This window comes from Artemia sp. Qi Xiang Cuo, chromosome 1, assembly GCF_049724085.1.
Source record: "Artemia sp. Qi Xiang Cuo chromosome 1, ASM4972408v1, whole genome shotgun sequence".
Taxonomy (NCBI): domain Eukaryota; kingdom Metazoa; phylum Arthropoda; class Branchiopoda; order Anostraca; family Artemiidae; genus Artemia; species Artemia sp. Qi Xiang Cuo.
Window position 1 is genome coordinate 85,384,915 of NC_142794.1, and position 68,305 is coordinate 85,453,219.

The window sequence follows — 68,305 nt, forward strand, 5'->3', positions numbered from 1 at the left end:
TAAAAGAAACCGCCGAAACCTCTAAAAAAAACGTACCTAGATCTCTACCTCATGGACGATATTGAAAAGAGGTTTTGTATTAAACATTATGAACAACATATGTGAATTTTATAAATGTAAACCATGGGCTCTAAGGGAGGCTAAGTGGACCACACTAAATATTCTTTTTTAAAAATACATTCATTTAATTTGGCTTAGTAAGAACTTGTTTTTAATCAGTTTTCCTTAAAAACAATCATTGAAATTTTCAATAATTCTTTTTAATGAAAATTAAGCAGAGGATTAGTGGCTAATGGCGATACCTCTATAAAAAAACACGCCATGACCTCTACCTCTTGGGTGGTGCGGAAAAGAGGTCGTGTGAAAAAATGATTTTCTTTGACATTTACCTAGGTTGAAGAAACATTGCCAAAAAAAGAAGGCTAAAAAGAGAAGAAGGAAGTTGTCTAAAAAAGAGAAGCGAATGGAGAAGAGCTGGAACCTATCAGGAATCAAGTTGCACTATACTTCATCCTTTTAAAGACATAGGAAGAAACCGAAGACGACGGTGACGGCAACAGAGAACAAGAAAGTTGTCTAAAAAAGAGAAGCGAATGGGGAAGAGCTGGAACCAATCAGGAATCAAGTTGCACTATACTTCATCCTTTTGAAGACATAGGAAGAAACCGAAGACGACGGTGACGGCAACATTCTTCTGTTCCGAAGACACAATCGCGATGAAATTGCGTACGTCACCGCACTTGTGTGACTAGTGTGACCGCAATTCCTGCGACTAGTGTGACCGCAGAAAGACTCTTTTTGGTGGTAGGCCTGATAGTGACTATGATAGTGACTTAAAAGAGAAATGGCCTCAGTCCACACAGAGTGGATAAGTTGATTTTTCATTCACGATAACTAGAGCCACATCCTGCAATTTAAATATACTTCTGAAGTTTACCCGAAGTAGTTGTTTTTCCACTAGCATCAGTATTCAAAAGATGAAAGCTTAACTTTGTGATGCGGTATTCGAAGTTTTGTATACGGTAATTTTCGAGGAATAAAAATAATACTAATTTTGATTATTAATTCTTTTAGAAAAACATAGCTCTTAGATATTTCAACTATTCTGCAAGGATTCTGAAATACCACAGTCATTTCGTCTTTACAAGATTTCTACTTCTCTTGATGAATAATGAAGAAGACCAGTGTCCAGCCAGTGACTCGCAAAGTTTCTACCTCATGAATAGGTAGAATATCTTGTAAATAAAAATTGGATTTGAGGAAGACTAAAATCTATTCTATAAATCATATACAACAACTTTCTATATAAACCTTATATGCCCCCAGGGCATAACTCACAACCCTTGCACTACAAATACCCTCGTACTATATGGCTCAATTTTCAGTTTTCACTGTCATTTTCACTTGATTTTCGAAAATTGGCTCCAAATTTGCTTCCCCCCTGGGATTTTGAAGAAATTACACCACTGCTTTAAGGGTGTTTTGAGGTGGATGCTGAACTAACCAAAAAGCACTACGTGCATGCTGTTACTAATACTGCTATTACTACTGCTACTATGATTACTGCTGCTACTGAGGCTAATGGTATTAAGGTGAAAGTTTCAGGGAATATTTAGGGGGAATTTGAAATAAATCAAAACTACTATGTGCATGCATCTTGGCTAAAAGATGTACCAGCAATGTGTCAGGAATTAAATTGAAACTTTCAGGATATGTTGAACTAACCAAAAGGCAATATGTGCATGCTACTAGTACTACTTCTACTGATGTTCCAATACCTCTACTACGGGCAAGGTTAGTAAGGCCAAGTTCTATGGACATGGTGAGAGGGATGTTGAACTCAATCGAAGCACACTAAGTGTATGCAGGTTGTCAAAAGGAAGTAAGCATCAGCAATATATCAGGAAAAGCTAAGAGTATTGATTTGACATTTTCAAGGCTCGTCGAGGGGAATTTTGAACTAGCCAAAAGGCTTAGAGCATTGTGTTGAAACAACCAAAGAATGTTGAGAGGGATGTTGGCTAAGGAAAAGGCACTATTTGAATGCACAACTACTACTGCTACTACTGGTACTTAGGCTAAGGGTATTAAGCTGAAACATTAATGGAATGCTGGGGGGGGGGGGGGGTTGAACTAAATAAAAATAAACTGCGTACATGCATTTTATCAAAACAGCATATCACTATCTTTGGAACGGTTTAAAGTATTAATTTGAAATTTCACGGACATGTTGAGGGAGATATTGAACTGACGAAAAGGTGGTAGGGCCACATTATCACAATTGCTACTACTACAGCTACTACTGAGACTATCGGTATTAAGGTGTAAATTTAGGAAATGTCTAAGGGGATTTGTGAACTAAATGAAAACACACTATGTTTATGCAGGTTGTCAAAAGGGCGTATCAGCAATCTGTCATGAATGGCTTAGAGCATTAAGTTGGAACTATCAGAGCATGTTAAGGGGGATCTTGAACTAACCAAATGGCGCTATGTCCATACTGCTACTACTACTACTACGATTAATACTAGCACTGAGGTTAAGGGTATTAAGGTGAAAATGTCAGACAATACTTAGGGGGATGTTGAACTAAATCAAAACACACTATGTGCATGCAGGTAGTCAAAAGGGCGTTTTAGCAGTTTCCCAGGAACGGCTTAGAGCATCAATTTGAAGATTCTGGGCATGTTAAGGGGGATGTTGACTAACCATAGCAAAAGGTGCTATGGTTATATTAAAAAGTAAAGATAAATTATGTGGCACTGGAGTCTAAATTCATAACCGACTATACTAATATCCGTTTCATGGCCTTTCATCCTGGAAGTCCAATGGAGAGTTGGGGCCAGCCATCCTGTGCTTTCGTAAACCCGTTCCGTTTATCTTCCCCTGAATTCTCCAGACGAGATAAAAAAAAAGAAACTCGAAAAGAAACTCGATTCCTCCTGGAATCCATTTTGAGCTGTGTCGAATCTGGCTGAGTTTACAGAGTCACGCCACTGACCCCCGTTCTGAAACAAATAACCAGAGGCACCAGGACTCGAGGCCCAGTCCTCACGGACATAGGACTTCAAGTCTAGCGTGCCAACTAATATTCTAGTTTGGACAATGTTTAATTAAACATGGATTTTAAAAGAAAGTATCTGCAATAAATCTAAAATGACTCAAGGCATTCAGGTGAAGCTTTTAGGGAATTTTGAGGTGCATGTTGAACGGAATCAAAACGCATATCTTTATATAAATTTTGAAATTATAATCAAACTCAATAATTTTTGGCTACTACATTCTCGGCGCGTACAAACAACTCCCCCATTTAATCTACCATCAGCGGTCCAGTGTATATCACCCTGGAACACGTATTTTGGCAGAAACTTTCTCATAACTCCTTTGAAACCAACTCGAGGTTCTGAAACCAACTTGTAATTTCTAAAAACATCTAATAATAACATTACACTACTATTTACTGATTCTTATATGTGTATTGGAATAAATTAATTTAAAATTAGATTCTTTAAAAGTCAGGGTTACAAAGGTGAAGCCAAGTTTACGTTTAAGAGAAATCTGACTTGTCTACACGTGAAAAAATCTAATGTCGCTAATGTCTCTGCTTGTTTAAATGTTCTCCAGAGCACTTGCATCTCGGTCCGGCTTTGTCAAATGGTTGAGATAGGGAATGATTGTTCTGTCTAAATTTATCTACAGTGGTATGAGGGTTGTATCGCCCAAAACACTAAAAAGGGCATTTCAGCAATATCTCAAGAACGGCTGAGGGTATTAAATTGAACCCTTCAGAGCTACTACAACTTCTACCTTTGCTACTGCAACTACTACTAGTGCTACTGCTACTGTCACCGTTTACGACTGAAACTGCTTGCGTTTGTCACTACTTGGAACTGCCAATATTTGCGACGACCACTCTAACCACTTTTGATTGCGACTACAACTACTTGGAGCTGTGATTGTTAATACATGCAACTTTGACTGCAACAACTACCTGCGTCTGGAGCTACTTACGACTACTGATGCAACTACTAGTGATTGAGACTACAAATAATTGACGCACCGACTGTGACTCCTGGAGACTGCGACTACTTGTAACTAATACTGCAACTGCTTGAAATAGTGACTGCGGCTACATGTGACCGTGACAACTCATAACTGCAACTCTGACAAGTTGCGACTGCTACTACTGCTGCTGTTACTACTACTGCCACTACTGCTGCTACTACTAGTACAACTACTGCTGCTACTACTAGTACAACTACTACTGCTACTAATATTGAAATAAATGAAAACAGTTTAAGTGGATCCAGATTGTCAAAATAGCATATTGTCTATGTCCGAAATTTCCAAACTTTTTATTGGCACTGGTTCTCGTAAGTAGAAAAGTCATATGCAAATGTAATATTCTTAAATGAGTAGTTTCTATTGATGGATTCTATTTATTCTTTTTCCCATTGGCTTGATAAAATTGCAGACAAATAAAATAGTTTTTAATAAGCAATTTGCATTGGTCGATTCTGTTCATTCTGGATTTCAGAAGTTCATAAAATTATATACAAACAAGATAGTTTTCAATATAGACAAGTTACAGACAAATGAAATCGTATTTAATAAGCACTTTTCGTTTACTGGTTCAAATTTCTCTGTTTCTCTTAAGTGTAAAAAATTGTATACCAGTGAAGTAGTTTTCAATTAATAGTTTTCATCGATCGGTTTTCATACCTACTTACGAAGACACTGTTGCCGCTAAGGATGAATTCTATGCGAATTTGCAGAAATTGTCTTCTTCAGTTGCTACACGAGACTTCCTGATTGTTGCTGGGGACTTCAACACGAAAATCGACCGGAATGATCAGACCACCACCCAAGTCCTTGGAAAGTTGGGAATGGGACACAAATGCGAAAATAGGCATAGACTGGTAAACTATGTCTTGATGAATAATCTTGCTGTCACCAACACCCTATTTTAGCATAAGACAAGCCATCTATTGACGTGGCACCCAAATGGAGGTGTTACTAAGGCCCAAATTGACTTCCTTCTCGTCCACGAACGCTTGATAAGTTCATTATGGGACTCACACTATTATAAAGGTGCAGACACAGGCTCAAAATCCGGGTCTGATCACAGGCTTGTCCATGTAAAAATCGTACCGCAACTTATAGGTTAAAGAAAGAATAAACCAAAAGCCTAAATTGACATTGGTAAGCTACAAGATAAAGATGTTCGGCAAGCACTAAAGATGGAACTGACGAACCGTTTCGATGCCCTAAACTAAACAGAGGAGGAAAACTGCAAGTCTGAACAGAGATGGGAGATCTTCAAAATAGCGATGAGACAGACCACTGACAAGACCCTTTGCTGAAGGAAAATAAAACGACAGCATTAGATTACAAAAAGAACCCTTTTAACATTCGAAGAGCGAAGGAAAAAGATGAGCGGCCCCGAAGATGTTGCGAAGGAGTTGCAGATCGGTCAAGCGCTTTCCTCGTCTAGACCAACACAAAAAGTGGGAAGAGTGCGTTGTCATTAGAGAAAGCAGCACAAGCGCATAACACCTGAAAGTTCTACCAGATTTACAAGGAATCGACTGGTAGGAAAGCTGCAGTGTCCGAAGTTTTCAAAGGCATATCAGGAAATCATTAGTTGTCAGATTAAGTGCTTGGCCAGATGAAAAAATCACTCCCAAACCATATTTAACCCATAACCATCATGATCTCCTGGCGGTTTCCTCTCTAGTGCCCATAAAGAACTTATAATGTCGAGTTGACCGCCTCAAAAAAACCGGAAATTATAAAAGAGATTAAGCGTCTGAAAAACTACAAAACCACAGGCTAAGACGGACTCCCTGGAACGATACACACAGTGTTGCGAGATCACTGCGGAACAGCTTAGTGGTATCCTTGAAAAAGTGTGGAGGACCAAACTTTCCGAAAGGATTAAAAAACATCAGCCATTCTCCCATTCTGTAAGAAAGATGACAAAACTGAGTGCAAAAATTGTCGAGGAATAAGTCCATTTGACATTTCGGCAAAAATATTTGGGATTATTCTCCTTAACACCTTCAAGGGAGAAATGGAGAAAAGAACCCGTGAAAACCAAGCCGGCTTTTGTCCGGATAGAGGCTGCATTGACGCTATTTTTGCACTTCGCCTCATTATCGGTATAACTTACCCCTGATTCAGATATTTCTGGACTTCATTGCCACCTTCAACTCGATCACTCGCCAAAAACTTTGGAAAATTATAGAAAATGACGGAATACCTCTGAACTGCTTAAAGCATACAATGAGGGGTCAGTGAGCAAAGTTCTAGCTTACAGAGAAGAGACTGAGAAATTCCTTGTTGAGCTCGGATAGAAACATGGCTGCATCTTGCCCCCGACTCTGTTCACTACCGTATTGATTGGGTTCTTGAGATCGGGTTCTTGCCTAGGAGTTAAGATAGGAGAGAACCATTCACTTGAAGCCCTTGACTACGATGATGACGTCGGAATCCTCTCAGATCCAGAGAAAGCCCAAACTATGCTTGATGATGTCGTGACATGGGTAGGTCGCATTGGTCTGAAAGTCAGTACAGGGATGATAAAATTTATGGTAATAAACCACACTGATCCTTTTTTGCTAGTTGTAAACCAAGTGCAGTTGGATTGGGTCAACAGCTTCACATAGTTTGACTCCTAGCTTTGTATTGGTTGATCCTCAGACGCCAATATCCAACAGCGACTACAGAGAGCACAGACGGTCTCTGCCCCCCTCAGAAAGCCATTGTGGAACCAGCGTGAAATTAGTTTATGCATTAAAGTTTGAATCTACTTGGCTCTGGTTCGACCCATCCTTCTTTACAGATGCGAAACTTGGTCGGTGAAAAAACTGCATGAAAATACAAAGGTGTTTGGGCATACCTGTCTGAGAAGTATCCTCAGGATACAACTGCGTCACCGCATATAAAACGTGAGCATACGACAAATGTGGGGCACCAAGGGAAACGTTGTACTCAAGATTAAAGAACACCGACTGAAATGATTAAGCCTTGTCTTACGGAAGCCACCACAGTACTTGTCTCGTCGAATCTTTCCAGCTGAGCCCCCTCACCTTGTGGAATAGACACAAAGAAGGACAGCGGAAAACCGGCGGAACTTGGCTAAATTAGATCTTGAGACTACCTTGAAACATTCAGGAAGTTCTGACAAGGATGAGAAACCTTATAGCACCAACTTGCAGAGCAGCTGGCACCAGACCATGCTACATGGTCCGAACAAGTCTCGAAGATCCTCGATGTCAGGCACGGTGGAAACAACTGATTCCCACTACAAGTACAAGTAAGTAAAAAGTAGTTTTAATTTATCGATTCTTTTCGTTCTGGTTCCCAGAGCCTGAAAACGGTCCAGACCAATTAAAATAGCTTTTAATGAGCAATTTCCATTTATTTATTCTGTTCATTCTGGTTCTCGTAAGTTAAAAAAAAAGATTTCAATAAATATTTTTTATTGATAAATTATATTCATTATGGTCCTCATTGGCTGAAAAAAGGTTTTCAAACAAATGAAATAGTTTTTAGCAAGGAATTTTTAAACCAGTATCTCTTAACGGAAGATTTTTATTTATTCTATTTTCTTTGGCAGAAGAAAATTGTATGCAAGTCTTCAATGAGTGTTTTCTTTTGATTGATTCTATTTTTTTTTTCTGGTTGTCATTGGTTTGCAAATGAAACACCTAGAGTCTGTATGATCAGATTCAGCATCCATAACACAAAAATTTGTTTGCAAAAACGTGTAGGCCTACTGTTTACAAATACGATTTAACATCTACCGATATAAGTAATTCCACAGCAAGAAACATATTTTCATTGCTCAAAAAATGCGCGATAGACGAACAGCATTTGATGAAAATAAGCGCAAACAAGAGAATAATGGAGCTTTTAAAAATCTCTGATCAAATCTGATTTTCTATTATCAATACAAAAACAGATGGTATATATTTTTCCACTTGTAGGAAAAAAAGGAAATTAAACAAAAATGAATAAACTTGAACCGTATTAGTAATTTTCAGCACTTTTAAATATTTACTGAGACGTTCTCATTGGTTAAGAAGATGCAAATAAGAATGCAACTAAATCAGTAAACAAAAATGTTAACCGATTTAAGATTTGTAGTTCATATGATTTCCAAAAATTCGAGCAACTATTGCAATTTTTCTATCACAATGCTGCATAGAATCTTGAACTTATCATAAGATTAAATAAAAAAAAACAAGTTTTTTTAACTGAAAGTAAGGAACGGCGGTTATACTTGAAACGTACAGAAATTATTCCGTATATGAAAAGGGCTGTCCTTTTATTTGGTTAAATGGCTTTCTCAAAACTTGTTTAATTTTATTTAAGAACGTTTTTTATTAGTAATAAATATACGTAACTTACGAATTAACTTACGTAACGAACTTCTATATTCATAGATTTTTAATACGTATATTAGGGGGTTCGCCCCTAGTCAATACCTTTTTCTTTAAGCTGACGTTTGAATTTTGTCCCTATTCTTTAAAAATGACCCCTTAATCACAAAGGCCGTTAATTAGAATAAATAGCTCTTATGAAAGTACTTAAAAATCTTTGGCTTAAAGAGCAAGGTATTGACTAGGGGGTGAACCTAATCATATACGTAAAATTTTCTGTTCGTTTTAAGTTTTGATGTTGCTCCTTACTTTCAGTTGAAAAACTTATTTTTTTCATTTAATTTCTGATATTTTTCTTTAATAATGATGGGAAATCCGACGCCCCTTCATAGCAATGTCACTTCCCCCATGACAACTTCCTTCACGGAAAGATCCTCCCATATAGCCCCCGATCCCCCCCTCACCCCCCACCTACCATAAAAAATCCCCCCTGAAAACGTCTGTATACTTCCCAATAACCAATACTATATGTTAACATGGGGTAAAGTTCAAAACTTTCAGCCCTCCCCCCGGGGACTTCGGGGTTTTAAGTCATTCTAAAAGACATATTTATAATATTTTCGAACATGCTGAAAAAAAATGGCTATCTCAAAATTTTGATCGGGTGACTTTGGGGAAGAAATGAGCGTGGGAGGGGGTCTAGTTGCCTTCCATTTTTTGGTCACTTAAAAAGGGCACTAGAACTTTTAATTTACATTCCAATGAGCCCTCTCACGATATTCTAGGACCACTGGGTCGATACGATCACCCCTGGGGAAAAAAACAAAAAAAAAAAACAAATAAACACACATTTGTTATCTTTCTGGCAAAAAATGCGAAATTCCACATTATTGCAGGTAGGTACTTGAAACCACTACGATAAGGTTTTCATATACTCTGCATATGATGATGTGATTTTCATTAATGTTCTCCAGCTTTCAGGGGGTCTTTTCCCCTTTTTTCTAAAATCAGCGAAATTTTCTCAGGTTCGTAACTTTTGATAAGTAAGACTAAACTTGATGAAACTTATATATTTGAAATCAGCATTAAAACTGATTCTTTTGATGTATCTATTAATAGCAAAATTCCGTTTTTTAGAGTTTCGGTTACCATTGAGCCGGGTCGCTCCTTACTTACAGTTCGTTACCACGAACTGAAAGTATACTTTCATTATTTTTAATTCTTGGACTTCAACATTTTAGAAAAACTGTTCATTAGAAATTGCAATTGCACCATTGGAATCACCAGGATCGAAAAATTTCTACAGCATAATTAGAGCCTTTCACCTTAAAAACAATCCAAATTACATTTTTGCAAAATAATCCCAATAAAAATAGTTTTCAACATTGTTTTTATTAGATAATTAATTATAAAATTTTTTTTTCGGACTGAATGCAAGGAGCAACATTAAAACTTAAAACAGACATAATTTTTTTTATATATGAGGGGGGGGGGCTGCCTCCTCCTCAATACCGCTCTCTTCACGCTTGCTCCTTACCACGAACTATTAGATCCTCTTTGTTTTGGTTCACACTGATTGCAAATTACAGCAAGCAAATTAAATGGTCCATAATCAGGGGCGTAATTTTCTATGGGGCAGGGGGGGGGGTAATTTCGACCCCACCAGACCTTAGTTTACAACCCCAGCCGAATTTCAGTTTTTGCAAAACAAAAAAAACCTTGTCAAAAATAAGATAAGCCTGCATGACTCAAGTATCCAGAGAAACAAGCCAGGTTTCTTTAGTATATCTGCCTTTATGGTAATATATGACCCATTTTTCAGTTTTCATTGTCATTTTCACTTGATTTGGGAAAATTGGCCCAACTAAGGGATTTTGATGAAATTACGCAACTGTCCTTAATGAGTAGTTTTCATAGATTGATTCCAATTCAGCGGTAAAATAAAGATATTTGCTTTCAAATGAAATTAATTGCTCGCAAATACAAGTTACAAGAACAGCTAATACAAGTTAGAAGAACAGATAATACTCGAAATTACAAGTTACAAGAACAAGAACAGCTTTTGATAAAACTAAGAAAAAACTATGAGCATCATTCTGTTTTTAAAGATCACTTTTAAATTTTTCATTATTGAGACAAATAAATTGTATATATTTGTTTTATTTGTAAGAGAAAAGAAAAGAAAACAAAAGTGATTAAAATACTCTAAATTAAAAAATCACCCTTTTGTCAAGAGGGTGTAACCAATAAAACACCAATAATGTCTTATCCGACTCAGGAGCAGAAATAAAGAAACTCGTTTGCAAATACTTCTTGATCGACTGCAAATAAATTTAAGAATGAACAGCTATTGATAAAAGTAAGTACCAAGCAATGAAATTATTTAGCTCTTCAAAATAACTTCTCAAATGTGCTTTTATCGTTTATTACATAAAACAAGCTTACTTTTTCCCTTTGTGGAAAAAAGAACAGATCGAAATTGCATTTTCACTAAAATAAAAAATTCTCAAAACCGCAGTTTAATAAAGCAAATAATGAAAAAAAAAATCTTGCATAATCAAATTCAAAGAAAGCTAAAATCCTAAAAGCTAAAAAAAAAATATAAAAAAGAGGACACTTTCAAAGATCCGTAGCCTGCGGAGGGCTGAGTCTTGAAGTATCTTCCTAGGTATGTTCCTGGAACCCTTACCTATTTAAACTCCCTGTTATAAGGTCCAAAGACAAAAACGAGGAAATTCGCTTGCAAAATTTTTTTATTGCTTGCAGATACAATTTTCAATTTAACAGCTACTGACAAAATTAAGCACAAAGCAAGAAAACAATAGTTTTCAGAATCAAAGTTTTCAGAATTTTCCGTATTTTTTTATTATAAAAAAATCAAGACCAATTTAACTAAGCAAAAAATGATAAAAGAATTCTCATTATCAAATTTAAAGAAGGCTGAAATTTACTTTTTCTTATAAAAAAAGAAACCCTAGTTAACAGTAAAAATATGCTTTAATCTTTAGATTAAAAGAAAAAAAAATTTGTCGATACCTGAAATAATCACTTTTGTAGCCTTAACTAATCACTGAAATGATACTTTTTATGCCAGTCAAAAGTTTTCAACATTCAACAGATATCATGTTGCCTAAATACTTCCACAGAAGGGAACTAACAATGTCCTTGTTGAATAACATTCACTCTAAATTGAAATGCAGCTATCCCAAGTATTAAGTTGTCACTATAAAACTGAAAACCTAAAAAAAGATAAAAATATACAATTAAACATTTAAATTAAACAATCAAAAGATATCATATGACGTTATCATTGGCCCAAACGTAAAGGTTCTTTGATATAGCCTATGGTATTATTTCTATTTAGTTTTTGACATGTATTGATTTAAATCTACCAGGAAAGAGTTACACCAAAAAAGAAAGTATTTTTAGCTTAAATAAATTCAAATCCCTGCTACGCAGAAAGACAACAATCACTAAGCACACGGTTTTGAATTTTCTGTCATGTATTGATTTATTTTCTAGATAAAATATATTGAAAATTGGACAAAGAACTTGATTTAAAAAGAGAAAATCATGGTTGCGACAGGTCAGATTGAGGAAAATAGGTCACTGTTATGCAACAAAAGCCATTCTACCCAAAGCAACTTACTACTGGCTCTTTCCCCTATGATGCCACAATTTGATCTCTGTTAATTAATGGTAATTAATGCTCTCACACTAGTACAACTTTACGTGGCACTGATTTTACGTTATTGAACTTACAGAGGAAATTTTGTCATTAAAGTGTACAGAGCCAAGGAAACTTAGGCTCAGCATAGAACTTTACAATTACTTAAGTTTATTTTATGATATGGAAAAGTAAAAACAGTAGTAATACAATGTAATTTGGTAAGAACAATTAACGAATTATCAAAATAAACCAATAAGATTTCCACGGAAGCTTTTGACGCTTGATCAGAACTTGAATCTTCATCTACATTCCACATTTTTCAGTCTGGAATAGTTTATCAATAATGATTGGGATAATTCTAGATGATAGTCTTATAGATTATGAAGTTAGCCTAGAACAGTGGTTCTCAACCGATTTTGGGGCATGCCCCCCCTAGGCATTTTTTAAATCCTGATACCCCCTCGCGACATTTAAATTTTGTTAATCAACATTTTATGTGTATTTACCTGAAGGAAGCTTTAAAGGCCACTAACTTGGTATCATTCTTTGGGTAGTCCTCAGGCCATATTTTATATTTCTGAAATATTGTCTGAATACAACACTTTTTATGCAATGTGTAACGTCATTGCAATACTATGATCTATCTTTTTGATGCAAGGCGTTCCTCCCCGAACCCCCCCCCCCCCCGCCAAAAATCCCCCATGGAAAATTCTCCCCGGATAATTATCCCCATATTCTACGAACAAATAAACTTTCAAATGGGTGTAAATCCATTTATTTAGACAGTGAAAAAAAAAAACAGGTACAAAAGTCCAGATAGTTCGGTCACATATACAGCGACCGTCTTCAGTAGAAATACTAAATACTTCATTTTTAGTTTCTCTACTGAAGACAGTCGCTGTATATGTTATCGAAATATCTGGAATTTTTTGCCTGTTTTTTTCACTGCCTGAACAAATAGATGTATCTCAATTTTAAAGATTATTTAGTTGTCTTAGAACGGCAGTGGGACCTAAAAAAGCAATATCTAGTTTAAAGGTGTTACATCAAAAATACGTCATAATTCTACCTGGATAATTTCGGATGTTCATTAGAAAGGAAATTGAAAGTCTTAGTCACTTGTCTAAGTCAGAGGCAAAGCTTTAGCGTTGCCTGTAGTAAAGATGCATAAGGCTTCAATGAATTATTATTTACTTTTCATTTTTGTTCGAATGCGCCCTTTCCCAAGGGTTCGATCTGATCGATAGGAAAAAAACCAAAAAAAAAAAAAAACAAACAAGACACATCCATGATCTTTAAATAACGATGAAGACGACACTGCCTTTCCATAATAAAACAAAAAACTTGGAGCTGCTTTAATTTTTTCTTTTTTTTGTAAGTTTTATTTCATTTATATACGTAGTTTGGTAAGGACGCCTTGGATACAAAGCCGAAATATTTTTAAGGTTTAAACGAATTTCCCCGACCTAGATGAACTCCCTATTGTTTTACTTGTTGTGGTATTTATCCATGCTCATTCTTTGCAAAAAAAGAAAAAAAAAGAAACACAATTCCAAAAATTGATGGCTCCCTTACTTTTTTGCAATTGAAAGTGACGTCCTTCACATGAAAAATGTTTTTTGTTTTTTCAAAATTAAGGCTCTAAAGTATGGTCAGCCAAAGGGTGCACGTCCTGCCCAAAACCCACCAAAATATTACTATGCGCCCCAGTGAAGCCTACATCTTGGGAATCCCGGGCTTAGAGTAAAAGGATGTGTTTAAGTGAGACGTGTCAAGTGAGTGTGTTTCAGTTAAGCATAATGCCGGATGCACATTGATTTTTCGTCCAATTCACATTGGCATGGAAAACTCACTTAATTTACTTTACATAAATTATACTTTCATTTAACTCACTTAACTCAGGCAACTTAGGAAGTTGAACATTTTTCAACTTAATGATATTCACTTGAGAAATTCATCTACAATTTATCTATTGTAGAATTGTAGCAGTAATATCTGGTAGGCGTAGACCTTGCTTTGGCTAATTAAGATAGACACAAGACGGCTTTCCAGGCTAAGGAAGGGTAGGCCCTTTTGCAATAGTTTATCAAGGTTGTGTGTTTTCGATTGACGGAAATGCTAGAAAGATTTCACTAGGCTATTAGATGCATAAGCTTTGCTTATAGGCCAGTGTAATATGTTATTTGACGGCCCCTTCCTACCTTGAGAAAAAAACATTTTTTTTTTAACAGAAAGTAAGGAGCGACATTAAAACTTAAAACGAACAAAAACTATTCTGTATATGAAAGGGGCTGTCCTCTCCTCGACACCTCGCTCTTTACGCTAAAATTTTTTATTGTTTTAAAAAATAAAGTTGTGAGACAGAGTCAAGACTTAGCGTAAAGAGCGAGGTGTTGAGGAGGGGACAGCCCCTTTCATATACGGAATAATTTCTGTTGGTTTTAAGTTTTAATGTCGCTCCTTACTTTCAGTAAAAAAAATTGTTTTTTTATTAAGTTTTTGAACGTTTTTGAATTAATGCAGGTTTGATTTTGGCTAACCGTACATGAATAATTAAAACAAAATTTGCATATCAACTTTACTTTTTTTTGGCTAAATGGCTTTCTTGAAATTTTGATCTGACGTAACTTAAGAATTGACTTACGTAACGAACTTCTATATTCGTATATTTTTATTACGTATATTAGGAGGTTCGCCCCTATGCAATACCTCTCTCTTTACGCTGAAGTTCAAACTTTGTTCCAATTCTTTAAGAATGACCCCTTAATTACAAAGGCCGTTAATTAGAATAAATAGCTCTGATGAAAGTAAAAAAAAAAAAAAAAAAAATTAGCGTAAAGAGTCAGGTAATGACTAGGGGGCGAACCCAATCATATACGTAATAATTTCTGCTCGTTTTAAGTTTTGATATTGCTCCTTATGCTCCTTATACTGCTTTTATATTTTCGGTTATTGAGCCGGGTTGCTCCTTACTTGCAGTTCGTTACCACGAACTGTTTGACAGTAGTTACTCTGAATAAAACTTTCAGAAATGAACTGTAGGCCTAAAATATACCCTGATAAAGGTGGAGACCTATTAAAGAATAGAATGCTAAACATTCAAATTCTAATTAGGATTGCCACCACTAGTTTCCCACAATCTCTTATGATTAATATATATGTATATATATATATAATACAAAGCATGTCACTGGGCAGTAAACACAGTGATATATTTTTATTATTGGTTTTTAATGACATGTTTTAGTGGGGAGAGGGTATTATATATAAATAACTGTCAATAGAACATAATTTATTGACACAAAAGCCCAAAGGGCCGTGAACCTTCCGAATCTCTTTATACCTCCCATATCTTCCTTGCTAATAAATTTATTATCTTATCACTCTCCCAAACCTCAACCCCAAGCAATTCTTTCCTTAAATCTATTAATTCACTACACTTCCCCACAAAATGAGCCAAATATTCCTCTTTCCCGTACATGGGACAGAAGTAAGGACCAGAAGCTTGCCTAACCCCTCCCAGATACTTCCTTCTCTCACCAAGTGGCAACCCATCTGACCTAACACAAATAATGAACTTTAGCTGCCTCTTTTGAGGCAGACGAGGTATTTTTCACTATCTTGGAAAGTAGTTAGACTAGGAAAATGAAACTTTCAGGGATGGACCTGCAGACTAAAGTATATCCTGGGAAGGAATTTTGAAGTATCCACCTCCACTCCTTCTCCTGCTAGAGGTCCCTGACCTTGATGACCTTTAAAACTCTTGTTTTTTTTTAAAGTGAAACTTTCCAAAATAGATCTTCTGCTTAAATGAAATGCAAGGAAATTGTTTTCAGCTTCACACCTTTGCTCAATCCCAATTTATAAGATTTCAAAGAGCTGTAATTAAATTTACTAAATTAAGAAAAAATATTGATATGGCTTTAAATAAAGATATAATGTTCTTTTGTCTAAATTCCAATAGGAATAGACCTGTGAAGTAGGCAAATTTTTAAGACATAGAAATCAGAAGAGGGTTAACATAGTAGCTTGGTAATACCTTCGTGGAATGTGTTTTTTGGTCCTCGATTCACTACTCAAAATCTTATTTTCCCAACCTAACCACTTTTCAAGATAGCAAAAAGTAGCTTGAATAGAATTTTACCAATTTTCATTCTGTGAAGGGAAACGTAGGGGAGAACTCCACCTGCATTTAAAGAAAACAGATGCATATGTCTTTTATTTAATGGAAGTAAAAGGGCTTTTTTCTTTATTCATTTGTCTTATTTTCGTTTCTACAAGAATGTTTTCTCTACTTTTTACATTAATATTTATTTTTTATAAATTAACTATTCATACTTGACGCTAATTTAGGCAACAAATTTTTTACCTGCATTGGGCTCCCTGGCTGGTCCCAAAAGTGAGATTGAATTTTTTGGAGACTTACAAATCTTGGAGACTTACTCCTCCTGTCAGTTTAAAGAAAACAGATTGATAATTGAAGCTTTGTTCATTTCTAACTGACATATAGTGGGTTAAAAAAAGTTTTTTTGCTAATAAGAGGACATTTCAATACCAGCATAAAACATCATTTAACCATTTTGAGTGAAGACAAGGGGGCTGATAATTTTAACAGCCCATAAAGTATTATTATACTAGCTGAACTCCATGAAGTATTATTAGAAGAAACTTATCTCAATTTATATTTTTAAGAACGAGGCTGATTCTGTTTTTGTAAAGAGCATAAAGAGGCAGAAAGTGGTACATTTACTTAATTCATGGCTCAGTAATATAAATATTTCCACACTATTGTTGACAATAGGGGCATCCATTGGCAAAAATGTAGAGGTAAGTAGGCCACATACATTTTCAAAATCTAGAATTTTTTATTTCATTGGCTTTATTAAATAAAAATACCAAAAAAGTCTTTCGAAGAAAATAACAGAAACTATATTTCCAAAATTATTGGGAGAATACAAAAATGTAGGGCGAGGTTTGCAACATGTAGTTTCTTTTAAATATAATGAAGATTCTGTTGATTTTTTTACTGTCTTGAATAAAATACAAAAATTTTTTTAATAAAAATAAAAAAAAATCAAGACAATGCTACATGATTTTGATAAAATGTTAAGGAAGTATTGTTAAAGGACTGAAATTCAAGCAAGAATATTTAGGTTTACTTTTGCGTTTTTCAAAATCTTATGTTTGGAATAATAAAAATAGTAATTATGTTTCAATGTGAACAGGAAAATTTCAATGCGAAGAGACCCAGCTAAAACCCCGTAACTTACGTTACTTAGCTTAGGCTACTAAGGGCAATGTGAATCTGGCATAAAGCAACACAACTTAACCACTTAGCGTGGGAAATTCTGAGCGTGATGTGAAAGCCGCATTACCGTTACAACTTCAAATTATAGTTGACAGTACTATATCATTCGTGATGTTTAAAGAAAATTAAAACGAGTTATATAAAAATTCATTCTACCATTCGGGGGTATAATAGACTTGTCCAGGGTAGGTTATATGCTTCTTTCTTTGATCATTCTGTCCTCTATCTTTTTGGACTTCAGTCCATTTTAAGAAAGAATAATCTTAAAAAGAGACCGTCGGTTTATTTCAGGCATTGTAAATTTTTCACGACCCCCAATCCTGAACATTATAGTAGTAGAATAGATCCTAAATTTATGTTTGCAGATGTAACAAACAAAATTGACAATGCTGCACAGGAAGTTACCAGTTTCATCATTCTTCTCAATGATGCTTAATCCTTTAGCATTCTTGAAGGGTGCTAAAGGTTTTATAGAATGTACATTGAAAATGGAATTATTTGTATTATAATGATGAAACAAGGTTTAATTTACACTTCAATACTTTTAAAGTAGCCTATATACTTCTTCGCCGTGCAATGGCCATAAATAACTATTGATCCAGTTCGAAAGCTCCTCAGTCTTTCCCTACAACCTTCCCCATGCCCTTAAATAAAAAACAATCATAGTTAGACCAAAAGAAAAATAAATCTATAAATTTTAGTCTTCCATGAAATTTAATATACCACATAGCAAAAATACATGTAAAATAAGCATAAATGATTGATAATCGATGCATGAAGTGGTGTCTAAAACTTAATTGAGAATGATTGTCGAGACTTCAAATAAGATATCTCTAAAATTATGCATAAATGATGCTTATGTAAAATAAGCATAAATGATTGATAATCGATGCATGAAGTGGTGTCTAAAACTTAATTGAGAGTGATTGTCGAGACTTCAAATAAGATATCTCTAAAATTATGAAAAATGTCTACGTTTTCTTTTGGGAGGGGTACAGACCCAGAATGCTCCCACAAATGAGTTCCTAAACCCACCTATAAAATAGTGTGTTTAAAGCACAGTTCTAGGACTGTTGACTACCTCCATCCTAAGAAATAAAGCATTTCCTTGACGATATTGCCCAAAAACCGCGTTAAAACAAGATGAAACATTTTAAAACTTTCACCTACCTAGCACATAAGGCATTGGAGCCTGTAAAACCTAACGATATCTAACCGTAATATATAAAAAACAACCAAGTCATACATTTTTCTCAATCTGATAACGATAAAAAACAAAACTGCCCCTTTTCTCCATCAAAATAATAAAAACATGATAAAATAACTCCAAAATTCTGGTTAAGCGCTCAGTTCACAGATAGTAAATAGGTACTAGGATTTTTCCCTCGCAAAATACAAAAAGAAACAAACAAACAATAAAACATCAAAAACAAAGAAAAATGCGTTCGCAGCTAAACGCAGTGTTCTCACACATATGTTTAAAAATCTGGATGAGACAATAGTCTGCGGAAAGATTCCTTATTTATATGTATATTATTTTATTATTGTCCAATTTTTTCAGATGGATTGAACCATTCTCAATCCCCTCTAGTCCTTACCCAGTTACACCAATAGCTTGTGAATATTCTTTCATGTTGATGGTCGCTACCGTAATAACAATTAATCAATAATCTCAAAAAGAATCCAAAGCTTTCTCTAAAACCTTTCACAGGAAAGAAAAAGTGATTTATTTTCCTTTATCACAAGAGTTCTCTTTAAGTAATGAAAATAGGAATAATTGCTCGGAGAAGAGATAGGGAAATGAGTATGTTATTGGAGGGAAAATAACTCAATTGAGTTTACATTTTTTCATAAGGGAGACAAAGTTGAAGACACAGACGAGGGACGATTTCTTGATCACTTTAAATTTTGCCAATCTAGGACAATGCAGTTTGTAGTTAAGAGACACAGAATTTTCAGGAAGATTAAATTAAGTAGTAGTTGTTAAGTAAATCATCATAAATATTAATTTATCAAGAAAAAATCATTCAGTACAACTATTTATCAAAACAAACAGCTCTTTTTTAATAGCAAGCTCAGACAAACTCGTAGTTTTAACCACCTTAAAAAACGGTTATGAAATATGAAGTTCAAACTATGATGATGGTACAGTGAAGTAAGAGTGACACCTGTCGTAGAGATGGGTGCCCAAAGCATTCTGAAAACGATGTACAATACCTTTGGATGATTTGCAATAGCTTTTGTTTTACATTTAGTTCTAGCATGTTCTGCTTTTGATATGTTCTCTAGTTATATATAGTATGTCGTCCTAGCTGAGTGGTTAGCGCACAGGGCTTTGAATCCTTTGGCTGTGGGGACGGGGGTTCGAGTCATCGACATACACATATTTATTGACACAGTCGACATAGCACTAGGAAACACTAAAATTGAACTGTTTACAAGGTAAATAAAAGTTACACAAGCACGAACTACAATTACTTTATGCTTTTAAGCAGACTCGTGAAAAAGGGAATAAAAGAATGCTGATACCACGTTGTGCGGCAGTAAACTGGTTGTAAATAATTTCTGAGACCACCCTGGCTAATCATGATAAAACATAAAATCGCAAAGAAAACGAGGACAATTACAGCCAGTGAACAAATTGAAAAATTATGCAAATATTTCGGTCAAGACCTCCGCTTGACCATCCTCAGTGCAGAATAAAACTAATAAAAACATAAAAAACCAAACCTTAAAATAAAAACATAAAAGTAAAATTGTCGTCCAATTCCAATTTTAGTTTTGTGTTTTTATTTTAAAGTTTAGTTTTTTATGTTTTTATTAGTTTTATTCTGCACTGAGGAGGGTCAAGCGGAGGTTTTGAACGAAATATTTGCACAATTTTTCAATTTTATCACTGCCTGTTAATTGTCCTCGTCTTCTCCGCGATTTAATGTTTTATAGTAAACTGGTTCCAACTTGTTCTGTCTTCTGGCGAGTGTGTTAAGGGGGAGGATACACCTGTGTTTTGAGATTCTTAAAATGTATTGTCAAAATTTGATTACAAGATTTTGGCGACAGTTGCGGAGTGACTCAAGTCCTAGTAATTCAACGGCCTTTTCGTCCTGGTCCTGGTGTCACTGGTTATTTGGTTTGAAACAGGGGTTAGCGGAGTGACTCAAGTCCTAGTAATTCAACGGCCTTTTCGTCCTGGTGTCACTGGTTATTTGGTTTGAAACAGGGGTTAGCGGTGTGACTAAGGAAACTCAGCCAAGAGCGACTCAGCTCCAAATTGGTACCTGGAGAAATCTGGAGGAAAAACACATGATGCGTTGGATGACGCCTCAGTACCTGCGCTACATAGACCATTGGTCAGCATATGAAAAAGTTTAAAAAAAGAAGTATTTATAGCATGGTCTTTATAAATGAAATGACTATAAAAAACTCATGCATTTCATTCATTCTCTAAATAAAAAAAGGTAAAACGGTTAAAATACTATCCCTAAAAAAACCTAAAAAAAGATTAAAACCCAAAAACTAGAAAAAAGGCAAGTAAAAGTGATTATGGGAAAAACGGTGTAGTAGTCACACTTTAACAAGGGGTATTTAGAGTAAGAATAAAAAGAGACATAGAGACGAGCATACATATAACATCACTACAAAAATGGAGTATAATACCCTTAGATGGTTTGCAATATTGCATTATGTTTAAATTTATCTCTAGTACGACCAACTTATGATTTGTGGCCTAGTTACTTGTAGCATGATTAACAAGAAATAGTTAGTTTGATTGTTTTCTTTTTTCAAAAAAAGTCATCAGCATTATTCTTTTCATAGACTGAGTATCTGTTTTACGCAAAGGAGGATGGACCTTACAAGCAATACGTCTACGCAGTACCGTTGTCCTTTATATAATACTCACTACCTGTACATATCTCAGTACAAGTTTTAACTCGGTTTCAACCTTTCGGTTCACTACGTGACTTTTATTACTACTACTAACGAAGTCGTGTCTTGGTTGTGCGTCACGCAAAATGGAACAGCGGAATTTGGAGTAACGTTATGCCATTGCATTTTTTGGTAAGTTTCAAGAATTGGCAAGTGTAACGTTTGAAAATTTTAAACATGAAGAACGTTTTTTATTCCGAGCTTCTTGGTAGAAATTATTTTCGGAAGGTACAACATCTTAACATGTTGAAGATGAACCTTGTTCAGGGAGGCCTTCATTTTAGAACGTCGATCCTGATTTTTTTTTTCTCTGACCAAAGGGGGTCGTTTACGAAGAATTTGTTCCTCCAGAAAAAAACTTCTAACCAATTTTTTATAAAAGTCGTTCTTGAAAGGACAAAAAAAAGTCCTCTTTTGGGCAAGGCCAGACGAAAAATGAATGGTCCATCATGACAACAAACCATGTCACACTGCCCCGTCAAAAACATAATGCTTTACATCTAATTGTATTTATGTTGTTCATCAACCCCTTATTCACCTGATCTCCCCCTCTCATTCCCATGTCCCATGTCTGATACCAGAAAAGAACTGGCGATTCAACATTTTTTTAAATTCTAAAAGACTGTATTTTTACAGTGCTTTCAGTTCATTTGTGTTTCATTAATTTTCTTTAAACAAGATTCAAGTTATAATAAAGAAGGCCTTCCATTACCGACTAAATATCTAATAGCTTAATAATAATCAAAATATCGTGTCTAAAACCTTATTGAGCAGGCAGGATAGCTCAATAATCACTGCAACCTTTGGATACTTCGGGTAACCTGAGCCTAATGGCTGATTTAGGGACACAGAAAATACTTCCCAAGATACCTTAAGCATTGTTGGTTGACGAAAGATAATACAGCTTTTATTAATCAAACAACGATCCCTTGAGACATTAGAACGTTCCCGAGGCTGATTAAGCATGCCGAGTCATGTTTGCATTTCTTTATACGACGGAAAGGAATCCGTGTTTACTGCTGATATGCAGATATTCTCATTAACGCTGTCTAAACAATCGTTTGAGACTTAGGGCAGTGGTTAATTAATATGCTTTAAAAAAAAATCAAACCAAACCTGCATCCTTACTACGAAGATCCTAAATATGAAGCGTTTTAAATAAGGTACCATTTGAGATTTTGAAACTGACCACGTCCTCACCCAGAGGGATATGTTCATTTCCTATAGGGAGGGCTATTAGTAAAGGGTTAAAGTAAAGGGTCAAAAGAAAAGAACACAATCTAGTAACAGGAAAAGATATAGAGAAAGATGAAAAAGTTTGTGATACCTTGGATGTGAAGGAAGATATGCTTTGTGAGGAAGCATTAGCGACAGAATTAAAATGATTAAAAAATAATGAAGCTCCAGGTGCTGATAGGGTGGTAAATGAGTTTCTTAAATATGGTGGCTCTGAGGTTAGAAATAAAATTACTGAAGATTATGAATAACTTTTGAAAAAGGGGAAGTACCTAACGATTTTAGGAAAACCTTAATTAAGCCACTTGACTAAGGTTTTCTACTTATCACCCAGAAAGGTGATAAGAGTGACTGTGATAATTATCGAGGCATTAGTCTTGTCTCTGTAGGTAGCAAATTACTTAGTAATATGATACATTTAGACTGAGAGATGCTGTAGACAAAGTTTTAAGAAAAGAACAGTGCGGTTTTAGAAAAGGTGGAGCATGTGTCGACCAAATTTTCACTCTGAGGTTATCAATTGAGAAGTGCCTGAGTTGTCAAACACCTTTGGTCCTCAGTTTTATAGATTATGAGCAAGCGTTCGATTCTGTTGATAGAAGAGCTTTAGCAAATGTTTTATCCTTGAACGGTTGTTGCAAAACCAGTTAGCAGCTGGTTTCGCATTAAATAAGGAGTTAAGCAGGGTTGTGTTCTATCCCACTTTATATGGATTATTTTGATGGAGTTTGTCTTAAGGAGCACAGGAAAGGCAATGGGAGACCAAAGAATCAAATGGGGAGGAAAAAGTCTCCTGGACTTAGATTATGCTGATGATTTAAGCATCCTAGATGAAAGTAAAATGAATGATCTTTTAGAGGTTTTGCGAGTTCAGTGCGCTCGAATAGGTTTGAAATCCTTGAAGGTTTCAATTTAATACCTTTACCTATACCTGACATATTGAAGATACGCTCTTTTCACGACCTGGACGTATATATTCTCTTTTGATTTAGATCAACGTATCCTCAACATTCCAAGAAAGTTTGAGCGTAATAACCATAGCCGTTTCTGAAATATTATAGATACAGCCTTTTGAGATCCTAGGTGCACGTGGAGTACTTTGACTTATTTCAATGTTCCCATTAATATTCCAAGGAATTTTTAAATGAATACCCTTTGCCGTTTCTGCTATATTGCAGCCACTCTCTTTTGAAGACCTTAATGCACATTTTGTCTTTTGATTTTGCTAAACACCCTCTCAAGGTTCTCCAAAAGTTTGAACATAATAACCTAAGCCGTTGCTGAGATTTAGCAGATAGACCCTATTATCAACCTGGGTAAACATAGGGTATTTTAATTTAGTCCCTATCCGCCCTAGACATTCCCTGAAAGTTTTACCTCAAAGTCTGAAAATTTAGCTCATATGCCCTTTTGACAACCACCAGCACTTCTTGAAATTCTAAGTTAGTACCTTTGGCTGTTTCTGAACCATTGCAGATACAGCTTTTAGGCAACCTGGTGCAAATAGTATCTTTTGATTTAGCTCCCCATCGCTCTCAGTTTTCCCTGAAAATTTCAACTTAATAATAGTAGGTGTTGATGAGTTATTGCAGATATGCCCTTTTTCTAACCTGTAACCACACAGTGACATCTCATTTAGTTCCCTGAACTCCCTGAAAGTTTTATACCATTAGATTTTTCGGAGATATTATACATGCACCCTTTGGATAACCATTGATGCACGGATTGTCTATTTAAAAATACCCCACCATTCCCTGTACGTCTCAACTTAATACCTTTAGCATTTCCAAAGATACTACAGATACACACTTTTGAAGACCGGGATGGGCATAGACTTATCTTATGTTGCTTAACAACACCTCAGCATTCCCTTGAATTTTCAGCTTAATACCCCAAGTCACTAAAGAGATTTAGCAGATACGCTATTTTGCAACCTAGGTGTAAGTATTGTCTTGCAATTCAGCTCCCCATCGCCCTCAACATTCCATTAAAGTTTCAACGTAATACCAAGGTTCATTTCTAAATTATTTACAGTACGGCTTTTAGTCAACCTGGGTAGAGATAGTATCTGTTAATTTAATTCCTCATTGCCCCCGTCATTCCCTTAAAATTTCAGTTTAATACCTTTAGCTGTTTCTTAAATTTCGCAAATACGGCTTTTTGACAGCTTGCGTGCAGATAGTGTCTTTTAATTTAGTATCTGGTCAGTCTCAGTGTTCCCTAAAAATTTCAACTCAATACCCAAGCTGCTCCTGAAATATTGCAGACATACCCTTTTGCCAATCTGGATCTACAGAAAAACATTTTTGACAACCTGGGTTCACACAGGGTCTTACAATTTACTTCCTCTCAGCCCTTTGTATTCCACCGAAGTTTCAAATTGATACCCACAGCTGTTCCCTTAGATATTGCAGATATACCTTTCTGGTAACTAGGACCCACATAATATTTTTTGATTTAGGTCAATAAAGGCCGTATTGCATATACAACATTTTGAAAACCTGGATGCTTATAAAGTTTTTAGGTTTAGTTCGACATATCCTCAACATCATCGGATAGTTTCAACTTAATACCTTAAAGCATTTCTGAAATATTTTAGATACCCCCTTTTGACAAGATGGATGCAAATACTGTCTTTTGATTTAGTTTCAAATACGTCTAAATATTCCCCTAAAAGTCTAAACCTAATAACCTTAATAAGACTTAATAGGATAGCTAATAAGATATTGCATATACACCCTTTTTAAAAACTGGATGCACACAGTACCTTTTGATTTTGTTCAACACCTCCCCCCCAACATTCCAACTAGTGAAAGTTTGAACTTAATATACTAGGACATTCCTGAGATTTAGCACATCAAGGCTGAGTATTAAATAAAAACTAATATGACAAGTAATTACTTACCGTCTGTTACTACAAAATAGGTGATTCCAGGCTCCTTAAATGTGAAGGAGCCAGTCATCCCTCACCCCAACCGATGATCGCAAAGGTTATCAAGCCATAACAGCTAGTTGTTACAAGTTCCTCCCTTGCCTTGAGAAATTTCTCAGTGAGATGGGGGTCAAAATATTAATGAAACATGAACAATAAATTTTAGGGTTATAGTTTTTTAGTTTTTCTTTTAAATAATTTTTTAACAGATCATTTTAGAGGAGATACTCTCCTCAGCATTCCCCTATCCCCTCTTCTGAGCAGGTAAGCATACGGGTTGGATATTTTACAACACACCTGAATTATTACTGCAATAAGAGGGAAACCCATATTCTAGGTTTAGTTCTAGTGCCCATACCCATACGAATGTACCCAGAGTACCTAGAATAATAGTACCCATACCCATACAGTCACTACTAATACCCATACTACAGTCACTACTTCACTACCAACAGTCACTACTAATACCCATATTCTATTTTTAGTCTAATAATATTACAAGAAAGCTCTACAGGCTTTACTCTCCTGTGACCTCTTTCAAACCATACTCTTCTTCTTCCCCTTTTAGTTTGATGTGCTCAACTTTGACTGTTTTTTTATAACTGAATTAGTTTTTTTGGGTGTGTTATCTATTACGGAAAGTTAATTTTGCGGCACTCTCATTTATGCTACGTAATTGGATATTTCATAAGAGCAAATGTATTTTTTTTTCGTATGTTCATGCAAAATTTTACTTAGAAAAAATATCATAGCCAAAGCCAAAAATTCATAGAATTGGGATTTTAATGTCTAATGGGGGTTACCCTAAGGATAAAGAATTAGTATAGCTTCTCGCGGCAAACTTTACTCAGAAAATATTGTTTCAAAAATTCATAGTGGGTACAAAAGAATTTAAAATTAACATATTTTAAAACATCGCAGTTTGCCAGTATTTTTCTCTTTGTGCACCAAGATACTTCCGCAACAGTAGCTGAATTTAGACTAATGGTATAAACTAACCTTATTTTTCATGCTTTTTACTTTGAAACACGATATAAAAGTTTGCAAAAGAGGATATTGAAAGCTACACACGAGACTACATAACAATAAACTCATTTTCAAACAAAGTGAAATACCTAACGCAGACATGGGCACGGGCAGTTTTTTATGGGGTAGGGACCAATTAGAAAAATTATAATTTGAATAAGAATTTCCAAGAAAATCAGAAACAATCAGGATTGCAGGGGGGCTCAGGCCCAGAGCCCCCCCCCCCCCGCTCCTGCGCAGGCCTACGAGTAATATAAAAATTAAAAAAACACAATTTTTTGAAAAAGAAATGGACCTGAAGACAAAGATCGAAGTCTATGTGGCTTGCAATCATCCCATTCTGCTATATGGTTTCAAAACAAGGTCACTAAGCGAAAAGAATAGCAATCACTCAACATGTTTGACAGGAATTGGATAAGATCCATATAGAATGGCTAAGTGCTGAAGAACCATACAAGTACCTAAGAGCCATACAGAGTGCCTAAATACCTAAGAGTCATGTAAGGGTTTAAGAGCCAAATGGGATGCATAAGTGCCTAAGCGGCACATAAAGACCAAATTGCAATATAATGCCTAAATGCCAAAGAATCATTAGTGCCTAAGAGCCACACGGAGTAATGACCACAGGACAAATAATGACCACCTGTCGAAAAATATTAAATCAAAGATTCAAGTTATTCCCCATTGTCAAAACCGAAGATTAAGACGGTTTTGAAACCTTATCAAAGGCCCTAAGCAGGTACTTGACCGCCAGTCCCTTAAATTCAAGCATCTATTTCACGGGAAAAAACTCCAACTGGGACCAAACTAAATATATAACCCTCACACTAAACATACTTCTCCCAAAGAACATTTCCCTGTCAGAATCCATCCGTCCTACAGTATTTTTAAGCCTATACCTATATTATTCGTCATCCGTTGCCTTACCTCAAAGTGTGAAAAAAGTTTCTGTTCCCAAAATTAAAGAAAGAATAACAACTTGTTATCATGACAATTCCATTTTTGCTTTCTCCCAGATTCATCGTTTATTTATATGAATCTACCATTTTTAACTACACTGTCTCTTCTTATCTTTTTTACCTGGTTTTTGAATTTTTTAAATTTTCCTTTTAAATCTCGGGACGTTGCTATATTCGCATTTAAGGTTTTCTTTTAATCTTCCTTTTCGTGTTCTGTTTTAAGCGAAAAATTCGGATTCAATCCTCCAGAACTTGAGATACTCCATTTTCGTCAATATATTTGACCTTATGCTATCTTAGATCATGTCATGCTGCAATTAACAACTCTGTTCCTGTCGGGGGTTTCTTAAAAAATAAAAAAAATATGGCATCAAATGATCTGTCCCAAAATAGAAGATCGAATACTATGGCAGAACATAATCCAGAAAACCCTTTGGGGCAAGTGGGGCAGAACAACCTGTGACTCGTCCCAAATTTCAAGTAAGGCAGTAATTCATATAAGTCGTTGATAAACTCTAAGACTTACTGTAAATAGAAACTGCAAAAGAGTCAACTAACTATTGAACAGACTGAGTTTCTTCTTCTTCTGAGAGTATACTGGATGAAGGACTAACTGTGCCATGTGATGTCGGAGATTCCTTGCATGGCACGTCTGAGACTTTGAGGATCTTCCCATTCGGGGTTACTCCTGGAGTCACTTGTTTCGAGTCTCTGAAAACGTAAAATAAATAAACAAATAAATCTTATGGATGTTAAGGAAAATATTAAAAGAATTTCCAGAGTCGAACAGAAACAAAGCGGTACTAGGTAAGTCAAACAGATTATAGAACGTAAATTCTTACAACTTAGTGAAAAGACACAGCAGCTTAAGAATGACGAACACTCCCAGCAAGGAGATAGCAGCGTTATATAGAAAGAAATATATGACAACAGTTTTTTTTTCTTTGACGACATTTAATGTAATACAAGTTATATTTAATGCATTGGTAGGGCGTAATCTGACAATGGGGACAGGGTAAAGAGTTTGCTGCCCACGTACTGTATATATGTGTTTTGTCACTATTTTACTATTATTATCATTGTTACTTTTTGGTTTACTTTATTTTTTATTACTCATTAACCATTCAACCGTTTGGTTTAGTCAGCCCGGTCTTTTTTCTTTTTTTGCGAGTAGATGCATGTTTTGACAAATTCACTATTCGATAACATTAAAAAACTATAGAAAAGGCCTAGAGTGGTGAAGTTCCCTAGGATGGATCAATCTCATTCAGAAAAATTTGAGCTAAAGCGAAAACACATAATGTGCCCCCCCCCATAAAATGGGGGCGTATACCCCATTGCATGCTATTGCAAATGCTATACCACATTTATAAGGTTATGAGCTGAAGTGAGCAGTGTTCTTACTAATGAAATTGGCAAAGGTTATATAAAAGGGCTACGCACACTCCAAGAAATTTAATAAAATAATGGTAACACAATTTGCATGTTCTGTAAAGGGCCCGAAATATGCAAACAAATTCATGCTCCATGGATGACACATTATACAGTATCAAATACTCTATTGTTCTACATACTTAGCTGTATGACTGTTCAGGGAAGATCATTGGCCTGCAAGACTTGAGAGGCCAGCCTAAAGAGGCGCCGTTATCACCATTTGCACCCACCCCCATGTGAATTGACCCAAATATGTTATGGACGCTATAACAACACGCGGCAATAAAATTGTTTTTTACTTGAATGCGATTACCACAAGCAAGCAAAAAAAAAAAAAAAAAAAAAAAAAAAAAAAAAACTTTTGGCCAAACTATCACAAAAACCAGCATAGTTAAAATTTTACCGCTTCAATAAAACCAAAATTTGATGAAGTAAAAAAAAGTACGGAAAAACAACATGGATCATATCCCGACGCAAACAATCCAAGAGGGAAAAGTAAGAGTAGAAGATCCATACCATGCAACTAAAAATGATAAACTCATACGGTAACAGTACCTACTGTTCAATTGATAGACTATTGTACCGCTCGGACATATTACAGTAAAGTAAGTTAAGCAAAACTTATATTACAATGGTCTCAGACGAAACACAATATACATATATATACATATATATACATATATATATATATATATATATATATATATATATATATATATATATATATATATATATATATATATATATATATATATATATATATATTTATATATATATATATACATATATATACATATATATATATATATATATATATATATATATATATATATATATATATATACACATATATATACATATATATACATATATATATATATATATATATATATATATATATATATATATATATATATATATATATATATATATATATATATATATATATATATATATATATAAGAATGCGATAAGTAAGGATTATTTTGTTTGAACACGATTAACACAAACCAAGGATGCATAGCTTTCCTTTTTGCCAAACTACAACTAAAATAAAAAAAAATCCAAACCCTCCATTTATGTTTCCATAAATGATAATCATTTATGTTTTATTGTGTTTTTTCTCTTAATTTGTGTTTTTCAAAGTAAATATTTTAGAAAATGTACCAAACGTCCCGACATTGAAACCAACAATACTATGAAATTCTGGTTTTCTTTGGTCTTGAACATAGTTTCTTACTTTTTTCTTCAAGCTCTTTATAGTTTTCAATAGTGGCTTCTGGATTTAGATAGAATAAAAACTCGGCTTTTCATAGATATACTAATTTTGATTGCAATTTTACCCATCTCTTTATTAAAAAGGGAAAAGAATAGACAGGTATATTTACATATAATATAATCAAACGTACTTATTTCTTACAATTCTATTTATTTACTTTCTAGTGTTCAATGGAAGTCAAGTGTTAGATAAAATGAAAGCATGGTATTCATAGATATAAAAATTTTGAATAGAGGTAGCCACCTCCCCTTCTCAAATGGATAAAAAAAATTGCCCGAATTCAGTAAACATTTTACATTCAACATTCCTTGGTCCAGTGGTCACATGTCATATAGCTACGTAGGCGGTTGATTCAATTCCCGCTTGATTCACTTGTCCTGGATTCTGCTATTTCTGTTGCTTCTTTGAACTGGGAGAGGGATCTAAATACAGAACCCCCAATGAAAACTATAGTGAACATGAATAGAAATTAAGATTAAATATGTTTATAGGCAAAAAAAAACACAAAAAACATCAGACCATCAGTTCCAGTATTGGGACGTTTGGTACAGTTTCTAAAATCTTTATAGTGGCCAAGCGCTCTGTGATAATCCAAAAAAGCGAGACCGGGTGATTACTTTGCTATAATGACCGTGAGACAAGTGCACAACATTCAATACCCTGTTAGTCACTCGTCCCTGTTAGTCACTAATCCTTCTTTGCAAAGATCAAAAGCAGGTGACTAAGACGATCGTCTCCTGTGGTCGAGCGCAGATAGTTCTTCACTATTTCCAGACCAGAAAACAAGCATTCATTGCTGAATATCGTGACAGGAAGTGTGGCAGCAATATGAAGAACTTGGATAATTTCTGAATAGGCCACTGGAAGTGTCTGGATGTTATAGATGACGTCCATGAAGTTCTTCGGCTTTGCCTCCTCCTCGAGCAAAATCCGCTTGGCAATACCAGCTTGGGCCTCAAGAAGAATCTGGTCAATGTCCATTTCAGAATAAAGTTCAGAGAATTGCTTGAGAAGCCCTGTATCCATGAATTTGGTAGAGCTGGGGTCCAGAGCTTCGAGTGTATTGAGCACTGGAAGGTTATCGGTAAACCGTCTGTCGAATTCCGCAATCAGACGATCTACAGTCTCCAGGTACTCGCTTTTCATTTCTTCCGCTAGAGATAAAGCTCTATTGCCAGATTCAACGAAGTTTTTTTTCCAAACGTCGAAGTGTTCATGAATTCTTTCAAGTGTTTGGTAATCTTTTGGGTTATTCTAGTTCGTCCCTTCTGACCCGCAGAGGAGGATCCGGTCACGGGTCTATTCACGTCAGGTACTTCAATTTCAAGACCTTCAGCAATTTCAGCAGTTCAGCTATTTCCTTCCTTGTTGCTTGAATCAAGGTAAGGGTCCTAGATATTACCAGATAAACTGCCTGAAGCTGCTCAGAAAGGGAGTTTCTCGTCCTCAGAATTACTTCCATATAGAGCAACTGGAATATCACTGTGAAAGATTACATTTTCTCTGGAGCCCAGTTGCTTCTGCTCGAGCTTCACTATCAGCTCCCTCGCTGACTACAGACAGTACAGCCAGAATACCTTCATATCGGAGTCTTATCTTCGATATTGATCGACACCAGTATGACCATCTTGTCGCAGCACTCCTTTCTAATTCCAGGACTAGCAGATGAGTAGCCTTTTGGGACTCGACAAAAAGCTGATGTCTGGTGTTGCTGTTGGAAATGAACGTGTACAGATTTTGGACTAACGAAAAAATTGAGCCAACAGTTCCAACACCTTCAACGCAGTTTGCAATTACCTATGCACATGGCAATAAATGTATATTGCTTGTGGCGCTTTCGCTCTCAGTCGCGCTTGGACACCAGAGAAGGGCCCGCTTATCCCGCTTGCTCCGTCGTAGCACTGAGCAACACAATAGTTCCAGTCGAGACAAGTTTCGCCACTATGTCGTGAATGCGTGACTACAGCAAACCGAATGCGGCTTCATATTACCAGTCGGCGTTGTAGCTAATCGAATGGGGCTTCATATCGCCTGTCGGCATTGTAACAGTAGCCTACCCAGCCATAAATGAGGTGACTACCAACTTTGTCAGAAAAGCCATAGTTTGACACCGTATAAACTACCCAACGCGGTTCAGAATAGTAACTTTGGTCCACCAGATCCCGAAACAAAAGAAACGACTTAATAAAACACAAATACTGTAGGTTACTAACTTGCCGAGCCGGTTCACTTGGCTTTTGCTTCTTAATCCATCTGTTCAGAGAAAATTGATTTTCTGCTTCTTTCTCCTTCTTCAATGCTGCCAATTTACGCTTTTGAGCTCCTGACCAACTCATGAATTCTCAATGGCTCTTCAGCTGCTGATAGTAGATAGTAAACTGGCGAACTGGGCGAATAATACATTGGTATTATTATATGGATGGCCTTACGGTTTTAAACAAATCCATTCATTTAAACTGATCTTTATATCCGCAAATTAGCTGTTTAAATTAGCTTGGTCAGAAACTCATATGTCCCTACAACTTTTGCACGACCCATTTGCACTAATTGCATTATCATACTTAATCTCACTATTATCCAAGTTAATGTACATATACATGTAGCAGTTTCAAAATTTTGACTAATTGCTAATTGTAATTTTGTTCCTGTATATTTTTTACTTTTTGGGAGGTAGCTTTGGGCCCCCAGAAAAATTAGGGTTGGCAATGGCCTACCCCTGCACCCCCTCCGAAATGGTGCCCCTGAATATAGCCTACCATCTTTTTTATTTAAATTAGGATTTAGCGAAACGAAACGACTGAATGACATTGCTAAACAACCGTTTTATGTATTCTGCTGTTAGCCTATCTGTCTTCCAGGTTCGACGGTTTGTTCAAGTAATGACCCCACTATTACTTAGTATACATGGAGGCAGGCAGTAGCGTCGTTTGGGAAGGACAAGGGGGCAGTTACCCCCCCCCCCCCAACAATTCACAAAAAAAACTATAATTTATTAAGTAACCTAAAAACTATTGCTCGTTTGATGCGTGTGCATTGTTTATTTATGTATTGTATAATATTTTTGAAATTAACCAAGTAACGTGTTTGCTAAACAGCAACTTTCCTTCACTACCTCCTGAAGAAAAATGTAATATTGAAGACTTAGGGCAGACACATATCCCCTTTACTCTTTTTTTCTTGAGTTTTCAGTATCCACTGTAAAATAAATTCCCAAAACAACTTTTTAGACATCTTGAATTCAGATTTAGGCTTGTGATTTTAACCATTGTTTTAACATTCCTTTCCCCTGAAAGATATCCCATGCCCCTTTACTTCTTGGATGTGGATCCCTTCTTGCCCCCCTCCCTCAATAAAATACAGGAGCTACACTACCGGTGGCAGGGATCAGGTTATCTACACTGTTATAATAATTTTTTGAGCACCAAAACTAACATCTATCACAAAGATTAGCAACCTGTTGTAGCGACTTCAGATCCAAAGAGACCCAACCCGGATGTCAAGGACCAAAGGAACAAGGACCATAGCTTAATCAAAAGCTCGATTCCTGTTGTAAACTGAAGGACTAAAATCTAACAAAATGTAAGAGAAAACGGAAAATTAACTAAAATACCCTAGAAATAAAGCAAACTTGGATATAATCATCCCACTGTCAAATTAAAAGTGGTTTGACTGATTTAGCGTCTTCTCCACACATAGTCAATAAGTAGTTTTAAAAGGACGTTTAGAGATAAATGTCTTTTAAATACGTTACTTATCTTCCACTTTTATCTTTATTTCAATTTTAAGTTACCCTCTAACTGTTTATCTCTTCTCGTCATTACGAAATGAAGTTTGCACAATCTGTTCCTCTCAAAAATTTTCAGTTTAGAGCCCCTTGGGCATTTGAGGACACACATAAAATTCGAAAACAATAATCTATCATAACAGAAAAAAATTACTCTGATTTCTAACTTGCACCTTTTATCTGTTCTCTTTTTCAACCAAAAGTTATCCTGTAACTGTTTATTTCTCATCATCATTCAAAAAAGGATCTCAAAATTTAAGCAAGACCCCCCCCCCTACTTCATCAAAGATATAAGAACTCCCAGTTCATGCATTCTGGACATTCGAATAATCTTATAACCGCCGAAGAGTATAATTTCCTTCAATTGAATATTTCCCTACTAGTCCCTACCGGTTCACATTAAAATACTTGTTTTCCACGTGGTCTCAGAGACAGATCGATTCTAGATTGAAAGTAGGAAAGCCGAGGGATTTTTTTTTCTCCTAAGGGCAAGTATATACCGAGTCGGCTCAGTAAATAAAGCAAATGTATTAAAAGGATTAACTGATAAGGGTTTTTATTCAAATCAAACAAATAAATAAATCAACCACCAGAAGCAAACTTTTTCAGGCTATACACCCTTCATTAAAAGGATACATTAAAAGGATATTAAAAGGATTGACCTTTTGATAACTGATAAGATATGTTTGAAAGCCCTTGACTTTTTTTTTTCCACTATCCAGCAGACATCTATATTTATTTAATATGTTGGTGGCCACTGACACAGAAAAAACACTTTGCCGAGGAAAAAACCAATAATGTAAATTTGGGCACCTTTGTCTATTTCCTTTGCAATTTTCCCTATTATAATGATTCCCTATTACTACCGTGTCAACCGGGTTGAGATTGATAATCAGGGGTGACATTGACAAAACCATAGATAAATGTTTCTTTCGACTTTTGACGACACGTGGTGTGACGAAAAAATCTGAGGAAATTCTAGATGGCTCTTTAGATTATCTTCGTCAGTCAGTGTGGAAATGGCGTCCATCGAGTAAAGAGTATCTGTTTGTGAACTGGTTGTACAAAGTAAGTACTTTTCATTATGTTTAGGGGTACTGAAAATTTGTCTGACTGCGAAAGAACAGGTGACTGCGTTTTTGTTGTGGGGCATTAGTAGGCTTGTAAATATGATCAAAAAGCCGACCAGTAAGTATTTAGGGATTTACCTTAAAACGGAAGGAGACGGGTGAGTTGTCAAAGTCACCCCTTGGAAGAAAGGGTATTTTCGGGGGTGACTTTGACAGTTACCAAACTTAAACGCGTACGGCGGAAGGTTCTAAAAGAATATAAGACGCACTATCTAAACAAGTTCACAGTTTTCAAAGAGCACTTTAAGACCTAAATCGCTCGACTATTGGATGAGATGGGGGAAACATCTGCAGAGGCTATAGAAAACAGATTCAAGGCTTGTTTAGTATTTCCCATAAACAAAGATGCCGTCATTGCAAAAATACCCTGGGATGACTCAACTACAAGCTACGCTGTCGAAACTGTCGGACAAGCATTTACAGAGATACTTCCGGGTATGCGCTATGCAAAAGATGACATTGCTTCACAGTATCGGCGTCGAAGATTGGAAATCACACCAGGAAATAGTTTTTTGTCTGAAGACGTTATAAATTCCACAGCCAAGAGGAGGGAAAAAAAGAAAGGGAAGCGGACGATTAATGCCAGAGACAACGGTGGCTCTGACTCGGATGATACTGTTCCTGACGAAAGTCGAAGGATGTCGATAAATTTGAAGAGAAAATTCTCAGGCTGTTCAAGATGATGTCATTTCTGACAGTTTACCAGAGGACCCTCAGTTCGACGATGGTTCAGACTCATCAGCATGGGACCTGCAGAAGACCCTGACAGACAGGGTCAGGCTACGGACAAGCAGTTACCTGTCTGACAGTTCGACCTGACAGACAGGTCGAAACTGTCGGACAAGCAGTTACAGAGATGCTTGCACGTATGCGCTATGCAAAAGATGACATCGCTCCACACCATCGGTGTCGAAGATTGGAAACTACACCAGGAAAAAGTTTCTTGTGTGAAGACGTTATAAATGCCACAGCCAAGAGAAGAGAAAAAAGAAAGGGAAGCAGACGACTAGTGCCAGAGACAACGGTGGCTCTGACTCGGATGATACTGTTGCTGACGAAAGTCGAAGGATGTCGACGACTTCGAAGAGAAAATTCTCGCTTGTTCAAGATGATGTCAGTTCTGACAGTTTACCAAAGGACCCTCAGTTCGACGGTGGTTCATACTCTAATATGAGCATGGAACCTGCAGAAGACCCTGACAGACAGGGTCAGGCTATGGACAAGCAGTTACCTGTCTGACAGTTCGACCTGAAAGACGGGTTTAAACTGTCTGACAAGCAGCTATAGAGATGCTTGCGCGTATGCGAAAGATGACATCACTCCACTGCGTCGGTATCGAAGATCGGAAATTACACCAGGAAAAAGTTTCTTGTGAGAAGATGTTATAAATGCCACAGCCAAGAGGAGAGAAAAAAGAAAGGGAAGCAGACGACTAGTGCCAGAGACAATGGTGGCTCTGACTCGGATGATAATGTTCCTGACGAAAGTCGAAGGATGTCGACGACTTTGAAGAGAAAATTCTCGTTTGTTCAAGATGATGTCAGTTCTGACAGCTTACCAGAGGTCCCTCAGTTCGACGCTGGTTCAGACTCTAATATCAGCATGGGACCTGAAGAAGACCCTGACAGACAGGGTCAGGCTACGGTGGGGGACCTTTGTTCTGATCAATTTGGCTAGAAAGAGGTCCACATCACAATACGTAGCCAGAGCTGACAGACAATTTCATCCGGGCGAGGATGAAAAAAAACACGCTGGAATCGACATCGAGTTGGAAATTACATTTCTAAAGCGCGTGAAAAACGTAATGTAAAAGCGCTTCTTCGAGCTACAAGTTTATGCTGACAGAAGAAATAAGCTGTGTCTACACAAGTCAGGTAGAAATGCTGTTGCCAAAGCCTTCTAAGGTCTTGGCACCTCAACAACCTCTAGTCAGTTGGTTTTTAGGGTGTATCTGTCTGGTTTTATGATCTCCTAGGGTTATTCTTTTACTGAAGCAACTAATTTGGTCAGTTTTGAAGGCTGTTTTTTAGTTGTTTTTTTTTCTAAGATTTTTGCAATAACTGATGTTTTTATCGCTTTTGATGCATTTGATACCAATAAACGAGTTATAGCAAATCTGACTGTGATAATCAATATTATCGTTAAAAATCCAGTACTTGCATAAGAGATGTAATATTAAGCGTCTCATGCTGCCATCTCGTAGCAAAAGTCGCACTTTTGGCACTAGTTTCAGATTTTTTTGGCCACCCTGGTAACTCCTAGAGGGCCTTAAAGTTGAAATCTATGTAAAAGTCACCCCGGTTGACGGTACTTAAGATCTTACATTAAAGAACATAATTTATAGGTTTATCATTACAGATTAGTATGAATAGATCGTAATCACCAGTCTTCACTTTTAACGATTGTCGGAAGTTATGGCCAACGAGGTGTGACTATTTTACGTCTATTCTGTGGCTATTCTTCGAAGTATGGCTGTAAAATGTTTGAGAATGGTGTTTCCAAGTGTTATTTTACGCAAAAAGGGATACCTGTTAGAAACCCAAGGAGTAAAAACACTGAAGCTTTGTCCTCCAATTTCAAGAGCCGAAAGATGTAGGATATACGAAAAGTCTTGTTCTCAGAATCAGGTTGCCAATCCAGTTATGGATAATTTCTGACAGTTGATCAATCAGAGAGTTTATTTTTGTCTTGTCCTGGCTCTTTTTGTGCTACCTGTTATCAAAACCATTTTCCGCGGTTTTCATCCTCCCATCTCTACGAGCCCCCCCCCCCCCCGTATTTCAATATATGACCAAATCTAATTGACTCCATCGACAACAACTGATACATAGCTTATTTCGATTTTGAAGCTGCTTTTTTTGTAGGGGGAGGGGGCACATACACTCACAAATTTCAAAAAAAAATATGTTTATTGTATTTTCATAGCGAAATTCAAGAAAAAATCCCCCCCCCCAAGATCTTTAGTATTTCTGAACTGATTCCCAAAAACTTCATTTGCTAGTTCATCTGCTAGTTTTTTTTAGGTATAAAAGAAATTTTGTCTAGAAAACAATGGTTGACCCTATACTGTTTGCCCAACATTCACTTTATTATGGTTGCAGCATTAGCTGCAACCTAGTAAAGAGCTAACGACAGCCCATAGTAACCAGAAGTAAAAAAACACGTTTTGAAAAAAAACTGCCTAGTGAAAAATAATTGCCAACTGACACTGATTTAGGAATCGTAACTATTATTTCGCTTTGTTTTAAAATTACAGGTTTATTACGAAAAGAAATTTAGGGTGATATAAAAAAAAGCCTGAAACCACTCGAAAATTGAGCCAGATCAAAAAAAAAAAAAAAGTGTACCATTGGAATCAGCATGATCGAAAAACTTTTACAGGTAATTACAGCCCCCCACCTTGAACAACAAGGAAAATCACTTTTTTGCATGAGTAGCACTGATCTGTCTCCTGTTTTTTATTTATTTTTTTCTAGCAGGGCTATAGGGTGACCAGAACATCATAAAAAGAGGTTTAATAGCTCATCCGAATGGAAATTAAAGGTGCTAGTGCTCTTTTTAAGTGACCAAAAAGATTGGAGGGCAGGTAGCCCCCTCTCTCCAAAGTTCAAAGGTTCAATAACTATGGTTTTGAGTAGTATGCACATAATACTTTCGATAACATCGCTAGGAAATCAACATGGCATTCTTAATGTGCTCAGATTCCCGTGATAGCTCTGCGACGTCTCGACACCCCTGGCAAGATTCCGAGCAGCTGGCAAGATTCCCAAGATTCCAGGTGTCCCATTATTTTTTTATATGATTAATCAGAGTGTGGCTGGTATAATACACCAGTAGCAATAAGTGGAGCCCCTCGCACCTGTGCAATTAGGGTTCCGGGTGTTCTATTAAAGGGAACACAGCTAGCAAGACACCCTCGCACTTTACATAGAAAAATAGCAGATGATTTTAAAGTTATTCCCTGTGACATCACGCAAGCCCTGGCAGGCTTCCCATGACACCCCCAGGTGTCCCAATATATACCCTAGCAACCGCCATTTGTCTCGATTCGTAGCCATTTGCGGCATATTGTTTTTATGGAAAACGTTCCTCCCTCTAAATCTAGAAGCCCCCATATAGGACTCTAGAGGTCTATTCTGTAATTTCCTTCCCTTGTCGCAGGACCTCTAAATATAGAAGCCCCATGCAAAGCCTTTGTGTCCCAGGGCACTATAAATAGCTGGTAGAAAGAAAATTCTACATCAGTCTTATATAATCTATTGAAGACGATACAACTTTATTAGAAAAATAATGGATAATTCTCTTTATCAAAAGGTGAGTCTCTTTTCTCTATTATTTCCTAACCCCCTCCTCCAGTCCCCATCGCGCCCTCCACCATATCATCTTGTCTATATACTCATTTTCAGCTTGTATTATCCCCTATTTACCATATAGCAACCCAAAACGTCATCCTCCATCAGTGAAGAATTAATATATTCAAAAGAAATTATTCTTTTTGGTAATAACGTTATTCGAGAAAAGTAGTCTTTTTTCCCCTCAGATGTTTATGCATGAAGTGTCAAATCTATCGCGCACCCCTCTATCTAAATTAAGGAAAGTATCGGTGAACAGCAAGGGTGGTTTTTCCAGTTACGATTCTCTGCAACATTGACGCAATAAACCTTACGGGGACTGACCTAATTTTAATCAACTTAGGTCAGTAATTCTAGTTTTATTTCTAGTAAATTCTACTTTTTGCTTTTCTTGGGGGAATGACACTAGGTGGATATTTTGAGGTCGGGATTTATATTCAATTAAATAAGTCCCTCGTGGTCTAAACAAATATTGTGCTCTAAAACTTCCAACTAATACTGTCAACAAAATTGCCGCACTAAACCTTACGGAGGAATGACCCATTTTCAATTATAATTAGGTCAGTAATTCTAGTTTTATATCTCACAACCTGAGTAATAAAACATTTGATTTCTAAGCCTCGTTTCTTCCTCGCGAATTCTGCTCCTTGCTTTCTTGGAAAAGGGGTTAGGGGGTCGAGACGAGTCTATTGGGTAGTACATGGTCTGGGTGGGTATTTCAAGGTCAGGATTTTATAACCATTTAAATAACCCCTGTATTCTCAAATGTGCGATGCCCATCGAGCGCCACGGGCAAATAACCCCATCGCAAGCTGCGATGCCTAAGCAATACAGCGCTGCGCTCTATCAGCTCCCTGTCCCCCATCTGGCTGCTGGTTCATCGATGCAAGCACCGATGCCTGAGGGATCCAGGGGCGTGCTACACCAGCCCCCTGCTCCATATCATGTGATACTCGGGCCTTCAAGAGCTGTGCAAGGTCTCGCTCATGCACCTGCAACCACATCTGACAACAATGGTCCGTCTGCACAAGGTCGTGACGCTGCTGCCTCAGCTGCACAAGCCGATGATGATTTAAATTCAAGCCAAACTATTCTTTCATAAAGATTATTTATTGGTACGATAAAAAACTTACTGCTTTTTTCTAGCTAATGTGTATTCTTGTTCTAGGAATAATGCATTCTTTTCATTATCAACCTAAGTTCTTAATCTATTAGAGGGAACCTAATAAAGACTTTTTTTAACTAAATTTTCTCGACTTAATAATTTGGTTTTCTTAGTCTACTATAATAGTGGAGAGCATTCACTTTTTCAGGGCTATGAAGGGGCATTCAAAGTTTAGTACAGGAACCATCTCAAACTTGCTCTTTTTAGTCCTAATAATGCTATTTTTCACTATATTTTGGTGTGATTAACCATTCTTATTCGTTAGAACATTGAATCTTCAGGTTACATACCAGCCCCTTTGGTATTAAAAACCCCCATCAATCCCGAGAAATACTATAGTTTACCACAGGGAGTCTAATAATGCTATTTTTCACTATTTTTTCTAGTTTACTACTTAAGTTTTTTTTTTACTCTTTCATTTCGCCTTTTCAAGCTTTGATTGAATTTTCAGTCTAATAAAAGGCATTTTTTTTATTTGTCGAAGAAACCACTCTTAGGACATCTAAATTCTTTAAAGGTATACTCGGTAGTTTTTATCAATAGTTTTTGGGATATATGCCATTACACTTCAAAAGGAATTTTTGCAGGGGGAGGGGAGAATCTGACCTAACTAGTTCTGAAGGCAGTCCCGACTGATAGTTCCATCTGCCCTTCGTAGCTAAAAGGGATATTCTTTTTCCGACCAATTTCAACATTGATCATCTCCTTACTAATCTCCTAGAAGCTGCACCAACGGAGAATGCCAGTGACGAAATTCAGACATGGGCTGAGGACTTTCTCACCAAATGGCCAGACGCACCCCCCTCGGTGAATTTTAACATTTTTAACTGCTAGTGAGGGTTTGTTACATGTATACCAGTAGCGTGGCCCAATAGATCCTTTTACATATATGGTCAGTAGTAGGGGGTCTACAGTACCAAGGGGTCACGGTACCCTTCTATGGTTCATAATACAATGATGAAGCATTCCAGTGAGTAGTATGGTGGCTATGACTACAAGGGCTCATGGTACCCGTCTATACTCATTCTTAACTATTCACTTTTTTTCATAGGACAATGTATCCCAGTTATCTAATATGCTCTTATTATTCTTCTAGGTTAGCACACCGTCTCAAGAGAACATGTTATCGCCAAAATCGCAACTTCGCGCCAATTCGTCAGGAAGTGAACGCGAGGGGGTTTGATTGAGGGAGTGAGGCCAATTAGTATAGAGTCCCCAGACATTGACTATAATGCCATCGTGAGGGATCTCGACCTCAGCAGTGACTTTTTGGACCATGTTTGAGATCAAGTGCCATCTATTCAGATCGAGAGGGTGCTAAGGGTGCCCACCCCTCAGTGATGTGGGGATCAAAGTGGTGCCAGTTCACCTCCAGTATTGCCTGAATTGTATTTATAGAATGCCGTTTGCGCGATATTCATGTTTAAAGAGGTGAGTTCGGGGACCAATCCTACTCCCTCACAAATGGTGGCATCTATACAGAACCTATTGAGCAAGTCACCTTGTATGTCCGGAAGATTTGGGCGCTTCTTGAAAACCATGTTCGGGAAGCGAGGGGTAGGGACAACATTAAAGCATCCATTACGCTTAAAATGCTTTTCTTTAAATGCAAGTAAGGGTATTCTGCACGAGTATCATCTGCAAAAAAAGATGTAAACGCTTCATCCGGACTTGAAAATTTTGAGCGTGTTTTTTCTGATTGGGTGGGGGAAATTTTTAATAAGGTGGAGTTACAATGAAAATGGGAATGGGATGTTTGTTTTATTTATCGAAAAATTAGAGGTAAATATTACAAAATTTAATAAAAGAATTTGTTTTAAGAGGCGGGGCGGAGAAGGGTAACTTTAAAAAATATAATACAAATTTGAGGGATACTAAGGGTGTACAACACCTTCGTTTAGATATGGGCATGGAGTATTTCAAATATTCAGTCCTTGTTGCGGGACATAAACCTCACTTCAATGATGCTAGTAAGACGCATTTGGACGGTTTGGCGGAGAGGGAGCAGAATTTCCTAAAGTAGATTTTAAAATTTTTAAAGGGGCTTTATCCTGTAACACTTAGGGGATTGACATTTTTGAGAGGGGAAACAAGCATTTAAAGATTGGGGTTACAGTGTTGCAGTTTGATGAAGAATATGAAGAAGGAGAAATTAGTAATAAAAAAGGGGCAATATATTCCGATAGGGCTCCGTTTATTGAGTCTGTGAAGCACTGGGTATGGCTTCTTTACGAACTTGCCAAAGCTCCTGATTCAATTAGACGTTCCTAACCGACTCCCCGCATTAGTCGGCTTATAAGCGAGGGTAAAAAGCGGGAAGGGGTACCTGCTATTACTGTCCAATATTTTTGTCTAGATTTCGAAGCGAATTGAAATTAAAAAATCATTTGAATCACTGCAAGCGTCATGGGTACCAGTCCGTGGAGACGGTTTCAGGAGACAATGCCACCTTGCGGTTCAAAAGTTTTCAGAACACGCTTCTGCAAAGTAACAAGGTGACATTAGACGTTAAGACTGCACTCATGGATGTGTACGATCCATCATATTTGAGTAGTGTCAAAGAACATGAAGCCATTGCAGTCTCTTTTGCACATGCGCAAAGAGACTCTAGTAATACCATAAAATTGGTAGATTTAGTTGCGTCAATAGATGGGGAAGATTGCGTTGGCACAGCCAGGGCTGCACTTTTTAAAACGGCTAATAAGGCAATTTCACGGCTGCACCACAAGCATTATCCAATGAATTTATCCCCAGAAGACGAGTTGGCTATTAAATATCAAGATATTTGTTGGGTTTGTAAGAAAAATTATTGAAGGGGATGCGAGAGTTTACGACCATGAACATTTCTGTGAAGAAATTTCACGAAAGGGAGTAACTATCGGGGGTTGCGCATAAATCGTGTTATGTAAATGTTAAGCAGCAATACTTTCTACCGGTTTACATGCACGATTCCAACTATGATTTGAAATTCATAATACCAGCGTTGGCACAACTGCAGAAAGATGAAGTTGTAGATGAAGCATGGCTAGATGGTTCTTTTTTATATGACATCATACCTAAAACATCTGAAAAGTTGCTAGTCTTAGAATTAAAAAGGAAAACAATTGATAATGGTAATACATACTTGAAAGGAGTTCGTATTTTAGACTTCTCTAGTTGCTTCCCCAGACCCCTAAGGCAAGTTATTCAAGTACAAAAAAGTGACGATTTTAATAGTTTCCTTTCCTCAAACAGCACTTTCCAGATGAAGAACTGTGTAATTTATTAACGTGTAAGGGCATATACCGGTACGAGTACTACAGCTCCGCCTCGAAGCTAAGTGGGGAAATATTACCGCTCATAGCAGAGTTTTATGATTGACTTCGCGATCACCAAGCACCTCTACCGACTATGAATGTGCCAAGAGGGTTTGGGCTAAGAGAGGACGTAAAAATGAGTGGGATTATTGTAAAATGTACCTGGCAAGTGATGTATTGACGTTGTTGAATATTGTATGTAAAATACAGGTAAAATTTACGAAGAATTTGGGTTGGATATAGGGCATTATTTTTCAACTTTTCAACTGGTGATGGATTTAATCCTAAAAACTAGTGGAGCAGAAATAGGTCTGATCAACGACATGGATCAGCACTTATTTGTAGAGATCCATGAGGGGAGGGTATGTTTTCAACGGGGATAATATCCTTGAAACCGACCCGACTGGAAAGTCGAACGTACCGGTGAAAAGTCGAATGCCGTTTCCTTGGATATGAATTCCTCTTTTCCGTCGGAAATGCCTCACTTCTATTTGTCGTGTGGGAATTACCAATGTCTTGACAATCCTTCTGCCCCAGATTTCCCCAATATTCACAGTGTTGACGAAAATAGACCACAAGGATAGTTTTTCGAAATTGATTGAGAAATAACTCTGGAACGTCATGATTCGGTAAAGGAATTTTTTTCCCGTGCATAAATAGACAAGTCCCTATAATTTATCTTTGGTAGAGAATATGGGTATGCACTGGACACCTACAAAACAAAAGCTCATTGCCGACTTTGGACCGAAACGGAATATCATTGTAAACCACGTTCTTTTGCGGTGGATGCTGGCCAAAGGTTTCAATGTCAAAAATTCATAGAGCCCTCCAATTCGATCAGAAATCATACATGAAGACGTTTGTTGACTCTTTTGTCAAGAAACGGTCTGAAGCGAAAACAAAGGTCGAAAAGGAGATCTTTAAGCTCATTTTGAATTCGGCCTTTGGTGAGTTTTGCGAGAGTTTGCGCAATAAGGGTCGTTGTGACGGTGTAACCGACCCAAAAGAATGTGCCCGAATTATTGCTAATCTGAACTTCACGTCATTCACAATCATGGATACCAATATGGTCCTATTACATAAAAAAGAAACATTGTTTTAAATAGAAACATTGCCACTGGCAGTGCCATTTTGGAAATTTCAAAGAAACTCAATCATAGACTCCAAGATCACCGTTCACGACCATATACTCCAATATGGTTCTTTTGTATAGGAAAAAGGAAATGTAGTATAAATTAAAAACATTGCCGCTGGCAGTGCCATATTAGAAATTTCAAAGGAACTCATTTTTGAGTTTTATTACAACGTGTGTAAGCTGCTATGGCTGGGGGAGGGACAAGTTCAAGTGTACTAGGGGAAACCGCTTCATTATTGTTGGAAATTCAAACAGATAATTTATTAGATGATTTAGAAAATGGAGAGTACATAAACTGCCAGAAGGATTACACCAACTGCGTGATATAAAAATCTCGTGATATAAAAATATCACGAGAGTCCAGATACCCAGAGCTAGTGAAGCGCCGGGCCCGAAATCAATTAAAATTAAAATCCGAGACCGGAAGCGACTTGGTATCCCACGGTGTTTCCCGGTCCGATGTTGAAGTGTCTGGAAACACACAATGTTGTTACCAAAAAAGTCTGCAAGGGGGTGCCGTTACACTATGTAAAGAAAAACTTCCCCTCGGGTGTTTATAGGAACTATATAGAAAATAATTTAGTTACATGAGCGAGTTTCATGGCCATTCGCTCTTTAAAATATACAAACTATGCAGTTCGAGTCGAGAAAAATGCTATGTCAACAATATCGGACAAAGTCTATGTATGCACGGACGGTGTGAGGGTACTACCAGACGGTCATTACCTGACTTCAGATCGAGTTGAATGCGTAGATTAAAGGCCAAAACTCGGTCTGGAGAAAGCCCTATAGTTGGGGGATGAGGGGTTTTTCAGTGGGAAGGGGAGGGCCGATTTTCCGTCTCCAGCTCAGCACTGCCTGTTTTTTATATATCTAGTCATTTATATTTATAGATTTGTTTATATTATTTTTTCGTTGAGCAAAGCGGTAATTTTAAAGTTTTTATTTATTTTACATATATATATATATATATATATATATATATATATATATATATATATATATATATATATATATATATATATATATATATATATATATATATATATATATATATATATATATTATTTATTGGAAAACCCGTCATACAAAAAGGAAAAGACGGAGCAATAAGCAAAAAAAAGAAATACACATAAGCTTAGCAGTTGTACATGTGGTTTTTAGTGACGATCGCTGGGGCTAAGATCTAAATCAGCTCTTACAAACAAATTAAAAAAACGAGTGAGAAAAATTCAATTATACACTGCTCTGCAGATACGCGACATATTTCTTTTTTAGACTGCTAAATACTGAACAAACATAAGCGATATGAACATCATTGCATCAAGCCACAATTGTTAAAAAAACAAACAAATAATCATCAGTGAATTAAAAATATACAGTAGATAATCATATCAACTAGTGTAAATATGACAAGAAACGGTAAAAACAATTAAACGACACTTTCGCCAGCTTGTCTTGAACTCAGATCACCTCTCAGCAAGTGATTCATTTACTCCGTTATACATAGATATCAGAAACAAGGAAATTATTCAATCACGGATCCTTTTACATATATATATATATATATATATATATATATATATATATATATATATATATATATATATATGTATATATATATATATTTATATGTATATATATATATATATATATATATATATATATATATATATATATATATATATATATATATATATATATATAATTTTTGAATTGAAGAAACCATGCATTCTATTTTTGAAGTATTAATTCAAATGATTGAGGTTAGGTTTGGTTAGTTGCATTTTGCGGAGTATTCAAGGACTATTTATCAATTTAAAAAAACATTCAGATTCTTTCTTTGCAGACCGGCAATGTCGGGCAAAACAATTATTTTATTATTTTATTGCTATAGTGCTTGGCAAGAATCCTATGACAAAATAAAAGCTATTTCACCAGAGATAAATTTCATACAAGGCCTTGACGTGTTTACTAGTATTGTGCCGAAATTGTGGTTGGTAATTGACGATTTAGCTGAGTCTATTGAAGAATGTCAGTAGGAGATATTACAATTATTGACGGTGCGGTCCCATCACGAAATAAAATCTGTAACTGTTGTTCAAAATGCCCTTCGAAGTGTCAAAAAGCATAACCCTTATCGTGAAAAACCGCTAAAAATAAATGTGATTGATCAAGCTTCTGAAAGTACAGAAAGTTTTGAAACTTTAAAAAAGCCAAAAAAGAAGAAGTTTTATTAACAAGTATTGTAGGCATGTTCCCCCCATCCTATCGTGAGCAAAGTAAAAGATTATTGACTTTACTCACTGAAAATGAACAAATTGACGAGAAAAAGAATGAAGTTATAATCCAGGGCAAGACTTACAATTTAATTGATAGGTTATCGGATTTGATTGCAAATCGCAAAAGACTCGACTCCTTTGATAGTCATTTATATAAATTTTTAAAGTAGTCAAATTTTCCCAAAAGTCGTATTGGGAATAAATATGTTTTAAAACGATTAAGAGAATTTGAAAAAAAAATATCACGAGGTATTCCAATGGACAGCACACCAAGTGGCCCTGGTAAGTGTATTAAAAGAATGCGTCTTTCCACCTCATTTAGTATGCAAAGGGCAGCGGACGCTTCAAACCGTGATTACCTTCAAAATGTATCAAATTTTGAAACGAGTTTATGAAAATATTGGAGAACCAGGAAGTTTAAGCCCCCTCAGCTACATTTTCTAAAGTTACCGGAAATTGAAAAGAAGCAAGCTGGCTTTACAAAGGGAACCCAGTTACACTCTTCATCGAAATCATAGGACTAGAGGTCGTGACTATAAAAAAACTAAAGCCTTTTACCACCTGCATATATTACAAGTAGATCTTTTGACTCTAGACACGTTTCCAAGGCGCCATAATAGACCCAACAAGTGACCTTGCAATAAGTGTTTTTAGTCGCTATGCATATGCAGTTCAATGCAGTCAAAGAGAGTTGATGAAATTGCTAAAGCCCTTGAATCCATCCTTGAACAAGATTCATATAGAAAAATTCAAACAGATAAGGGAAGTGAATTTGTTAATCCAAATGTAAAAAGGGTTTTATTGAAATGTAATACAGTACTCTATCATAGTCAAAGTCCTATAAAGGCGACATGAGCTGAAAATTTGATACGAACTATTCGGCTTTTAATTTCAAGAAATTATACATTGAAAAATACTGCTGAATTTATTTAAGATTTAGATAAAATCATGTTGATTTATAATCATTGTCCTCATCGATCCTTGTCCAATGTTAGCCCTATTGAAGGTCAACGTAGTGATAATACACTTTTACTTAAACAATATTCTAATGAAAAGGTGGAGAAGAAAAATTTATTGTTGGTGATGGTGTTCGAAGCAATCGAACGAAAAATATTTTTGAAAACGGGAATTACTCTTAGTCGACTGAACTTTTTTAAAGGGTCAAAAGTCTTAGCCACTAAACCTATAACGTATCGTTTTCATGATATGAAAGATGACGAGATTCTTGGCGGTTTTTAGGAATATGAACTGCAAAAACTTCGCAATAATGAAGTCTATCAAATTGAAAAGGTATTAATGACTCGAACTCACAAGGCTAAGTGACAGTTGCTTGTTCGCCGGCTAGGATACAACTCTGATTTTGATTCCTGGATATCCGCTGAGGACATTCATAATGTCCTATGATTTTTATGTGACTTTCATGGCCAATGTTTCCGAACCTCTCTATGACAATTGAAATAAAACGAGCGATTTTTGGAAAACACTCTCCCCTTCCATTAAATTTGAGGGAAGGTATGAAGTTGCTCTTGTCCATTGTATTCTCAAAAACACATATGATATCATAAGAAAGGATCGTACATATGATGTAAAAATTAAGACCACATGATTGGCCAGTCGTTAACGATTGACATATAATTGAAAAGATCAATTCATATGAATATCCCTTTGTCACATTATCATACAAGGAACGTGGGAGCGTGAATGATTTGTGGGATGCTATCAAGAGAAGAATTTCCAATCGTAAAATGGTGCCTTTCAATTCAACTATTCAATGGAAGAAGGCAAGATCTACATTAGTTAACCCATTGACAACGAAAATGTTATTCTCAACGATAATCTAAGAAATGTTAGTGGTTTTAAACACATCGTAATCAATGGTAAAAGTGTTGGAAGCGCTAGTGGCATGGATCATCTCATTTTCGCAGAATATCCAACCACCTTCTCTATGGACACCCGCATATTTCTTCATGCATCCTTTGTAGAGAGATCAGGAGTAGGTAATGCCAATGTTCTCCTCCTTCGTGTTCTTGAACGGAAAACCTCTAGTGAACATAATCATCACTACAATGTAAAGCATCTTCAATACATTCAAGTCAAAACTTCGTATTTAGAGCTCTGTCAGTTAACATTAAGGAGTGAATTGGGTGATCCTTTAGCAATAACAAAAGGTTTGGCTGTAATTACATGTCACTTTCAACCCATTCAGTGAGATGGCTAATAGAACTTGTTTTGTTTGTCCTGATATTGATTGCTATCTTGCTACTCATGGACCACGCCAGTTGGGCCATAGAATGGATTATTAAAGAGGTAGCTCGTCAATGTCCGGCTACGGTCTCAGCAATTGGTTGGCTACGTTACTTCATTCTACACTACCCATGGCTAAAAAAATATATTGCACCGGTTGCCGTGGATTTTGCGTCCTCTACACTATATGATTGGGGCTCTGGGAAGGATATTCAAGAGAGTGTTTCACAAAATCTCAGGTCCAGCGTGCGATCCCTTGGCGAGGGATTGAAATCAAAAGCGGAAAAGGTTTAAAAAGAGCGCGAAAGACCTCATCACTCATCAGTCTTAACTCAGCCCGGAAGCGTAAAGCATCAAAGAAGAGAGTAAAAACATCGAAAAGGAATTTATTTTCCTAGAAAATGTTACATATACCACATAAAGAATCTCATCCTTCAGTCAACTCATCTCTATTGATATAAAGCTACAACTCGCACTGTCAAATTTGTACTTGGTACTGTGCAGTACTTGGCACTGCACCCGAAGGAACAGTCTCTCATGTCGGCAATACTTCATGTACGAAAACAGAAAGTTATGAGTTCTGATGCCTCGGCAATTGAAAAATTAAGAGCCACTGGAAATAATATAAAATTGCTCGTGCCTCATACAATCACGAATCAATGTCATATTGTTACGGCAAAGCGTAAGTATACTGATTCATTATCTATCAATAGTAAAATTCCTTCAAAACTTGCATTGGGTTTTGTATACAATGCTAGCACCTTTGGATCATGGTCAAATTCCCCGCAATAATTTGAAATGTTTGGACTTTCATCTCTTGTATGTAAAGTAAATTGAATTCCACTCTACAATTTATCCTTTGATAAATCCTGCAGGAACCTTATATGAATTTACAATGCAATCCCTAAATCGAGATTCGCAGTTGTTTAAAATGGTATAACCGAAGAAATGTTTGTGAAAACGCATTGTATCATCTTGTTGGGTTTGTCCGGTACTCAAGATATGAATATAGTGACATAGTGACACTTGGAGCATAGGAAACCTCTAGTATGAGTCACACATCTCTTCATGACAAGAATTACAAGTCTAATTTGCATAGCATATACTTTATGCAATTTACATGGATTGAATAATCAACACTTTTCCTTATAGTCATCATTAAAACTACAATTCTCACAGGATGACCAACTGCCCGAAGTATACAAGCAAAATAGACACGTGTAAAACATTTCGATGTTGACTGTCTCACTTCCAAAAAGAAACTGACTCGCAATTAATAAAATGCTTTCTAGGAGGAGTGAAGTCACAAAACATGTTTAGACACGTTGTCTTACAAAATGGCCGCCTAAGTAGTGGTTAAAAGCAAAATCACAATATCATTTTGTTTTGTCTCAATTAATATAACTATAAATTGAGTAAAAGCAGTTGGGCCACGACGACGAAGTTTCAAGCAATAGTCCAAAGATGGCAAATCAGTTCCCATTATATCGTTAAACATTTCTTGAGAAAGTATTTTCCGTTGAAGAGATAATTCTAGAAACTCATCCTGTAAAATTAACCACTTTTCCAATTTAACTAGATTACGTGAGATTTTCTGGTTCTCAAATCTGTCCATTTTAACATTCTCACTAGCATATACAGACTAAAAATATCTCGCTAGTAACAAACTATTTTTATAGACTGTTATCTTCACTATATTCTGGTAACGCATTTAATCCATCTTGTAGTATCTGTATATGCACTATATTCACTTTAGCCGGAAAACATAATTGTTCGTCTGACTTGAATTTGCTTAATGATATATAACATATCCTGCATACATCTTGTCCTATTCTAGGGTTACGCGGCAACCCCTTGTAATTTCTACTGCTATTTTAGGCACTCTAGGTTCCATTTCGCTAACACTTGCAATATTCAATAATGTACAAACATCCATTACAATATCTTTGATATTGACACACTGAACTTTTTTAATACTGAAACAAAATTAGGACACCTGGAATCCCGAGAATCTTCCAAAATAGAAGTCTAGACTCCTATATGGGGGGATTCTATTTTTCAAGGGAGGAACGTCTTCCAGAAGAACAATATGCCAAAAATGGCCACGAATCAAGACAAATGGCGGATGCTAAGGGAAATATTGGAACACCTGGGGGTGTCATGGGAAGCGTGCCAGCTAGAAGCAGGGTTGTGCTTGAAATCCTATGCTATTTGCCTATCTGTGTTACAGGAATCCTATGCTATTTTCCTATCTGTGTCACAGGAATCCTATGGGAAAAGGGAGGGCATGTGACTAAAATCCGGGGAGGGCATGCGCTTGAAACCCTATGGGAAAAGGGATAGGGATGCATTTAAAACCCCATATTAATTTACTATCCATGTTGTAGTAGAAGTGCCTACAGGGATACTACTGTTTTAGTGATGATATGACCCTTCATAGCCCCTGGGAAAAGGGCTGTAGGCTGTATCGGCATCGGGCGTATTGATGTCACGCGTATCGGTATGGGCGCATTGGTATTGCAGGTATCCGGATCGGGCATATCAGTACCGGGTGTTTTTTTCCGATCATAGCTTTCCAAAGTTTGATCAATTTTGAGGTGGGATCTGGGAAAACAAATTTGTGGTCATTTAGAAAGAATTAATTTAACAAAAACAAGTTTTTTCTGATGGAAGTAAAGAGCGAAGTAGGTATCGGGCGTATTGCTATCGCACCTATCGGTGTTGAGCGTATCGGTATTGGGTGTTGCTGTTTTTTTTTTTTCAATCATGGTATTGTGCCTTCTATTTTTTTTTTTTTACTAGAAATGGGCAAAGATTAATGTAAAAACGAAGATGTACTGAAGGAAGTAAAGAGCGAAGTTGAAACATAAAACGAAAAAAAATTATTACTTCGCAGCCTATCTAGCATATATTGATAAAACTAGTGCAAATAAACCAACTGGTAATATTACCTTATGTTTGTAGGATTATAGAAAACTAGCGCTTTACAGAAAACAAAAATGCCAAGTATTTAAAACAAGAATATTGATTTAGAAGCCAAAAGTGAGTACATAGCCTCAAAACAACAAACGATTCTATAACGCTTTACATTCTCTTACAAGGAGCTGTAATATCAGTAACTTTCAGTATACAATTAAAATTATCAGTTATGAAATTTTAAGTTATGATACAAATTCTAAAGCGATTTTGTAGTCCTAATACTCTCCAGATTGGTTCACTTCAAACTTCTCTACAAAATAACAATGAAGTGTTCTTTTCAGATCCAAAAACGACAGTCAATCACTGGATTCAGCTCATTGTGTAGAAGTGATGTCAAATTAAACGAAAAACAAATTGAACAACAATCCTAAAATGCATTATTTTTGTACTGTTATTAGCGTCCTTATATGGTTTACGTTTACTGTAACAAAACTTCTATATTGTTTTGTGTTTTCAGTAAATGTCTAGTTTTCTATAATCCTAGAAATGGGTAGAAATGACCATACATGTCCATTACAGAAGGTTTAAATCCTTCTTTGCTATATATACAACACACAGACACGCACACACACACACACACACACACACACATATATATATATATATATATATATATATATATATATATATATATATATATATATATATATATATATATATATATATATATATGTATATATATATACATATATTTATTTATATATATATATATATATATATATATATATATATATATATATATATATATATATATATATATATATATATATATATATATATATATATATATATATATATATTGAAAAACAGGTTTTCGTTGCCTGACTACAGGTTTAGAACGGAGATAGGAGACATTCTAGATGGGGTTAATTTTATGAGTTATGTGCTGTTGATTTTTCGAAGGAGAAAAACAAAAAAGGATTTTCTGAATATGAAAGCTGTCAGTTTTAGGGGAAGTTATGAGAATTTAAGCTTTTATTTCAAATTGCACCCCCCCCCCCTTTAACATATGGGTTATTTAGTACGAGTTTATGGTCACATGCCTGAGGAGATTACTTGGTGGAAGGTGGCTAATTTCAGAATATATATTTTCGTTGAGACTTTATCAAATATATCCAATATTTATGCTAGTCGTTCTATTCGTAAATATAAATTTCATGAAACGGACGGGGGATTGCCGTTTCAGTTAAGGCTTTTTGAAGAAACTGCCGTCCTGAAGCAATGCTTGGTAAAACTGCTCCTAACTCGTTTTTGAGCTGAAAAAAAAAACCTCTTATATCCTTGCATCTTCCATCAAAAGATCAATCCCTTGAATACATTTGCTTTATTTACTGAGCCGACTCGGTATTTACTTTCCCTTAGGACAAAAAAAAATCCCTCAGCTTTCCTACTTTGAATCTAGAATCGATCTGTCTCTGAGACCACGTGGAAAACAAGTATTTTAATGTTAACCGGTAAGGACTAGTAGGAAAATATTCAATTGAAGGAAATTATACTCTTCGGCGGTTATAAGATTATTCGAATGTCCATAATGCATGAACTGGGACTTCTTATTTCTTTGATGAAGCAAGGGGGGAGGGGTCATCTTAAATTTTGAGACCCTTTTTTGAATGATGATAAGAAATAAACAGTTACAGTATAACTTTTGGTTGAAAAAGAGAACAGATAGAAGATGCAAGTTAGAAATCAGAGTAATTTTTATCTGTTATGATAGAATATTGTTTTCGAATTTTATGCGACTCCTCAAATGCCGAAGGAGCTATACACTGAAAATTTTTTGAAAAGGACAGATTGTGCACACGTTTTCCATCTTGACATTCAGTTCTTATTAGATTTTTAAAGACAGAACTGTTTCACAAAGTTTTTCGCTTGAACCGATCGTATTCAATACCTGAAAGCAACTTTTATTTTCAGTTTTGTGTCAAAAACGCTGCCACGAGACGGCCACCCACAGGCATTCTAGATTGGAATCCACAATCTTGGTTGATATTTAGCTTTCTTTAGCCCGGGGCCAATATTCCATATAGTTTACGAGTACGGCAATAAGCCATTTCACTAGGAACCACAACCTCTTCAGCCTTTTTTACACAGTTCCATAGTAACACATGCTTAGCTGGGTTCGAGCACTTACTGAAAACGCATAGAAACATAAATGGTTACACAATACTTCACTATAAACAGAAGGGCTGGAGCAGCTAGATATAAAGGCCACTTTGTACGACTCCAATCGCGACCTTCCATCCCCTTGGATACACACGAAGAATTGATCACCAAATTAGCCGAAACAGAAACTTTTAAACATAAGGGGGGGGGGGCAAATAGTCATGGGCCTAGTTCCTTTCTTCTTCGTCAACGTGAATGCTAGATACCAGTAAAATGGCTGCTATTTCTTATTGCCATTTTTTTTTGGCTGATAACGGGCATGCGTAATAGGTCTGAAACCTCCAGTGAATAGTTTCTGATTTCCACGCAGTTTCCAGATAAAAATCCCCCTTTCCCCTGTTTTGTATTCTTAATGATAATGGAAATGGCATTATGGTCTTCGTAGCTGAACCCTGAAAAGTTCTACTATACAAAACAAAGAAATAAATCTGAAAATGACAAACAGGTCTGTGGCCAGTAAAAGGATTCGTCAAGTGTACGGGCAACACTTAGCCGCGTCTGTTAATTTTTATTTTTCTTTAGTGAAAAAAAAAAATAATATAATTTTCCTTTTCTTGGCCATAGCCCCGTTTTCCATTTTCAGATGCATTTCTTTGTTGGGTCATGACTGGCCAGTTCGGCTTTAGATCTTTTGTTCTACTATAATATAGCCTTAAAGATCCTTCCAGGGTGGACTACAATTGCCAAATTGCAAAAAGCTAATACTAACCCACATGATTCTGTTTTCACATTACACTGAAGAGCCTTTCAACCTAGCTGCCTACAGCTTCAACAATTTACGTTATGTTATGTAATCTTATAGAACATGGATTAATTTTCTCCGTAACAACCTAGCTGCCTACAGCTTCAACAATTTACGTTATGAGCCTTTCATGAAGAGCATTGCATGAGCATTACACTGAAGAGCCTTTCAACCTAGCTGCCTACAGCTTCAACAATTTACGTTATGTTATGTAATCTTATAGAACATGGATTAATTTTCTCCGTAACATAGGCAATGCCAAGTAGAACCCAGTTCCACATAGAATTTTTTACGTACGACCGTACAGTTCCACGTACGTTCAGTTCCAGTTCCACGTACGTAAGTTTGTTATGGTATGGAAAAGTCAACACAGTAAAAAACAGAATGGAATTTATGAATGAGCAATTAATAAATTTTGGAAACAAATTAACAAGTTTTAGCTAGAAGGCCTTTTACGCTTCATCCGATGAATCTCTACCTCAAGTCCAGATTCTAAGCTGTTAAGTAGCTAACTTGTGATGACTGTGATGACTTTAAACGATGAGTATGATGTTGTCAAGGATTCTTACATTATCATAGCGTAAAAGGACTTATTCACGTGCGAAAGGCTATGCTTTACGCAACGTTACTTAACAACTTAGCAGAACAATTACGTACGTATTATGAAGGCTACCGAATTCCTACGAAATGGTAAATTTTTCAGTTTTTATTAAATTAACGATGAGCTAGGATATAAGAAACTCTATGCACCAATTTGATACAAATGGGCAGATATATCACACAATTGGTACATCTCTGTACCCAAATACGTGACTTTTGTCTTCGGCTACAGCTTATCCGAGCCTTTTTTAGTACTTATGTCTGATTTTTCAACGTAAGCAGAATATTTTAGTAGCTGAAACCTTATTTCCAGCATAGCTTTGAGGTGACAACTTTTAATGAATATTAGAGAATAATTTTTAATTTTGCTAATTTAAATTGCCTAAGTGCTATTACTAGTGCTCTTCGTACCTTGGAATGACCTTGGAATAGTGGACTAGAAAAGACAAAAAAAGATATTCTTAAGCTAAGACTTCGAAAAATCTCTGTTTGAAACGACTCTTTTTTTTAACATAAATTAAAAAGTGGTAAGCCAAAATGGCTACTTCTTAGATAGTCCATTTCTCTATTATTAAGTATATAGGCCTATTAGAAGAAATGTGCCTAAAGACATTTTTTTGTTGGACATACTTTTATTTTTAAATTGTCCAGTCAAACTAAAAAATTAGGGCGTAACCGATTCTTTTTCGAAAATTATTTACTGTGGTACTAAGGATCATACTGTAGGTTCTTACACACTGGGACTATTCCCAAGGGGAAACTTACTTTATAAAACACAAGAACACAATTGGTATTGTGTTTTAGCAGTTCTAGATGAGATGTTATTTTAAATAGTTATTTTTTAGGGGCTTGGTTGATAGGAAAATTTGGGTTTCGTAGAAATATAAATCTAAGACTAGAAATTAAGGAATTACGCAAGCGTCACCAATCGGGATAGTAGGTCATTATGGTGCATTTAAGCCAAATTTTGTTTTTCTTAGGGAATCTGTTTTGATTTTGGGCGGCTAGAGGAAGCTGACCGTTAGAAAACACGGTTATAAGGGCTAAAAATACTGTCGCCTAATTCGTGTTCAAAAGTGCGCCTAATTGTCATTGGTTTATTTTTTAACGTATTTTTACGTGTCGGGGTTATTTAAAAATAAATCGGGTTGGCTGATGCGGAAAAGCAAACCTACATTGACAAGAAAACACAATTTCTAGAAAGATAAATAAATTTCCCTTTTAAAAACCTGAACGGGTCTTTGGCAAGAACTGATAAGCTAGAAAAAGAACAAACAGTTTTTAAATTGTATTTTTCACTAAATATTCTCAGTATTTTGTTATTTCAGTTTTTTTTACTTCATCTTCTTTTATTATTAATGCAGTAATGTTTTTATTTAATCTTGACATTCAATTTTAAATATCTTTTTCAAAACATAACTGTTTCACCAAGTTCTTACAAAATCTTTATTTTGACACAACAGAAAATCATGAAAATGTTTTTATAAAAGAGAAACAATAACACAAATATAGATATAAAAAAATGAAACATGAACAAATATAAAAGGATGAAAGGAAAAATAATCTCCCAACATCTAACAATTTTTACATAGTTTCCTACAATTCTCATATGACAGACTATGTGGCTAATAGCGACTCTCAGCCGAATAAAAACACATATTCAGTTTAGCTAAGTTTCTCAGGCTACTGCAGAATGACCGAACTACGCAGCAAGACGTCTCTTAATGTTTTTGGAGGAACAATTGAAGGTTATATATTTATTAATTTCTGGAAGCTTTCGATAAGGGGCACAAGCAAGGGAATCGAAACGTTTCTTAGATCCTAGACTTTACTATTCTGTTGCTTGGAGTGAAAGCATGCACCAGAGCCATGCATATTATAAAGCAATTTGATAAACATACAAAATGTAGACATACCCGGATGAGCTTTTCAATGAGTTGGATAAATGTACTTGATTTCTGGCATTATTCACCATGACTAAATCCGACACATCTTCAGTAACTGGCTTTAGACTAATAATTCCATCCCTGTTCAAGGACATGAGTATTTCTTTACCCTCTACTGTCATCATCGAAATGTCCTCTTCACTTTCCTCGCCTTCTGCGGCAGTAATAACAACTTGAGGATTTTGATCTTCATTATAAACAAAAAAATAGGCATATACTAAATATAGAACGGATATCACAAAAGAAACTATGGGAACTGTAAGGCAATAGACTAAATTATTGTAAACTTTTTCCAAATTCAATTCAGTGATAACCTTATAAGGTTCAACAAGTGAGTAGTAACAAGTGAAGTTAGTTCCAAGAGGTGCATGCGAGTCAACAAATGATTCACACTGTAATTCAGGCGGGTAGCCACAACCCTTTACGTTAGGGTAGAGTCTAGCAGTTCGAAGGACAAAATTTTGTCCTATTTCACCAAAGTATTCTTTGACTTTTGAAAGTACAAATTCTGTTTCGTCTATTTCTTCGTCGACTTGAACTTCTTCCAATTCTTTATTTTTAGCAACTAGTTCATTATGAAGGTTTTCGAGCGAGGGAATAATTACGGCCCTATCTCGCTTCACCTCAGGAGTCCGAGTTGTAGTTACCGTCACTATCAAATCCTCATCAATATATTCATCTTCAACATCATCAAGTTCAGGTATCCAAGGCCCAACATATTGCACTTTGATTTGCCAACAGTCAAACACTTCTTTAGTGCATCCTTCTCTGCACGATGACCATGTGCAGTTCGACTGTCCCCTTTTTCGCACGGAAGCTATTGTATAACAGGTAGTACCAATTGGGTCAAACTCCAACGCAAGAGTTGTCATTGCAGGTTCTATGAAAAATGGCACTAGAAACAAAAACGCAAACAAGCTAAAGGTAGCTAAGAGAACAAATGAAGCCGTCGTCCAAAACAAAGCCTGCTCCCTAAGGGATTCTTGCTTCACTCCTGCTTCCATGACACTATACTGAATTACATACTTATGTTCTTGCTAGGCAAATAACGGCTTCATAAGTCATTACTTTACTCGACTGCGTAGCATTTACCACTAGGTGCTTTCCGCAATGCAGAATGTATTTTGGTACTGCACTATTGAGGAAAAATTTCTTTTCCCTAATCGTAAAATACAGTGTTTCATTCTCATTCCTGACAGGTAAAAATCAGTAGCTATGCCGACACTATTTAAAAACAAATAGAACTGGATAGATAGCAACATTATTAGCAGAAATGTAACAGTATGACCTAGAGTCCAAATCAGAGAGAAAAGAATATGCAAGAAATCCTTGTTTAGAAAATAATTAGGAGTGTGACATACAAGCCTATGAGTTTGAGAAATTCGGCTACAAAAAAAGGGTAAAACTTTTATCTTCTAGTTTTTAATTGGAATCAAATAAGATGGTGGATAGACTGCAAATATAGGCGGACAAAACTGGCCTCCCAGTTACATTAGCCTTTACTTTTAACTTACTGTATACAATCTCATAAACGTAAATTACACGCTCCTAGGTTACATCTTCTCTTGGACATTAGCCAAAAAATTAAAGAATAAACTTTTTGATATAAACAAGTAGGTGTTTCACGTTGCAATTGTGGTTGGCCATTTTGTAACCATTAAAATAATTAGGAACAACGTTTTGTTTCAGATTCAATTAGTTTATTAGATACAATGAGTTAAAAGACCTGGATCCTTGGGGTGGCTTCCGACGACACGGACGTCGTTGGGATAAAAACTGGCTGAAGATTACAGAAGAGGCTGCTGCTGACAGATCGTCACCTTTTTCATATATTTTTTTTACAATGAATTATGTTTGACTTGAACGTCACGTTCTTTTGATGATGATGATGATATATATATATATATATATATATATATATATATATATATATATATATATATATATATATATATATATAGTGTTTTTTTGGGACGTAATCGAAAGGATCTTATTGTGATTGGAAATTGAAAGTTCTAGTGCTCTTTTTAAGAGTCAAAAGTAATTAGAGGGCAACCAGCCACACCCCCCACGCCCATCATCTCCCCAGGCACATCCAATCAACATTTTTAGATTGCCATTTTTTTCATAGACTATGTCTTTGAGGAGGACAACACCCAAGCCCTCAGGGCAAGGGCTATAAGTTATACTAGTTGCCCTTTAGTAAAATATAACATTTTTATGGAAGGGGTGGTCGTAAAACTTCGGAGGGGGCTCATTCGATCGCAAATCAGAATTTCTAGTTCCCCTTCTAAGAGTCAAATGTGATGAGAGGGCAAATAGCTCCCCCCAAGGTTATCTTTTCCCAAATACATCCAAAGGAAATTAGAGATAGCCATTTTATTCAAACTAGTCCAAAGATCATAAAACACAGCCTTCGGGCTTTATACAACCGTCCAGAACCTGGGGATAAAATTATAAGTTATGGCCCGGGTTGCCTATAAGGTTTTATGGAAAGGGCGGCCGTAGAAAGTTTAGAGAAGGCTCATTTGATGGCAAATTTAAAGTTTTAGTTCCTTTTAAGAGTAGAAAGTAATAGGAGGAAAACTAGCCCTCCCCCTCCCTCAATGTCCTCTTTCCTCCAAACGCATGTGATCGAAATAGTGCGATAGCCATTTTGTTCCAAACATTCCAAAGAGCATATGCCTCCGGCGTAGATACAACCCCCCAGAGCCCCGGGGGAAAGGATTGTAAGTTATGCCCCGGGGACATAAAAAGTTTTTAATGAATGAGTGGTCGTATAAACTTCGGACGAACCCCCCCCCCCCCCCCACCACGCCCATAATTTCTCAAAAATATCCAATAAAAATTTTAACACAATTTTTTCAGCATTTTTTGGAAGGTCCAGTAATCATGTCTTTGGGGATGTTTACCCCCACACAGCCCTCAGGACAACGGCTGTAAGTTAGGTAATTAGTCATTTGTTTACATGGAGTATATGTCGTTGAGAAAGGTGGGCATGTTCGACCTTTACTTTCCAAAAAGACGAAAGGCATTCAGGCGAACCTTTCAGAGAATGTTGAGGAGAGTGTTGAATAAAATCAAAACACAAACATCTGAGAAAATGTTGAGGGTAAAGTTGAAATAAAACGAAACGTGCGATGTGGATACAGATTGCTGACACATGGGTATTGGCAATATTTTTGGAACGGCTTACCGTATCAAGATGAAACTTCTGGGGTATCTTGAGGGGGGTGTTCAATTGACCAAAAGGCAACACGTACAAGGTACTACTGTTATTAATACTGCTGCTACTACTGTTACTACTACAACTAATACAATACTACTACTTCTCCTATCACCACGACTACTACTGTGATGCTAGTACTATTAAGGCTCATTGTATGAATGTGAAAATTCGAGTTAATATTGAGGAAAAATTTAAAGTAGATCAAAAGACACTATGTGCATGCAGATTGTCAAAAGTGCGTATCAAAAGAATGGATTTGGGTATTAAGTTGAAACTTTCAGAGAATGATTAAGAGGAGGATCAATTGATCAAAAGGCAATATGTGCACGCTACTACAGTAGAAGTGACCCTAGTACTCGTGACAGGACCACGTGGTCCTGTCAGCATTTTTATTACTGACGGGAGTCCAAATATGGGCATAACCTCCCTAGGGAGAAAGATTGCGTAATCAGTCAATGACCTCTTTTTCCAAGGTCGATTTATTTGATGTTTTTATGTGTAATAACTCCGGAACGAAGGTTGCACATGCGCATTGAATTCTAACGGGAACAATGTTATTGATCTAGGACTCGAGGGGGAAGTGAATTTCCGAGAACTTGATTGCGTAATCAAAGTGTGTCAACAACAACAACATCGACCTTGACATTCGCTGAGAGCGTGCACTTACAACAACAACAACATCGACCTTGGAACACCTGTGCTGTCGACCTCAATTCACCTATCGTGAATCAATAATTCCCCTTAGAAACAACAAATTAATCCCCTTTCTTGACAGATCAATCAACCAATGACATCATCTGTCAGACTTTAAAAATTTTCGCATAGAAACGATTCTCCAGGAATAGATCCAAGTCAATAATGTCTTTGCCTCGGAAACGACTCTTTTGGTCGAACTCCAAAGGATATTAATAGCCAAAGGCCATGGAAACAATTCACCAAGAAACATCTTAAGCGATGAATTGTTTTAGCGCGGGAATCAGGTTTCTTATTAATTTGAAATGCATGAGCGCAGAGATGCCAAAAACAAAAGGAACACGCTGAATTACGTTTAGGGATTATTTGGGCGAAACTGTTTTAGAAAGGTTATGGAACTATTTCGGCGAAACAGTTAGAGACATTTTAAAAGATGATTTTTGAAGAGATTTTAGAAGAGAATTTAATGGTGAAACTATGTGGTCTTTATAATATACAAGTTTCATTTGAACAGTGTTGTGAGGTCCTCTAACCCAATCCCAAAGTGTTCCAATCCTCCTACCCCAACCCCGAAGGAAGCCCCCAAGCTCCCAAAGGGCCACCGGCGCCCCCAAAGGCCCACCCAGACCCCCAAAGGCCATCCCCGGGCCCCCCAAAGGCCCATCGAGCTCCCAACGGACCAACGGGGTCCCAAAGGCCATCCACCGGTCCCCAAATGTCCTCCAGGTCCCCAACTGCCCCCCGGCTCTCCCAAGGCCCACCCTGTGCCCCCGACGTCCTCCCTGTGCCCCAAACGCCCTCCCCCGGCCCCCCAAGGTCCCCCGGACCCCCGAAGCGCCCCCCGGCTGCCCCCGGGGCCAGGAAAGTGCTGCAGGATGCGCCGCAGGGATGTGCCGCGAGTCAGGAAAGCGCCACAGGAGAGGCGCTGCAGGGAGGCACCACAGGAAAGCACCGCAGGATGCGCCGCAGGGATGCGCCGCAAAAAAAGTAAACTAAAAAGTAAAAATTTCGAAATGTTATCCCCCAAACGCCCTCCTCAGACCCCCAAAGGCCCTCCCCCGGTCCCCAAAGGTCCCCCGAGCTCCCAAAGGACCACCGGCCCTCAAGGGACCCACAGACCCTCAAAGGCTCTCCCCGAGCACCCGTCTTTCGTTGATGTGTGTTGTCTAAAACCTATGATTTGGGATGTGTAGTTTGCTACTTCAGGCTTTTCTGAGCTAACGTTTCCTAGTATTTCCTAGGTGAATGTTGTCTGAAACCAATAGTTTGGGATGAGTAGTTTGCTATTTCAGGCTTTTATGAGCTAGGTTTCTTAGCCTTTCGTTGGTGTGTGTTGACTGAAACTTATGATTTGGGATATGTAGTTTGCTATTTTTGACTTTTCTGAGTTGGATTTCTTAGTCTTTCATAGGTGGGTGGTGTCTGAAACCTATGATTTGGGATGTGTAGTTTGCTATTTTTGACTTTTCTGAGCTGGATTTCTTAGCCTTTCATAGGTATGCGTTGTCAGAAAATAATGATTTGGGATGTGTAGTTTGCTATTTCAGACTTGTCTGTGCTACGGTTTTCTCGTATTTCCTAGGTGACTGGTGTCTGAAACCAATAGTTTGGGATGACCAGTTTGCTATTTTTGACTTTTCTGAGCTAGGTTTCTTAGTCTTTTGTTGGTGTGTGTTGACTGAAACCGATGATTTGGGATATGTAGTTTGCTATTTTTGATTTTTCTTAGCTGGATTTCTTAGCCATTCTTAGGTGTGTGTTGTCTGAAACCTATGATTTGGGATGGGAGGATTGCTACTTTTGACCTTTCTGAGCTGAATTTCTCATCCGTTCATAAGTGATTGTTGTCTGAAACATATATTTTGGGATGACTAGTTTGATATTATTGAATTTTCTGAGCTAGGTTTCTTAGCCGTTCATAGGTGAGTATTGTCTGAAACCTATGATTTGGGATATGTAATTTGCAATTTTTGACCTTTCATAACCTGATTTCTTAGTCTTTCGTAGGTGTGTGGTGTCTGAAACCTATGATTTGGGATGTGTGGGTTGCTATTTTTTTACTGTTCTGAGCTGGATTTCTTAGCCATTCGTAGGTGTGTGTTGACTGAAACCTATGATTTGGGATGGTTAATTTGCTATTTTTGACTTTTCTGAGCTAGATTTCTTAGCCTATCATAATATCATAATAAGATGTGTGTCCTTTCAGAAAATTATGATTTGGGAGGTGTAGTTTGCTTTTTGGACTTTTCAGAGCTAGGATTCTTAGTCACTCATAGGTGTTTGTTGTCTGAAACTTCGAGTTTGGGATGAGTAGTTGGCTATTTCAGACTTTTCTGAGCTAAGGTTTCTTAGTATTTCGTAGGTGAATGGTGTCTGATTCTTATGATTTGGGTTTTTTTTATTTCTATTTTGGTCTTTTCTGAGCTGGATTTATTAGCCTTTCTTTGGTTTGTTTTGTCAGAAACCTATGATTTGGGGTGAGTATTTTGCTATTTTTGACTTTTCTCAGTTAGTTTTCTTAGCCTTTCATAGGTTTGTGGTTTTAGAACATTATGATTTGGGTTGTATAGTATGATATTTCAGACTTTTCAGAGCTAAGGTTTCCTAGTACTTCGTAGGTGAATGTTGTCTGAAACCAGTAGTTTGGGATGAGTAGTTTGCTATTTTTGGCTTTTCTGAGCTATGTTTCTTAGCCTTTTGTTGGTGTGTGTTGACTGAAACCTATGATTTGGGAATATGTAGTTTGCTATTTTTGACTTTTCTGAGCTAGATTTCTTAGTCGTTCATAGATATGTGTTGTCTGAAACCTATGATTTGGGATGGGTGGATTGCTACTTTTGACTTTTCTGAGCTGGTTTTCTTAGCCGTTCATAGGTGTTTGTTGTCTGAAACCTATAGTTTGGGATGACTAGTTTGCTATTTTTGACTTTTCTGAGCTAGGTTTCTTAGACGTTCATAGGTGAGTGTTTTCTGAAACCTAAGATTTGGGATATGTAATTTGCTCTTTCCGACTTTTCATAACCGGATTTCTTAGTCTTTCGTAGGTGTGTGGTGTCTGAAACCTATGATTTGGGCTGTGAGGGTTGCTATTTTTTGACTTTTCTGAGCAGGATTTCATAGCCATTCGTAGGTGTGTGTTGACTGAAACCTATGATTTGGGATGGTTAATTTGCTATTTTTGACTTTTCTGAGCTAGATTTCTTAGCCTTTCATAGGTTTGTCTTTTCAGAAAATTATGATTTGGGGGGTATAGTTTGCTTTTTGGACTTTTCAGAGCTAGGATTCTTAGTCACTCATAGGTGTTTGTTGTCTGAAACTTCGAGTTTGGGATGAGTAGTTGGCTATTTCAGACTTTTCTGAGCTAAGGTTTCTTAGTATTTCGTAGGTGAATGCTGTCTGAAACTTATGATTTGGGATATGTAAATTACTATTTTGGGCTTTTCTGAGTTGGATTTCTTAGTCTTTCATAGGTGTGTGATGTCTGAAACCTATGATTTGGGATGTGTAGTTTGCTATTTTCGACTTTTCTGAGCTAGGTTTTTTAGTCTTTCATAGGTATGTGATGTCTGAAACATTATGATTTGGGATGAGTAGTTTTCTATTTCAGGCTTTTCTGAGCTAAGGTTTCCTAGTATTTCGTAGGTGAATGTTGTCTGAAACCAATAGCTTGGGATGAGTAGTTTTCGATTTTTGACTTTGCTGAGCTAGGTTTCATAGTCTTTTGTTGGTGTGTGTTGACAGAAACCTATGATTTGGGAGATGTAGTTTGCTATTTTTGACTTTTCTTAGCTAGATTTCTTAGCCATTCATAGGTGTGTGTTGTCTGAAACCTACGATTTGGGATGGGTGGATTGCTACTTTTGACTTTTCTGAACTAGTTTTCATAGCCTTTCATAGGTGTTTGTTGTCTGAAACCTATAGTTTGGGATGACTAGTTTGCTATTTTTGACTTTTCAGAGCTAGGTCTCTTAGCCTTTCATAGGTGAGTGTTGTATGAAACCTATGATTTGGGTTATGTAGTTTGCTATTTCTGACTTTTCTGAGCTGGATTTCTTAGTCTTTCGTAGGTGTGTGATGTCTGAAACCTATGATTTGGGGTGTGTAGTTTGCTATTTTTGACTTTTCTGAGCAGGATTTCATAGCCATTCGTAGGTGTGTGTTGTCTGAAACCTATGATTTGGGATGTTTATTTTGCTATTTTTGACTTTTCTGAGCTAGTTTTCTTAGCCTTTCATAGGTGTCTCCTTTCAGAAAATTATGATTTGGGAGGTGTAGTTTGCTTTTTGGACTTTTCAGAGCTAGGATTCTTAGCCATTCGTAGGTGTTTGTTGTCTGAAACCTATGATTTGGGATGAGTAATTTGCTATTTCAGACTTTTCTGAGCTAAGGTTTCTTAGCGGTGAATGCTGTCTGAAACTTATGATTTGGGATATAGTATTTCGTAGGTGAATGCTGTCTGAAACTTATGATTTGGGATATGTAAATTACTATTTAGGGCTTTTTTGAGTTGGATTTCTTAGTTTTTCATAGGTGTGTGATGTCTGAAACCTATGATTTGGGATTTGTAGTTTGAGATTTTTGAATTTTCGTAGCTAGGTTTCTCAGCCGTTCATAGGTATGTGTTGTCAGAAAAGAATGCTTTGGGATGTGTAGTTTGATATTTCATGCTTTTTTGAGCTAAGGTTTTCTAGTATTTCGTAGGTGAATGTTGTCTGAAACCAGTAGTTTGGGATGAGTAGTTTGCTATTTTTGACTTTTCTGAGCTATGTTTCTTAGTCTTTCGTTGGTGAGTGTTGACTGAAACCTATGATTTGGGATCTGTAGTTTGCTATTTTTGAATTTTCTGAGCTGGATTTATTAACCTTTCATAGGTGTGTGTTGACTGAAACCTGTGATTGGGATGAGTGGTTTGCTATTTTTGTCTTTTATGAGCTAGATTTCTTAGCCGTTCATAGGTGTGTGTTGTCTGAAAAATATTATTTGGGATGTGTTGTTTGCTATTTGTAATTTTCAGAGCTATGATTCTTAGTCCGTCATAGGCGTGTGTTGTCTGAAACTTCTAGTTTGGGATGAGTAGTTTCGCTATTTCAGGCTTTTCTGAGATAAGGTTTCTTAGTCTTTCATAGCTGAATGATGTCTGAAACCTATGATTTGGGATATGTAAATTTCTATTTCGGGCTTTTCTGAGTGGGATTTCTTAGTCTTTCATAGGTGTGTGTTGTCTGAAACCTATGATTTGGGATGGGTGGATTGCTACTTTTGACTTTTCTGAGCTGAATTTCTTAGCCTTTCATAGGTGTTTGTTGTCTGAAACCTATAGTTTGGTATGACTAGTTTGCTATTTTTGACTTTTCTGAGCTAGGTTTCTTAGCCGTTCATAGGTGATTGTTGTCTGAAACCTATGATTTGGGATATGTAAATTACTATTTCGGGCTTTTCTAAGCTAGATTTCTTAGTCTTTCGTTGGTGTGTGTTGTCTGAAACCTATGATTTGTGATGGATGGATTGCTACTTTTGACTTTTCTGAGCTGGATTTCTTAGCCTATCATATGTGTTTGTTGTCTGAAAACTATAGTTTGGGATGACTAGTTTGCTATTTTTGACTTTTCTGAGCTAGATTTCTTAGCCTTTCATAGGTGTGTCCTTTCAGAAAATTATGATTTGGGATATGTAAATTACTATTTCGAGCTTTTCTGAGTTGGATTTCTTAGTCTTTCATAGGTATGTGTTGTCTGAAACCTATGATTTGGGATGTGTGGGTTGCTATTTTTTGACTTTTCCGAGATGGATTTCTTAGCCGTTCATAGGTGAGTGCTGACTGAAAATTATGATTTGGGATGGTTAATTTGCTATTTCCAGCTTTTATTAGCTAGGTTTCATAGCCTTTCATAGGGGTATGTTGTCAGAAAATTACGATTTGGGATGTGTGGTTTGCTATTTGAACTTTTCAGAGCTAGGATTCTTAGTCCATCATAGGTGTTTGTTGTCTGAAACCAATAGTTTGGGATGACTAGTTTGCTTTTTTCAGACTTTTCTGAGCTAGATTTCTTAGCCGCTCATAGGAGTGTGTTGTCTGAAACTTATGATTTGGGATATGTAAATTACGTTTTCGGACTTTTCTGAGTTGGACACTTCTAAATTTTTCCACACACGAAAACTTACACACACGTCAAAACTTACACACACAAAAGCTTAGACACACAAAAACTTACACACACACACACACACAAACTCACACAACCACACACAAAAACTTACACCCACACGCAATAACTTACAGGCCCACAAACACTTACTTGTACACAAAAACTTACACACACACTAAAACTTACACAACACGCACAAAAACTTACACACACACACAAAAACTTACACACACACACGAAAACTTACGCACACATACACAC

The 68,305-nt window shown here is 36.6% G+C and overlaps 1 protein-coding gene across 1 annotated transcript; it reads right to left on the bottom strand.

Annotated features, from left to right (window-relative positions):
* Nucleotides 1-10,810: 10,810 nt before the first annotated feature.
* On the bottom strand, nucleotides 10,811-59,196 carry tipE (temperature-induced paralytic E). The gene is made up of 3 exons (XM_089096579.1): nucleotides 57,947-59,196; nucleotides 27,972-28,156; nucleotides 10,811-11,626 (listed from the first exon to the last, which is right to left on the bottom strand). Exons 1-2 carry the CDS (start codon nucleotides 58,978-58,980, stop codon nucleotides 28,003-28,005), a joined length of 1,188 nt encoding a protein of 395 aa, XP_088952705.1. The 5' UTR covers nucleotides 58,981-59,196; the 3' UTR covers nucleotides 10,811-11,626; nucleotides 27,972-28,002.
* Between the last annotated feature and the right edge of the window lie 9,109 nt (nucleotides 59,197-68,305).

Excerpts from the sequence above, each read along its gene's own strand:
- tipE (XM_089096579.1), bottom strand. The coding sequence starts at position 58,980 with ATGGAAGCAGGAGTGAAGCAAGAATCCCTTAGGGAGCAGGCTTTGTTT. Across the intron at positions 28,157-57,946 it reads TCATTGAAAAGCTCATCCGG|AGACTCGAAACAAGTGACTC; the intron begins GTATGTCTACAT and ends TTACGTTTTCAG.